Source organism: Cibotium barometz, chromosome 11 (genome assembly GCF_041138505.1).
Source record: "Cibotium barometz isolate CiBa-2024 chromosome 11, ASM4113850v1, whole genome shotgun sequence".
NCBI classification, from domain to species: Eukaryota; Viridiplantae; Streptophyta; class Polypodiopsida; order Cyatheales; family Cibotiaceae; genus Cibotium; species Cibotium barometz.
Genome location: NC_141056.1, coordinates 44,048,639 through 44,120,727, shown reverse-complemented (window position 1 = coordinate 44,120,727; position 72,089 = coordinate 44,048,639). Strand labels below are relative to the sequence as shown.

General features: G+C 39.8%; 2 protein-coding genes across 2 annotated transcripts; one reads left to right on the top strand and one right to left on the bottom strand.

Annotated features, from left to right (window-relative positions):
• Window positions 1-21,138: 21,138 nt before the first annotated feature.
• On the bottom strand, window positions 21,139-24,015 carry LOC147634211 (jasmonate-induced oxygenase 4-like). The gene is made up of 5 exons (XM_086805637.1): window positions 23,996-24,015; window positions 22,586-22,841; window positions 22,216-22,469; window positions 21,679-22,003; window positions 21,139-21,258 (listed from the first exon to the last, which is right to left on the bottom strand). The coding sequence occupies exons 1-5, from the start codon at window positions 24,013-24,015 to the stop codon at window positions 21,139-21,141; spliced, it is 975 nt and encodes a 324-aa protein (XP_086661763.1).
• A 31,713-nt stretch (window positions 24,016-55,728) lies between these two features.
• LOC147634210 (jasmonate-induced oxygenase 4-like) lies at window positions 55,729-57,452 on the top strand. Its single transcript, XM_086805636.1, has 4 exons — window positions 55,729-56,004; window positions 56,121-56,374; window positions 56,588-56,912; window positions 57,333-57,452. The coding sequence occupies exons 1-4, from the start codon at window positions 55,729-55,731 to the stop codon at window positions 57,450-57,452; spliced, it is 975 nt and encodes a 324-aa protein (XP_086661762.1).
• Window positions 57,453-72,089: the final 14,637 nt, after the last annotated feature.

Here is a 72,089-nt window from a genome sequence, read left to right as displayed (position 1 = left end):
GAGGTCGCGGATTAATCTGTGTGGCTGAACTCACCTTTGATCCACCTTTTTCATGGCAAACGGGGCTGGATCCCATCTACTCAACCCAAGCATTTTGCATGTCATATCCATAAAATGTTGAGTCCTAATACACCATCCAACAGTATTTCTTTTATGTCCACTCTGGCCAACTTGACTTGGATCATCAAGATGGCTTCATCATAAATAGGGGCTTCCCTGGGAGAGAGTTTTTGTCCTCTCAATGTGCATGGCTTCCAGAGGCTATGAGGGTGCCATCTTCTCCTCCTAGGGCATGAGGCGGCATAGTAGCTACTCCTTGAAGTTCGGCACTAATGTGAGGAGCTACCACTTAAGATCTTCCCACAAATTATGTGGTAGCGTCTCCTAGTTCCCATCTGGTGTTATGGTGAGGGCACTTTGCCTCCCTCATTTGGGTTCATCGGTAGTATGATGACTTTGGCTTCTAGTTGCTGATAGTAGATCGGCCTTGGCCTTTCTGGCTCCTTTTTTGCAATGTCTCTCGATCCTGCTACATTTCCACCTAATTGGGCACCTCCGTCCATACCTTGTTCTACTCTTGCCAGGTGACAACCTTTTTGCTTCCCCCTCTTATCCAAGGTTGGTTCTTTCCCCACCTTTGGAGTCTCGGGTTGCATGGATCTTGTCACCACCATAGAGCGGATGATTCTGCCACCTCTATGGTCGGCTTGATTAATTCTTGCTCATCTAGAGCCTCGATTTCCATAAGATTTACTGCCTGTAGGCATGATACTGAAGCCTAGGCTTCTTCCACCTCTACCCTATGCTTCCTCCAAATCTCAGAGTAAGATTTGCGAAGACCTGGGGCAATGTAATAGAACCATGTGAAAGTGGGTCGTTGAGCTCCAGGCACATACCTGGGAGGAAAATTCCCACGTGGGTGGATTGGTGGCCTTCTCTGTATGAATCTTGTGGAGCCATTAGTGGGGCGGGTTGAGCTTTCCACAATGTTTGCTTAGACTACATGTTCTTTCCTCCCATTGTATTTGCATGCCTTTGTGGTATGTGTCGTGATTCTACAAATGGCACACAAGAGCCATGATTCTGACACCTCAAACACACCAAGTGCCTGACTAGGGGACTTCACTCCATCACTCGTCAATTGAGCCATGGCTCAATCAGTTCCTTGGTTGTCTTTCTTGCCTTCTTTCTCTTTGACCTTGCCTTGCGATCTTCCTCGTCCTCCTTTGATTCCTCACTTGAAGTTGAATGATCAGAATCATCCTCCTTCTCCTCCTTTGATTCCTCACTTGAAGTTGAGTGATCAAAATCATCCTCCTTCTCCTCCTCAGAGTCGGAAGAGGACCTTTTGGACTTCCACTTGCTCTTGCTCTTGCCTTTGCTCTTGATGGACCCTACCAACATGCACTCTACCATGAGAGCTGATTCAACCATCCAGAGTCATTGTGGCGAGATCAGAACTAGTCACTACCCTTTTCAACCATCCAGAGTCATTGTGGCGAGATCAGAACTAGTCACTACCCTTTTCAACTGCTTGCTTAATCCCTTCATGAAATAGGAATTGAGGTTCTCCTCCGTGGGCCAATTAGACGCATCCAGTCTTTGGAGAAGCTTCCAAAACTTAGCAGCATAGCCGTGAGGCTTTTTTGGTTCATCCGACATATCTTATCAAGCACATGTATGGAGGTTTTATCTTCCCTGAATCTTTGAAGAAAGGCATCCTTGATTGCATCATATGTGGGGAAATGAGCATACTAAGCAACCCAAAGAGCGGCACATTTTTGTAAAGTTGGGACAAAAGTGGCTTTCTTGAAGTTCCGATCCATCGGGCCGAGGATGTTCATGTGCCAGGCTTTGTTAAAGAGACAGATGTGATTACTACATCCTCTTTGGATTTCCCAAATAATTTTGGATACTTGTCCATGAGACAGCTGATCGTTGAAGCATGTTGTAATGTAGAAAGTGGGGAGTGTCAAAATCATGGGGAGTATGCACAACGGAAGCAATAGTTGATGGCAAAATAGAGCAACATATATGAGAGAGAGCAAGAACACAAGATGTATAGAAAGCTTCTATATTACCTTCTATTTCAGCCAACTTTGAAGCATCCTGCCCTTTATATAGGGTTCACCAAGGGCTAGAATTGGGCCAACCCTAGATCCCTTTTCCACCTACATGCCCACTTTATTTGGGGTGTGTTCACACCTACATGATCTCTTTCTCTCACCCTTTCACTTGTACATCATATATTTCAATACCTTATAGTTTCTCTTTGGACATGTGAAAAAGAGACTAATTATAGTTTTTTGTGTTCGTTTTTTAAAGCTTATTCACACATGCTTTGGTAACCCACAACCTTGTGGGATGTGATTGTAAACTATGCCAACATTAGTGCTGCCAATCATGATGCCAATCATGATGATTACACAAAAGATTTGCTAGAGAGCGATAGAAAGTTAATTACTTTTATTAGAAAGAAGAACACAAAGGGAATTGGGCCTCGGTACTCTCTTACTTGTAGGTGCTTGGTAAAGCTTGTTTATAATGTGAGTATTTATTAGCTTAAGCTTTGCTTTAAATTGTCATGTGATGAGATTCGATGTTATGTGAAGGTTCAAATTAATCAATCCTTGAACAGAAATCTTGAGCAAGTGCACTTGGCCATGGAAGAAGATGAGGTGGAAAAAATTGAAGCTAAGGAGAGAGGAATTGGCCATGAGATATGGTGACCGCATAGGGAAGGTAATTTGTAGTGTGTTTTGCAATGGTGAATTGCATGACTAATAAGATTAATATAGTGTATTTCTAATTGTGTTTAAAGACAATATTAAATTTTGACATAGTAAATTAAGAATGGTTTCCATTTGGGTAGATCCTTAACAATATTGATCCTAAGTATGGAGATGCATGGCGGAAAAAAGTGTGGTCCTTAAAGTGGGATGTGGATAGCTTTGCAACACTGGAGAAGCTGAATTTATTAGCATTGTGTGATGTATCGACGATAGAGTCCAAAATCTTTTGGTTGGGTTTTTTGGAGGCAAACAAAACAACCAAAAATATTTTTAGCCTTGTGTGTGGAGATCATATCTATAGACAGTAAGTCATGGTTTTCTATTACTTGTTGTGTTTAGTTGTTTACAATTTTTGCAAATATGTAATATGCATACTTTACTTTGTGATGTGATTTCTTTTTTATTTGAAGCTGGCTTCAAAAAGAGGTCACCCTGGAGAAAAGATTATGCAAAGGGCAAATGTTGTCCTTAAAGATTTTGTGGATAAGCCTAATGACGTGGTGGTGCCTAATGATTGCGTTCTCTATGATTATTATGAGGAGATGTCTTGATTGTGTTACTTGTTTTACAAAAAGTGAAGCCTCCTGCCCTTTATATAGGGTTCACCAAGGGCTAGGGTTGGGCCGACCCTAGATCCCTTTTCCACCCACATGCTTTATTTGGGGTGTGTTCACACATACATGACCTCTTTCTCTCACTCTTTCACTTGTACATCATATATTTCAACAGGGAGGTGGTTTGGTGGCGGTGGCGGTGGCAGTGGTAGTGGGGGTTGTGGTGGTGGTGGTGGTATGAATACTGGTAGTGGTGGTGGAGTTATCGATTCTTCTTTGGGTCTAGCGAACTAGAGTTTCTAAGATTCAAGCTACGCCAAGTAGTGCAGTTCATGTGCTCACATGAAGGATTGATTTGAACACAAAGAAAATCAAGCAACAAGTGAAGCATCATTTGAAACATGTAGCAAGACATATCGTGGTTGCCAAAGTGTTTTCGGGAGTTGATTGCTACACTAATCAACCTACTGAGTGTGTCTGTTGTTGTTGAGAGTTGTTTGCTACCCTGATCAACCTACTAAGTGTCTCTGGTTATGTAGGCAGTAATACACTAGTCTATAACAAAACATGCACAAGAAGACGACACAGAAATAGCTTATCGGTTACAAGTGACTGTGCAAATGGAGATGATTACTTAAGACTGATCGACTCATGCGTAAAATATGGATTGTAATGGAAGATTTAGATAACTTAACAGATGGATTCACATTATATAATAGACAGGATGGATATACATAAAAGAAAGATAGACACGACGAATATACAAAAATGATACAGAACGCTCTCCTTTGATTCACAAAGAAAAATATTACAGGAATAGCAATATGTAATAGCCTTGTCAGAGTTTTGATTACATCTTTTATACTACATACGCGCGGTCATAGAGTGGTACAAAAGTACCCTTGTGCTTTGATAAGCGCTAATTTATAGAAGTAATATTGACCTAATTAATTGGTGTTTAAGTACGTTGGATCTGACGTTCTGATGGCTTTCTGGCTCGGTGGTTATCCAATCTCCGGATGCCTCACAACCCAACAAGTGCATTGAATCATCTAGGATCTTCCTAACCAAATAATTATTGGCTCAGGACATTCAACAAGCACTTAATTGAGTACTTTTACCTAAAGAGACCTAACATCCATAGACACTAGTAGCAAAGAATCCATGGAAGAAACTCTAGGAATCCCAAAACATGCAAAGGAGAGGGTGACCTCTTCTCCAACTAAATCCTTTAGTTTATTGGATATAGCAAAAGGACTATTGAACTCACTCAATGAATAAGGATCTAGCAACAAGAAATGAATTTATATCCATGTTTGTAGGGACTATTGTGCAAACACCACCATAGGTGCAAGCTTTTGGCTCAAAAGAAATAAACCTGTTGAGACCTAGTGGTATTACCCCTACATTGAGGAAAGACAAATCAAGTGCTTTAAGAATCAGAGAAGTCTTTTTCCCCACTTTGGAGGAGCTAGACATTGGATTTAAACTTAGAGATGCCTATCATCAATTATGCATGCTAAAAATAAAAAAACAAGAGCTAGACATACGCAAAATTACTGTTGAACATATGGAACTCGACAAGTTACTTTTGGTAAGGTTGCATAAAAAGGAAGGGAAAACTACTAATGACACAATAAATCACATTGCCGAGGCAACAGATAGAGGGAATTTCCCCTTTAGAGATAATTTGTGAAGATCCCAAGGAGGGATCGAAATCAATGGCACAAGAAGAGATTAAGAGAAAACCACATCATATCACAAAGCTCATGAAGAAATCATTAAGGATGGTGACCCCATGCAACATATAGAGATATTTGAGTCAACTTGTGAGACTTGTGGGCTAGTTGATGATATTATGAAGATTCATTCTTTTCCCTAACATTAGATGGAAAGACTCAACAATGGTATAGAAATTTGAAACCTTAGGATAAAGTTAACTTCACTCCATTGAAAAATGTGTTCGTACATGCTTTACAAGAAGTGGTGATAAGTGGACCCAGTGGCACAACTCCACAATATTAAGCAGCACAAGCACGAGTCCATGAGATACTACATCTCTCAAATTCTTATTGTAAAAGTTTAGAGAGGTTGAATGATGATATCAGTTATTACCATGTTTCTAAAAGCGAGTACGGGATACAAAGATGCATGATTATTTGTTTTTGTCCATCCCAACAACACTGGATGCATGTTGCAAGTTGACCTTTGAATTTGAAAACAATATATGCAAGAATTACCACAACCAGAGGATGCCAAGATGCCATTTGTGATTCCACGATCACGAGTCTCGAGCTGCCATGACTTGGGTAATCGTGATAAACTAGTTTAGTGGAATGACGGTTGAAGAATTAAGTATGTCCATTTTGGAAAAGCTAAGGACTAAGGAGGTAAGGGAAACATTAGAGAATTCTTATCTTTACTCTCACAGAAAGTTGAGTTGGTGGTATTTTTGAAGATAAAATCACATAGCATTGAATGTCGTCGTCTCAGGCCTAGATAATTTCTCTATTGTGCACATTGTTTGTGATTGGAAAATCATAAAACTTCCATGTGTAAATACCCAAGAGCCTAAACTGTAGCATAATTAGCAACACCAAGAGCATCTTTATCTTTAGCAACACCAGTGACTCAAGCCAATGTTGCCATTGGCTAGGCTAAACAAGGTGTACCATACCCTCACCAACCTTCTAACGAGGGATATATAGGGTACTAGTTGTTTTACATATGCCACCACAAATCCTACCACCATAGCCCCCACCACCTAAGCTCACCCCAAAATCAACCGCGTGTTAATTGAGGAACCATTAGAAGAAAGTGAATTTTCTCTCTAGTCGGAAGTCAACAATGACTATTATGAGGAACCATAAATTGTGCCTAACTTCTATGTCATGTAAGGACATGTTCTGGTTCCTCTATTTCAAACTGTAATGCAATGAAAGGGAAAGAAATTAATTCCAGAGTTTAAAGAGGCCCACAACAACATGCATGCGAGTAAGGACAGCCATGAATTTAGAGCTATGCATAAGCATATTCCCTATGCATAGGCTTTGGTATGAGCCATGCATAAACCCTATGCATAGAGGATATGCTTATGCATAGCCCTTAATGCATTCTATTACTGGCCACACATAGAATGCATCATCCATAATGTATGCATGAGGCCTATGCACAAGGCACATACATGCGAGCAGAGACCCCATGCATATATTAAGGACTATGCATTAAGGACTTTAGGGAACGAGAGAGAGAGACTAAATCTGCACAAATTGAAAAAAGACACAAATTACAAAAAACTAGTAGAATCTAAGGGAAAACAAAACCATAAACATGGACAAGAGACTTAACTGCTTACAAGGGAGAGACAGAGAAAATGAGCATGAAAGGAGAGGAGTCCTGTAAAGTGCACACAAAATACCATAAACAAGAAAATTTGAAGAACTTTAAAAAACAAATTACAAAATAACAAAAGATCAGGGCTAGGATTGGGAGCTTACCTTTTTGTTAGTGGAGCAAGCACATAATGGTTGGAGCTTAGGGGGTAGGAGATGAGAGTAAGGTTTGCACAGGAGAAGGGGCAAAAAGTTCAAACTCCTTTCATCAACGCCCTTATTGGAACAATGTCTTAATTTACCTTGAGTTGGAATGAAGATGCTCTCTATCTTTTATCAACTCCCTTATTAGAGTGATTTTCTAATTCATCATCTTTTAAATCCCAAACATATATTCAAAAATGTGGGAAGCGCTCTTTGGGAGGACTTGATTGGTTCCAAAGGGATAAAACGTATTGATTTATCAACCACCATATAACTATCCAAACGTTCAACCCAGCAAATAAAATTCTTATACTGCTTCAAGCCCCATCTCCTACATGTTGGACCATCCCGCATCTCAAACTTTGTCCTAAACATCAAATAGATTCCTTTATGATTTGATTATCTTTGAAATAGTATTAAATAGAACATCAATCAATCATAGACAATTTCATAAGCCCCCTCCTTTCTTTAATATTTTATTTTCTTGACACCTTGACAAGCTGCGTTCTCTCTCGTTTCTGTGTCTCTTTTGTCTCTCTCTCTTTCTGGGGGAAGTGATCGCTAAGCCCTAATGAAGAGCCTGCATGGTAGCATGGGCCTACAGGCAGAGGACCGCAAATGCATGGACAGCGCGAGCACCTCTGCACAAGGAGCGAATTAAGCACTGCGAACCGCACCCAGCCGTGTGCTTGGCCGACCATGGACGGCGGCTCCATCATCATGACGCCTCACAGCCAACCGCCTGCAAGGCATCGCCCAAGCAGGCCCGCCGCCTGGTGGTCGGCCCCGGTCTCTTCTACGCATAGTGGCCGATCTCTCCAACCTGACTCTGTCCTTTCTAGCGCAGGCAAGCCTGACTCTGTCCTTTCTAGCGCACCACCGTCCACCATCCGAACTATTCACCCGCAACACGGCCGACTCACTCCACGGCAACCACTATCTCTTGTGTTGATCACAAGAGAGACACGTGCTCTCTGTCTTTCTTTTGTTGCCTTCCCGCTACATTCGCATTGGCCATTGTGCTTTTTGATAACATCTCCCCCCCCCCCCCCCCCCCAAAAAAAAATCAATCAGGTTTTTATTGGCTTGATGTATGATTATAAGCATCTTTATAAAAAAAAGTAGTTGCGTAACAAACCTGCTTAGTTCTATTTGACATTCGGCCCCACCACGTACATGCTTCCCTTCATGAGTTGATGGATGACCGCCACCAAAATCACACTCCCTAATCCAATTTGACCCTTTCACACAACTATGCTCTTGATTTCCTGTAACAAGATGGCTGACAACCATCACGTATAAACATACTGAGCACCAACCAATTCACCCACCCATTCAAAGTGGAGGTTAGTACATAGTGTGATCATGTCTACTTCTACCATGAACAACCTCACTATAGCCAATTCCCTTACCTCCTCTTATGGACAACTTTGTGAGTATCCACTCTCGACATACACCACCATATATAGTGTGAAGAAGAAAAAATCCTTTCTCCATTGCTCACTTTTGCACATCATGCATTAGTTGTGGCAAGCAAGTACAAATGAGCCAACCCCAACCTGGAACTACATAATCGGCACAAATGTTGTTGTTACTACTATGGCAAGCTCAGGGGGGTAAAGACATTCCATTTAGTGGGAATCACATGAGAACTCCAAAATTTCTCTACTCTCGTAGATGTGGGAAAGTCAGCCCATAATAAGCTTCTAGAAAATACAGTATTGTGTCCTTTGTACACATAGGGGTGTTCCACATTTTTAAAGAGCTTCTTTAACACCCTACACAACTCACACATGGGCATCAAATTAGATCCCATAGGTTTATCATAGTTTCTTTAACCTATTTAGCCTCTTTCTTTTCTACACTCACCGATGTGGTCGAAGAGAAGAAATGAACTCAGATGTTGTTAAAATGTTTGCTTTTATAGCAACATGATAAACTTGGGGTGAGTTGTCTTCTTCCCCACTATCACCCCCATGACCTTCTTAGCAAAACACATCAGTGTACATTACATAAAATGAAATGAATACTACTTTTGTGTTGGACATGTCACCTTGATCATAATCCAAGTTCTCCTCGTCTTCAAAATGTTCATCTCTTGGTGAGGTCTCAATGTCTTTCTCAAGGTTCAAGCCCCTTTTTGTGGCTGGTTTGTCCAAGCCCTTCTCTCAATCTCTCTTCTCCTTTTCATCTTCTTTGTTGAAGACTGGTCTTCTAGCTTTCCTTTTTGCTTTTGAGTATAGCTTTGAAAGTCTTATGAAAATAATAATAAAAAATAACTATCAGTACTAAATGATGTTCTTACATTTGTTACAAAAGTTTAATGAAGTCGCTACCTTTACGTCAACCTTCTTCACTTTAATAAACATTTCTAGAAGGATACTCAAGCCACCATGGTGTAACCATGACCTCCCATTGTGTGAGGCCTCCTTCTTCCTACCACGCATCTAGAAACATGGTCTGTGGACCCTTCTCCACTTGCCAGACCTGCTGCTCATCAAGATTTCCCTCAACATGCATTTTAGGCGACCACCCAAAAACTATAATGGCAAGTAAGAACATGCTACAAATACATGGAGACAAAAAAGCATCAATACTTTGAGATTACCTATACACAAGACAATGTACCGACATTTGAATCTATGGTTACTTCTCCGAAGCAGCAAAGCTCTTCATCTCACTTACAAGTTCTACAAATGCCTCATGGAAATGCAACTGTCGACAAGACCTAAAGTACTTAACTGCATCACCTAGAACTTGTACTCCCCTTCCATTAACATCCACATCATGTTGCATAACTAGATCACGTGCAAGGTCTATCATTTGGGACTAGTATGTTTCCTTAGAAATGTACTGCCTCCAAGATATGTTGTCCCTTGGCAGGCCCCAATCCAGTTGTTCCCTCTCATCCTTAGTGAGGAGGACAATCAAGATCTCTTTTTCCTACAACATGTTAACAAAAGAATTATTCATACATAAGAGAGTCCCAACAATGTCCTTAAAGTCCACTTAATTCAAATGAATAAGAAAACCCACTTCTCGCATGAGATTTTTACCGCTGCAAGCATTCCAAGCTTGTCCTCTGTGACTGCCTTTGCCTTTTCCCAATTCACTCAGTATGGAACTTGGAAAAATCCTTCACCATTTTTGGGTTTTCTAAGGATGCTTGCTTGTATCCTTTAATCCTCACCTTGTCCTTTACCTTTTTCATTGCCTTGGTTCTTGTTTCCTTGCACTCTTCCAAGGATAGAGTCGTAAAGTCAATTTTTGACATTTCTTTTTCACATTTTTTGTTGAGCTCCTCCTGAAAGAAAGCACCAAATGCAGTGAGATAATGCAAACAAGAAAGTAAATGAATTTAAGAGTAAGAGGAAAAATAAAGAGAACAAACATGTTACTTACTCTAAGTACAAATTGAGAGAGTGTTGACATTGACATATTGTACCAATGCTTTGTTCTAGTCAATCTCTCTTGTGCTAAAATTTGATTGATCCATCAATTCTTCCTCACTAAAATAGTGCATAAGAGTATCCATTCTAGATGGACCAAACTTACACATGAGAAAGATGTCATTGGTGTGGAAGAGTATGTGGCACATGAGTACAAACCAACCTATAGGAACATCAACATATTTATTGACTATGTTTTTGCATGTACATGAAACAAAGGGAAAAACTTTGTGGTGCACCATCCAATGTGAGATCGATATAGAAAACCCAGCATAGTTGGAAGGGGAGGAACAAACAGAAGCAGATACGGATAATAAACAGAGCGGGCAGAAAGATACGAAGATAGGTGGGATTCCTACGATATGGATGCGGAAAGATTAGGCTATTTACTTCTGTAAGAGTTAGAAGGACCTCTCCTTCGTGTGACAAACATCAAAGGAGAGAAACTTGCATCGTACTCGTACATGCCTCTTTTTTTTTGTTTTCCCTCCACACTATAAAAAGGAAAAACAAACTGTGAGCACAATTCTTTACTAATTTACGATATTATGATAAGTAAAAGAAACTAAAATCTTACCTCTCCTAATTTGGTTTCCCCATGCTTTCAACCTATGGTTTCCATCCCATATACAAGGAACTTGTTTCCACTTAGATGTGTCCACTCACGCTTTCTTATAAGATCAACCTCAAACACTTGATTTACACTCTGCCAAACTGGCCCCCCCAACTGCCCCAACTGGCAACATCATCATCTGATAGTAGCATTTTTGGTTTCTCTATCCTACTCAATTACACAAGAAAGTCTCCCCTTGTTGGATCATAATCCTAGGAGTCAAAATTGGAAGCCATAAGTGTAATATTGGCTCCAATTTGTTCTCATTGAAGGATTAGGTATAAGACGACATAAAGGGACATAAGGTGGTTCAATTTCAACCCAAACAGTTATAGACTCCATACATTTCTACAGTATGTCCATTTGAATGTGCCTCCTGAATCTTGCCACCCCTGCATCCATTTTTCTTGTTTGTGGTGGACTAGAAGCATTATCTTGATGTTCAATGAGTTGGTGACTACCTGATGCTTCACCCAATGATCCCAAACTTTGTGGAGGTAATTCATGAATAACACTTTGTCTTACTCCTTGAGACCTTTGCGTATGTTCTTCTTGCACTTCAAGGACAGGGTGAGGTAGGGTAGAGGTGTGAGCTGAGGAGACCTCTAATTGCTTACCATGTGGATTTGCAGTTTTAGCGACCTTTGAGTTTCATTGGGACCTGAGGGGGTATCGATCACCTCGGCTAGATGTAGACATCTGCTAAAAAATAAAAAGATTTAAAGTTAAGGCCCATCAGAGTTAATAAGGTTAAAACTCACTCAATGAAATTAATAAGATTCAAAGTTAAGACCCATCATCTCTTCTTCTGCAAATGCAAAGCCGTCCTTAAGAGGGAAAGCACAGGCACAACCATACAATTTCTAAAGCTAATATCATAATGTAAGAAGTACATACTCGGCAAAACAATTCCTCCTATGTCAAAATAACTACATATTACATGCAATTAGACATTGTAAACTGAAAGCTTTTAACCTCTAGGAGCCATTAGGTCTCAACTGCAGCAACAAACTAAACATAACACCTACTAACAGAAACCCTTGAAGTGATCCACCATATGAAATTCTACTACAACTACTTTGAATGCCCTATTGCAGCAGTCTCGTGGCACACTAGCATGGCACCAGACCATGTCCAACACCACCTTGCCCAACATCGAGCAGCATCACCACCGTCGCGCTTCTCCAGCCCAAATTGCCACTGCCTAGCCAGGAGCTTTTTCTCCACAAGGTTTGCATAGACAAGGCAAGACTTCATGCTATTAACACTTGCCGTGTCTGTGGGTGCCAAAGTTCAAACATTTGTGCAAGGTCTCGTGGCACACTAGCATGGCACCAAACCAGCAGCCCACCACCATTCCCAACACCACCTTGCAACATCGAGCATCAACACCATTGTGCCACTCCGACCCTCACCTTGCCAATACCCAAGCATCACCACCACTACTAGCACAAGGTCTACACAGATAAGGCAGGTCTTCATGCTATTAATACTTGGCCTATCTGTGGGTGTTGGAGTTCACAGAACTGTCAAAGGTCTAGAAAGATGAGGGTTCACACCCAAGGAGTTTTTACTTTTGCCAGGTCTGCGCAGACAAGGCAGGTCGTCATGCCAGGTCTTCAAAGACCTGGCCTATCTATCTCCATGCACAACAACGCAAAGCAACTATAGACGCGCTTGATAGATGCGCAAAATAACAGGCGCGTCTATAGGCGTTGCTTGAATAGAGAAATCATGGGTGCATCTACAGCCACGTCTAATAGCGCGTGTATTTGCGCATGTATTGATGCGTCTATTAGGACGTCTACACTGAGAATCTAACATTGCGTCTAACATCGCGTCTATTTACACGTGTATTAGGGCATCTATTGACGCATGTATTAGGGTGTTATTAGTGCATCTACACAGAGAATTAGACGCGTATTTAGACACAAAACAGAGAGTACAAAAAGTGAGCTTTTGGTGTAGGCTGGTAAATGTACATCACTGCTTTCCAAAAATTGCCCATGATTACCAAAGCACATAATTTTAACAAAAACATCAATGCTTTTTTGCAAACCCACATATACAAAAAATAAGTGAGGTGAGGAGAATGAGACAATATGTAAAATAGTTTAGCCAATATCAATGATGGGCTACGGTTCAATCTCATCCTCAATGAGATCAACCCTTGCCAGACTATCTACTTCAAAATCCAAACAAGTGTTTAGATCGACAAATACATTCAACCCACTACTACTTGTGCTACTCATGTGCTCATCGAAATCAGCATCACCAATGGTAGGCTCGTCCTCAGGGGTAATGGCCTCAATATCTGTATCTCCTATCACATGATCATCCTCCTCTCTCGTATCACGGTCATCATCACCTCCATGGCCATGATAATCCTCCATATGCTCCATATTTGTAAATGTACCATTAGGGGAAGGTTGAGGTCTATAGGGGTCCTTTAAGCTGCCATATTATGATTTTAATGACTTTTTGTTAAAATGTTAAGTTTCTTTGACTTTAGATACCTTCTTATTCTTCAAATGGCTAGATACCTTCTTATTCTTCAAATGGCTAGAAGTTTGAATTTCAAAGTTTTCCGCCAAAATTGAATTTAAAATTGAGTGGGCAAAACCATATCATGTGACATATCTATGGAAAGAGCTCTTTGAGGCTGGCTGTGTCGGTCCCAAGAACAATTGCCAAACTACCGTAGTAGGTGAGATCGGTGAAATTAGCAACCGCCTCTCTACCCACGGAACATGGGGAGGGGGGAAGGAACGGCTGCGCTCCTAGTGATTGACTCTGGGAGTTGCATCCCACCCTAAAAACTGTGAAGAAAAAGAAGGAGAATCATTCGCCGCATTATCACCAATCATCCTTCGAACGACGACGCCGCGGCCGCCCATAGTAGGAACCACCAAATCAGGAGGTCCCTGAGAACGCGTGCGCATGCAACCACATCATCAATAGAACATCATGGTTGCCAAGTGTATTATGTTCTTAAGCACTAGTACAGTAATACGAGAATGATTACCCTCTTAGCATATATCATTAATTGAAAAGGTAACCTATACTGATAAATGAATACATAACTGATCATACACAGTGCGACATGATTAATGCTTCATTAACACAGAAGACTGCTAAATTTTTGCATGAAAGGATGATTGATTGACTCATTGATGGCCCTTGAATACACATGTATACAGCCTTTAAAACAGCTACATGGTCATGGGATTCAGATAGGCACACAACCTCCCATTTACACCCCTTGAGATCTCGTAATGACTATTCATTTAAGGTACGCATGTGGCATTACACTTGCAGTCCGTACTTGCGGTGTGCGGTCTTGTAGTGTGCAGTCCACATAACAGTTAACACCATCCATTGCCAAATCTAGGCATATGAGGCTCTTCTTTAAACTTAGGCCATGTATCCTTAATGTGTCTCCATATGCAACAAGGTTTGTATAAGATGCCATCAATGGATCGAGTTTTTTAGCATACTAAGTCATTAGCGACTTGCACTTGAACATGTGTTGGATTCTTAGAATGATTAGAAAATGCCTTAGAATAATGGTTCCACCTTGGAAATCTTGTCATATCACTATGAGCACCAGATTTTACACACATTTTGGACATGTTAGTGAGTGAGCATTCACCAGCATCCCCACATGGAAGAGGAAATAATCATTGGATCCTACATGTATACACATGTAATCCATGCTATTGGAACTTAGAATATTCTTTCCATCATCTCGTGACTTAGGCATGGAGTTTAATATCATACATCTCAACAACCTTACATAATTATGATGCATGATGTGTTGTTAGCTAGTTTATTTTTGAAGAGGATGAGATTAGGAAAGAGAAAGAGGAAATAGAGATTACTTGAATAATTCTAAGAAACTGATCCAAGAGTTTGAAGATGTAATTCTTTGGACATTGTGCCTTTACAATCCTGTCTATTACTTTAAACATTGCTTCAATTAGCTCACCCACAAAATATTCTTATACATGTGTCCCCATATCCTCTTGCATGTGTGGCTCCATATCATCAACCACCAATTCTTCTCAATGTTATCATTGTTATCCTCTATATGTGAATAATATTACATACCTTGTGGCTCACATCCATTTTAAAAAACAATTGTATGGCCTCATCCGACACATGTTGAACTCACATTTAGTCCATACATCAGTATACATTCTATTAAAATGATCTCACTATGAGAGGCAGGTTCTTCCTTGAAGACATAAAATTGTTTACATACTCCATTGACAAAAGGAGGAGATATTAAGAAAATGTTAGGGGGGATCAAGAGAGATCAAGGGCATTTCTCAGAGAGATGAAGAGAAATGTTATGGGGATATGAAAATGTGGGTCTCTTTTAAGTAGGAGCATGAGCTATGAGTCAAATTTGTTAATTTTTATCCATTTATTTCATAACTTACGGCGTCATTTTAACCATTGACATAAGGGCATCCATAGTTGTTGACAATAATACCAACCCTTAATACCGACAAGTATACTGACATTGTAAAAAAATTAGCATCAACATTTACACTGATGACAAAGAATTAAGAAACAGGATATGTTTTGTGAGTTGTTTTTGTTTGAAACTCAAAAAACCCAAAAGTCTCATGCCTCTTTCTCTCAAAAAAAACAAAACACCCCAAGAGGCTCTTGCCTCTCTCTTTCTCTCTCTCTCTCTCTCTCTCTAATATTTCCAACACTCTTTCACCTCTTTCCCATCTCTCTCACACCTTGCTAACTCTCTCTCACACCTTGTACTATGGACTTTGTGTACCTTATCCTCCTAGTCACACATAAGTAGAGCTTCTTCGAGGCCTACATATGCTGACTCACTAATCTAATAGCATAGCTCAAATCTGGCCTATTGATAGTCATGTAAATCAAACTCCTTACAATGTGCATGCACAATGTAGGGTCCTCCAAAAGATTACCTATATATGTAGCAAAATTTTATGCTCTTTGCTCTAATGGCACTAAGATTATATTACAACCTATTATTTAAACCTTTGATAACATATGTCTAAGGCATACTGCCTTTGTAAAAGTCAAATCGCATCACATGATCTAATCACCTCTATACCACCTAGAAAGTATGGAAGAATCATGGCTCACCTGAATATTTTACTCAAACTTCTTCTTGAGGAGCATATTCACCTCATAAATGTAAACATCAATGTCCCTTGTGACAATCAAGTTATTAACATATATGACTACTAGCATAATGCCCTTGTGAGTGAAGTGAAAAATCTATAGATATCTAAAATCCATAGTAACAAGATGCTATCATATCTTATTTGACCATACTCTAGGTGCATGCTTCAAGCCATATAGGGTCAAAGCAAGAGTTAGGTGGTTCAAAAAGTGGTGTCATTGACATTCCTTTGTTAAGTGCTAACAAGGAGAGGTTAAAGGTAATAACAAACTAGTAAGAAAGAATATTAAGAATTGTAAAAATAAATACTCAAAATTTAAGACTGAATAGTTACCATGAAAAGAATATTTAGAATTCATGCTATCATGGAAAATTCACGCACTCATGGGAGCATGCTCGTGTGTGTTAGGAAATTTTGGAGCATGATCATGCATGTGTCATGCTCTCTCTCTTTCTCTCTCTCTCTCTCTCTCTTCTCATATGATTATCTTAATACAATAGAGCTCTCTCTTTCTTTCTCCTCATACGCTTGTCTTAACATATCTAGGGAGATGACAAGAGAACATGCTACACATAAAATCTATCTATTTCTAGTTTTCTCTTCCCAAATCTTCATGATCTCACGAGACGAATTATTCTAGCATGGCAGACTCTTATTTCTCTTGTGCTCAGCTTCTTCATCTATGTCCCTGTGGCTCACAAGAGTTGTGCTACATTCATGAGCTCTTTCTATCTTTATGCTACACACACACACACACACACACACACACACACACACACACACACACAAAGTGTATCTCCCTCCACTTCTCTCCCTATGGTCTTTCCTCCTAAGATAGCTAGATGGCTGCAAGGAGATGTACTACATTCAATCTCTCTCTCTCTCTCTCTCTCTCTCTCTCTCTCTCTCTCTCTCTCCCTATCTCTCTCTAAAACACACCACCACACCCATTGAACCTGAATACCTATTTTCTGAATAATCTTTTAAGGTGGTCAAAGAAACTTGAAGAGTATGGTTGGTTAGGGCTAGAATATTCCAATACAATATTTTCACCTCATTTCAGGATGAATATTGATGGGCATGCAATGGGACAAGATGAATTTTTACACAATGTAGAGGTGCGAGAAAATGGAGGTAGGTTTATTCTTGGTCAGGAAGGCATTGAGAAAATAAAACATTATTGGGTTGCAAAGCAAAGGGAGATTTGATAAAAAGTCAAGGAGAAGTAAAGGGCTAAAGTGAATAGGTCCATCTTGATGACGAGAAGGAAAGAAAGAAGATTTGTAGAGTTGTAGCTAACTCTTGGTACGAGAAGATGAAGGGCCTCGACAAAGCTACCCCACAAGAAAATATTTGAAGAATTCCTCCTCCATCCCAATTGCAAGAAAGCTCAACTTGAAGAAATGGGTTGCGAAAGAGTTGTGCTGGCCAACATTCGTAACACTTTGACACTAGTCAAAGTGCCCTGATCAAAAGATGAGCTTTTCTTGAAGAGGTCATCTCTAATGATAGAACTTAATGTTTATGATTTCAATGGACATGGTGGCAATAGAAAATCTATCAGCTTACCAAAGGCACCAAAGGTTCTAGTTATTCACAAGAGAATCCTTGCTGCCTAATCCTTGCCTATAAATAGAAGAGGATGAAGTCTTTCCCCTGCAAACATGCCAAAGATAGAAACCTCAAAGTAGCATCATGACACATAAAGTTAAAGATTTCTTTTTTGAATTTTGGAGATTAGAGACACGAGTCTCCCCCAACAAAAGAGATGTGTGTATAGCAAGTCGATAGGGAGATGTGCTATTGTAAAGCATCCTATACATTTACGACGAGCCTTAGTTTTGTACCCTACTTTTATCAAAGTCAAATTTAAAACACTCCTAGAGCACCTTAAGACACTCTCAGACTAGTATGAAGTAGAGTTAAAGTACTTTATACAGTGGCCCTAAAACATTTTTAACAGATTTGAAGGACTTTTAGGTGGTCCTATAGAACTTTCAATATTACAAAATAACTTGTAAGTATTTTAAAGTGATAGTGAAACACTTCCAAATGGTCCTAAAGTAATTATACATCATGGTCCTAAATTACTTTACACTGGCCCTAAAATATCTTTAATAGATGTAAAGCACTTTTAGGTGGTCCTACATAATTTTCAATGGCACAAAAGCACTTGGTGCAAGTATTTTAAAGTGATATTGAAAGGCTTCCAAGCACAAAAGAACTTGTTAGTACCACTTGGAAGTACTCAATATCTATTTAAAATACTTACAAGTTCTTTTGTGCCATTAAAACTTGAAGTAATCAATATCTATTTTCTTTTGTGCCATTGAAACTTAAAGTAATCAATATCTATTTAAAATACAAGTTATTTTGTGTTATTGAAACTTTCCAAGTGGTACTAACAAGTTCTTTTGTGCTTGGAAGCCTTTCAGTATCACTTTAAAATACATTCTTTTGTGCCATTGAAAGCTCTATAGAACCACCTAAAAGTTCTTTACAGCTACTAAAAGTATTTTAGGGCCTATGTAAATTACTTTAGGACCGTGTATAAGTACTTATACAAGTTTATAAAGTCATTCGCAAAGTCCATGAAGTACTTTTAAGAGCTCTAAAGCACTTTCAGGTGGTCCTAAAGTGTTTTTAATATAAAAAAACTTATAAGTAATTGAAAGTGATCCTAGAGTACTTCTAAGTGGTCCTATAACAAGGTCTCTATTAATGCACATGATGTTTTTAAAGCTTAAAGTACTCATGTACCACTTAATAGTACTTTTGCATCACTTGATAGTACTTTTGACCACTTAACAATATTGTTAGACCACTCATTAGAAGTTCAGGACCACTAAATAGTATTTGAGGACCACTTTAAAATAGTTCAAAACCAATAAAAAGTAGTTTAGGACCACCTAAAAATAAAAAGGCTTTTTTAATGTAAAAATAACAAGGTAGATTTTTTTAACAAAAGGTGCCTAAATCATGACCATAAAAAAAGACTATGTTTTCAAAACTTTTTAGGCACTAGATATTCTCTCTCAATGAATATCTTCTATATTAAAAATTTCTTCAAAATAAATATACTAAAAAATATTTTTTTTTTCAAGCGTTTCTTAAAGCCACAAGGTGGCTTTCTTTCTAACAAAAGGGGGTTAATGTTTTTTACATAAATTCACACAATATAAAGTTTTTATGATAGAGAGAGAGAGAGAGAGAGAGAGAGAGAGAGAGAGAGAGAGAGCTCACGTGCTTATCAACATAAAAGACAAGTCTTGCAATTTTGAAGAAATGAAAATGTCAACCAACGTAAAATTTCATGACACTATTTAAGAATAATTGGTTAGAATGCCTCTACCTATGGTGGAAGTTTTTGGAAAAAGAAAATTATATATCTAGTACTTTCTTATTTTAAAATTGCTAAAAATAACATAAAAATATTGCAATAGCCTTACTTCAAGGATACCTATATGAAAAAGTGTTTGTTTATTAAGTGATATATTGGACATGCCAATATCCTATGCACATGTAGAATAGTTTTTAATCGTACAGTTGTAGGTGTTGAAAAAGTATCTAATTTATTTACCGAAATCATGACTATGGAAGAATATGTTTAAAATGTTTTTGGCACTTATTATGATCTCTCAATGAATATCTTGTGTTGATATTATTTTCCTAATATAAATTTCTTTGAAACAAAAAGAAAATATTTTCTTAAACAAAAATTTCTTAAAGCCACAAAAGTGGTTTTTTTCTACAAGACTAGTGCTAATTTCTAATATATAAATCCACCCAATATGAAATTATTGTGATATTAAGAGAGAGAGAGAGAGAGAGAGAGAGAGGAGGGGGGTGCTACTATTGTATTCACTCACTTTCAAAAGATGCCTAAACTTAAATTATCATCTTGAAAAGCATAAAGATAGGGGCTTTCCCTTCAAGGATCATACTAACATTATAATAATAGAAATGGTAGACTAGATGTAAGGGGTCGAATTTAGTGAGGAATAGGTGGGCTTTACATGTGCACCTATTAAAAGGAACAAAGAACCATCATGAAAATGTTGACTCTTAATATTAGATCAGTAAAACTAGCTTAATAGATATTCAAATATTAATTTTTATATTTTCATTTATACTGTTTAAGTAAAACCACTAGAGTGTTCCTTCTACAAAATCTATTCGAGCATTCCTTCTACAAAAATCGACTCTAGAAGAAGGAAGTAATGTCATAAGCATTAGATGATCCTAAATGGTGTATGTCACTATGGTGGAGACCAAACAATTATTTATGTATTTCTCACATCTACATATAGGTGAAACAAAGTAGATTTAGAGAATGAAAAAAGCAAACTAGAACAATTGACAATGTCTTGTAAAAAAAATATATAGTTATGGAAAGTTGAAACATGTTATCTATGCTTCATGTTTTTTGTGAAAAAATTGTCATGATCGTGCTAGTAGTAGTAGGCACAATATCCCATGCATATTGTATCCTAAATTGATTTTTTGGTTTGAGGGGGCACAAATCGAAATCGATTTTGGTTTCAAAGAAGAGAGGAAAAGTTATTCAATCTCGTGAGGTACAAGAGTCCCTATTTGTATATATTCGTAATAAAGAGTGCAAGATGAAAGCATGTACATATCCTTAATCCATCAAATCCATTCATACAAGATCATACGTTTATGACATAGTTAATCAAATTATGGCCACTATTAAAGCTCTTACCATTAATTCTCTTTTACAAGCTTTTCTCCTTAAGTAGAAAAGCTATTCATGCTATTAGTGACATGCACATAAAATATCAATATCATTAAGAATGAAGTGTGATATATATGTCCAAGAACATATTAAAGCGTCTCAAGTCTCTATCTATATATGATATTTGATTATACGTCTAAGGGTTGCTACCACCTTCTTTAGGGGTGATCCATGCGATATATGTCTAAGGACAATTATGCTTCAAATTAAAGTGTCTCAATCTCTAGCTAAATATGATATTTGACTATAATGTGCCAATTAGTGTGTTGTTACAACCTTCTCTGGAGGATCCAAGTGTGCAACAAGGGTCATTATAGTTTGATTGTTGCTCACCACACCACGGTGTAATGCGCTTTTGTACTTGCCATTGGTTAGCATCTATAATCAAAAAATAAAAAAGAGTCAATATATATATCAAGATGATATCCTAAATTTACAGTTTTACAAAAGAGAAGCATGGCACAAGGTGTTCACTAGTGTGTAGCCTAGTAGTAAAAGGAATTCATCTTTTAGAAAAGAGAAGCATGGCAAAAGTTGTTCACTAAAGTGTAGCAAGGAATTCACCTTGTAGGATGAGGACCCCCTACTAAGCTACATCTATTAGAGTGTAGCAAGGAATTAACCTTGTAGGATGAGGACCCCCTACTAGCTACATCTATTAGACATGATCTTTGGGTATCACTAAATATTTATAAACCTTTTTTTTAAAGACAACAATATGGCACAAGTTTGGTGGTTTTAAGTGTGTTAATGATGTGGCTCTTACAAACTGGTTAACTTAGGGCTGGAGGACTTTACCTGTAATTGATCACCAATATTGATGACTAATGCGTTGGGTATGGGATCCACTGAGAACCATTGGCCATCCTTGCACACTTGAAGTCCATCCATATCTTTGTCTTGTAGTAGAACCGTCATGCATCCATGGTCCTTGTGTCCATGTGTCCCAAGAACAAGGTCAGGTTGAGGGCAAGGAGGGTAGTAGTTTGCTCGGAAGAACAAGTTGTAATGTTGAAAAGCCTTCTCTAGATGGTCATCCTTCATACCAAGGCTTTTGGACAATGCGGCGAGCAAACTTTTGAAAAGGTTCTGTAGCTCGGTGCCGTAGGAATCCACCATGCCCCTAGAGTGGTCACATCACAAAGAGGTGTTGGGCCATGTGATATAATGGAAAAAAAAGTGTGTGTGTCTCCGTGTGTAAGGGGGGGGGGTGTATGTGTGTACTGTCTCTAAGAGAGAGACTGTGTGTGTGTGTGAGAGAGAGAGTGAGTGAGTGAGTGAGTGAGTGAGTGAGTGAGAGAGAGAGAGAGAGAGAGAGAGAGAAAGGGGTTGGACCTTAATCCTTCGGGTTGGGAAGGCCACATGTCGAGTTTCTTCAATGAGGGGGGAGCCAGGTAGCCAAAGAGGGAGTCCATCCAGTCATTTGCGGCTCCTTGGAAGAAGTTAGTGTGGCCATATCCGAGCAAGCCTTCAGTGCTCTGATCCTTCACAGAGTAACCTTCCTTGTCGTCCATGGGGAGCTCAAAGAACTGCCTGGCTGCCTGTCTGGTCCCTTCAATAACGCTCGCGGGTATGCCATGGTTAACCACCTGCAGCACAGCAGCAAACAGTACAGACCACATCAGCTATACGCTTTTATCTCCTCTTCATTATTATCTAATCTTAAAAGCTAGCTAGCGCAGGCACGTTAATGTAATTAACCTACTTGGAAGAAGCCCCACTCCTCGCAGGCTTTGGCGATCTCTTTCAGGGTGTCCGCTTCCGAGTCTCCATGAAGGCCTGCCATATCCACGAAGGGAAGGAGGCCCGTGTTTCTTTGGGCCGGATGAGGCCGCTGCTCGTGGGGGACCAAGAACTCCTGGGGCACCTCCGGCACGGCCATCTGGGATAATTTCTGCACAAGATGGCGTTTCTCGTGATCCGTCACCTTCTGTGCACTCTCCGGCACAGCTAGACGTTGGCTGGATGGTGGTCATGGTAATTAACGACGTAATTAAGTGCTAATCGACGCTCAAGCAGAGAAGGCTTGCGAAATTCAGAGGAGATCTAATGCATTTTTATAGATTGCTGATTGTGTAAAACCAGCAGGGAGCAGTGAAGCATGCGGCGCCCATCGGAGAAGGCGAGGTGGCCGGCGACATTGAAAAAATACGCTCCTAGCTTATTTTGATTGCGGTTGAAACTTTTTTGTTGTTGAAAAAAGGACAACAAACATTGATGTGTGGATTCTCCTTAATTTGACCTAGTTGTTTGTAAATAATTTTATTAAATACTAGTTTCTTTCTTTCTTTTTCTTGGGAACAAGTAGTTATATATATTAATATTAATAAAGACAGCCCTTTACAAAAAGTTCTCTTACAATCCTTCTCTTAGTTTTTTTCCTTTTTTCAGATCAATAATAGTTATATATATTAGCTGAAACTGTTCAAAAACTGCAAATACAACCAAATCAGGGCTACAGTGTCCATATTTACTACTCCTTCTCAACTTCATTCAGAATTTTACACAAAAATTCCCATCTCTCTTCTTGATGCTCCAAAAGTATTCTGGCCTCCATCATAGCTTCTGTAGTGCATCCTCCAGGGGACTGTTTTTCCAGCATCCCCCCTTTCTTGGACCAAACTTTAATAGTGGGTCTTGTTCGCACTTGGTTTTCTACGAGGGCGACAAATGTACGATCAACTTGTTTTTCTTTACGGTACCACCTTAGAGTTTTTGGTCCAAACTTGGGAGGCCTTTTCTTCCCTTCCCAAAATCTCACCTGCAGCACCATACAGACCAAAGTTAGGGGTTTATTCCTAGTATGTTTGAAGCTCACCAAACTCTGAGGCAAAATTCAAATCATATTTGTTTGCAGGTTCTGAATCACCATATACAGCTCAAAACATCTTATTTTATTCACAGTACATACCAACCAGCACATGTAACACACTTATGCATCAAGTCTGACTCTTGCAAGCATGTACATACTGCCTTCCTAAATACAATTGCATTCCTGCTAGACCAGATTTCCATCAAGATGCAAGCTCTGATGATATTAAAAACCAAACCAATATATTCATTACTAAAATTGACCATTTACCCAAGATCCAGTCCCCCCAACATGTTTGCATACCCAAGCTCTTCTCTATCCATTTACACATTTTGGACCAAGTACCCCTAATTGCTAGGCATTCCCAAAACACAAGTGATGACCTACACCTGGGACAAATGCCAAAAGATACATTAGATTTTAAAGCCAGCGGAATCATCAACCATATAAAGATCCTCCAATTTACAATTAGGTAATCTGCACATGAGGTCCCACCTTTCCAAACAAAAGAACATTGTCCCCATGAAATGTGATATCCTAGCTACATACAGGCAATCATCATGGCTTTAGAACTGCAGCCCTTAGGAGATTGCTTCTCTAGGACCTTCCCACCTTTCATCTTCCCAAACAAAAGAACATTGTCCCCATGAAATGTGATATCCTAGCTACATACAGGCAATCATCATGGCTTTAGAACTGCAGCCCTTAGGAGATTGCTTCTCTAGGACCTTCCCACCTTTCATCTTCCCAAACAAAAGAACATTGTCCCCATGAAATGTGATATCCTAGCTACATACAGGCAATCATCATGGCTTTAGAACTGCAGCCCTTAGGAGATTGCTTCTCTAGGACCTCTCCACTTGACTAGATCTTCCAAATTGGTCTAGTTCCTAGGGGGTTCATAATAAAAGCCACAAAAGTCTAGACAGTGTGATGACGTGGCATGTTACATGCCACGTCTTCACCAATTTGGGAACTTCTTGAATAATCAAAATTTCCCATCATGATATATATACTTGGAAAGGTCTCGATGAATAGATTTCAAATGTGCAATAATCGCTAACTATTCATTTGATTTGCAAAAAATTCACCATGAGCCCATTTTTCTAGAGAGAGGAGGTGTGGAAATCCTTAAGGGACAAAAATGAGAGTCCAAATTTTACCTAATGGTAGATATAGGATACCAATGCCTCCTTCACTCTTTGGCATACTCACTTTGTCCCACGTAAGCAAAGCTACCACTCTCCTACTACTACACCTATTTCTCCATAGAAAGTCCCTTATTATAGGCCCCATACTTTTCTTCAGTTTTGCCAAAGTTAAGCACTAGGCATAGGAACATGATGTAGGTATTTAAAACAACATTACAAATGGTGACCCTTTCATGAAATGGAACCCTAACCCCCTCCCATTTATTCAAGTTCTAGATGAATCTCTCTAGGGTCCAATCACTTACAACCCTTCTCTTAGATACATTAGATTTTAAAGCCACCAAAATCCTCAACCATATAACATCCTCCAATTTACAATTAAGTAATCTGCATATGATATCCCACCTTTCATCTTCCCAAACAAAAGAACATTGTCTCCATGAAATGTCACGAGACCCTTTTGTACTTCTTGAAGAAATTAATTTAAAAAAACTCACAAATTATTTCATAATTGAAACAAAGATGTGAATTAATTTAAAAAACCAGATAACATAGCATAACACAAGGCAAGGGATATAAAATAACATCACCATCAAGAGTAAAAGGAGTAAAGGATAGTGAATACCACACAGAAGAAAAGAGTGGGTGCAATCTTCCCCCTCAAATGTGTAGCTCTACTTCCACGGCTGGAGTATTTAGAGAATTTTATTCATAAAAATAGCCCAAGGAGCTTAGAATAGATGTGCGTACAAATTGGGCTTTCTTTTCCCCAATTTTGGGTATTGCTTTACATATTATTAACCATATGAAGTCTCCCTAAGGTTTGTACATATAAAAACCTTTACCCAAATATAATTGCTAATGGGCCTTGTTACATAAAATAATTTTGTGCACATTTGCACATATAATAATCTTATGCACATTTGCACATTCCATTAAGCTGAATCCTGCACAAATTAAATTAAGAATATTTTTGGATGGTTATTAATTCATCAAAAATATGATAAAATCTATACCTGTAAACAGTCCTCCCATTTGGGGAAGCAACTATCCTCGGTTGTGTAAGAAAATTATCGAGAGAATAAGATTATGCTGTAGGTATTGATGTCATAACTTGAAAGGTAAACTCAGAGGTCTGAACATGGCTCAGAGGCACAAAGGCATGGCTCAGAGGTTCTTATGGACATGGGATACCAACAAGAAAATTCTTGCGATACCTAAATTGGTGATTATCTCACTGATTATCAAATAAAAAATAACATGCATAAAAAGTCTAATACATGATTCACAAAACAAAAATGATCATCATCTTCACACCACCACTCAATCCACTAGCCATACGACACCTCAATTGGTACTCTCATATAGTGTGACACCTCAATTGATACCCTCTCACATCTCATGCATTGAGACACCTCAATCGATACCCTTTCACTTTTCATTGGCTATACTCAGACACTGTCCTCAATCGATACCCTTTCACTTTTCATTGGCTATACTCAGACACTGTCCACATTAGTTAAACAATTAATTGAATACATCAATTAATCCCATAATCATCATCATGTGGATATTTCTAATGGCCTAGGTTAAGTAGCAATGAGCTCAAGCACACCACTTCAAGAGCTCCACACCTCATTGGGTAGCTATTTCTATCATTGTCTCCTAGGTGGCAAGCATTGTCACACTATTCAGTTGGACTACAGGTCCTTGTTCCTCCTCTCACCTCATGCCACACACACACTCACTAGCATGCATTAGAGAAGAACATTAGTAAGAGAAAGACTTGATTGCACAATGGGAGACTATGTTGCGTAAGTGTGTTCACGCATACTTAAACTATGGTAGATCAAGCACCCAAGGTTCATACATGACCTTTTCATATACAATGCTTAATCTCATAATACATGCATATGAAGTACATTTAGAGAGAATCCATTCTAGCTTATTTTACCAATGCTCTTGAGCTATTGATAAAAGTACCATACGATAGTTGGTTGTTGAGATATGGAGCTCATCTAGTGAGGCGGTGGACACTGATGACCCGCCTGGGGGATAGGCCCACACTTACACCACTGGCATGGTTGGTCAGATGGGTGATATGCGGCCAGTGGGATGACAGGCTGTGTGACAGCCATTCTAGAAACTGGCATAGTTATAGCGCCAGCTCATTTAGTTAGGTTCACACTATAGAGAACCCTAGTATGTATTTGGTTGAGTACCTTTTCATATGGTGTGTACTCTTATCTTTGTATATGGTGTGTTGAGTGTTGTGTGAAGAAAAAGATTTTCAGCCTCTCACCTTGTGTGTTCTCTTTTAGGGTTTGTGAGTGTGTGTGTGCTTGCAAGAGCTCAAGCTCTCTTCTCCCCTACATCTTTTCATGGTATCAGAGCAGCCTGGTTCATGCTAAGGGCTAAGCTACAAGCAAGAGAAGCATAGGAAGCGGTACGAGGGTAAGAGCTTCAACTACTCTTCCCTATTTGTGTTGGCGACTACACCCTTGTCGGGAGCTCTATGGGAGGCATCAGCAAACGATCTCTGATTGAGGAGCTTTCTTCGCAGGACTAAAGCTGTGCTAGGGCAACTCTGTTGTCCTATACATTTTGGGGGCCGAAAATGCATTTCGAAGTTCATCTTGAGATATAGACAACCCACAAGTATTTCAATAACAACCACACACATGTTTGCTAGGCATAAGTAACCCGAGAATCACCCCTCCATATACAAACCAATTGAAAGAGATAGTGGAGGCCCACAAGCATGCCATATATGGGCATGTCCGATATACAGTTGCATAAATGCATGAGAGGATGGCTTCATGATGATTGGTGTGGAAGACTAGATCTACACATAATGCATATGCAATGAACCAATCAAATGAATGTATGTAAGACGAGTCTAAGTTTCCCATACCACATAGGCACGTTGCACATACACGCATAGGATGGTAAACGATAGAATACATAAATGTGTCTAGAGTAAGTATACCAATCTAATGTCCCATACCACCAGATTAATTCCATACATCACTTCCTTCAGAATAGAAGTTTTAGGCGGAGTGGCTAGCTCCTTTTGAGACTTAAATTTTGACTCAAATTTTCTCTATCTAGAAATTTTATTTAATTTAATGAACTTGAACTAATATTAATGTTGAATCTATGGTTTATTAATTAGGTTGTTAGGTTGGAAAAATATTATAGAAATACTTATGAAAAATTTGTATAAAAGGAAGTGAATATATACATACCTCCATCATTGGTGTCATTGAAATTATCTATCAAAATAATTTTGATACTCAAAGAGACGTGAGTTTTTAAACAAAATTCACGAGAAGCTTAACAGAAGCTTAACATTATAACAGATAAATTGATTATGGATAGGAAATACTAACCTTGAGTTGAAAAGTTGTTTGAAAGCATGTGAAATTATAAATGAAAAGCGGATAAATTTGATTTCTCAAGAGCTTAAGCAAAAATTAAATATGAATGACTAGTAACAATTCTAACAATCTTGATTAATTAAACAAGTCTAGATGATGAAAGCTTAATTTTCGTTTGAAGTTAAAATAAACTTGAATAATAAATATGAATTTCGCCATCATAAGGTTGAGTTAGGTGTAAGAGGATCGTACCTTACATATATTCGATTGCCATGATGTTCTATATTGAGAAAAATGAGAAAGCAATGCAAATGGATCAAAATATAGTTATTCTTCCAAATGTAACTAGGGTTATATTAAATTATGAATTTATAAGAAATAAAACTTATAGTAATATGGTTTGAAATTCTATGCATAAATATTTAAGCGTGATCATTATTGTAAGGATATAAATGAGAAACTTACTTGGAAGGTGTTTGAATCACTGTCAGAAAGAAAAAACTTACATAGAAATATTGGAAGAATTATTTACTAGGTTATAATGTAGGTGTTGACTAGTTCTGCTACAAGATACATTATTGAAAAGGACACAAATACTACAAGCATATTTTTCTATGAAGATTAAAATTATGGAAAATGGAGAAACAATTTGCTATGGTGAAAAAGATAAAGAGATACCAACTTCAAAAAAAAGTTATAAAATAACAAGAGAAATGAATACAAGAAGTCGAACAATATTTACATTCTTCTAATGATGCAGGTATGGTCAGCTATTATCATTTTCTCAGGGGTTAATTTGGTTCTAAGGTAATGGAGTCGATTAATAAACTCTTCATCTATTATTATCGAGATGAATCATCTTCTATAGAATATCCACGTATGATGTCGATCCGCTTTAGAAGGTGACAAAAGCATATGTTTGGAGTAAAAACTGTGGTGTTTCCAATGGCTATGAAAACAAAACATTCTTCATCATCATGCATCCAGATCTTTGACCATTCATCTTGTTGTCGGTCGTAGTAGCTGTTGAAAATTAGCATGATTTCATTCAGATATATATGCTAAATGGGTGCATTGTGTCATGAGTCACATGATCTCCAAAGATGTATGAGGATCATGAGATGATGATCAAGTCATAATGCTATAGTCAAAAGAACAAATTGTCATAATGCTATAGTTAAAAAAACAAATTGTCATGAGGACTTGTTGAGTGTAGTTGGTGCGATGTTGTGTAATTAATTTTGGTTTTTTTGAGAGTCTTAAGGTTATGCACTATTATGATTTAAATACAATGAAAAACTAATAGCAATTTTAACAATCTAGATTGAAAAAAAGACGAAAGGAAGGAACACAATTTCAAGACAAAATACATTTAATTACATCCTTTGTCTAGGACTAAGGATACCAGGAGTCCTACTCAAACAGTCTAAAAAGATGTAGGGGAAAAGTATTCATGAGGTTTGCAATAGCTAGTATGGAGAATGCTGCCAAAAGACAATATTAGATAATTTGGGAAAAATCTCATACTTTGGGAATTACCTTTTTAGCATAGTTTTGGCATATCTTGAGCATATTAACTCCAAATTTGTCGGACATTATAGATTTAGATCTTACTCTTCAAGATCTTTCCAATGATATGTCACATGATGGGGTTTTGAAAAGCTTGGATAGGTTCACCATGATCCCATTTTTCAAATGGGAATGGGATTTTTCCCAAATTATCTAATATGGTGTTCCAAATAGTTGGGTACGTGGATATAAATTTTAGAAACCATGTCAAAAAAGTATAGATTGTACAGCTTAGAAACCATGTCAAAAAAGTATAGATTTTACACCTTAGGTAAGGCATCAAGAAAGGTATTATGGGTAACTACCGTGATGTCCAAATCCATGACTTTTGTTGTTGAGTCCCTAACGATTCCTTCCACCCATAGAGTGATAGAAGTCCATCCCTCACAGAATGGCCATGGGGGAGGTTCATGGTTGGTGAGTTTCTATACTAGAAGATAGATATGTGGTCCAGAAGTCTCTCTGAGGACCAATAAAAGTGGTCGGGTCGAGGGTTGTCCAGCCATTTTACCGATATTGATTTTAAACCCAAAATAGTTGAACTTTACAAGACAAAGAAGCTTGTAAGTAAATGTATTTTATCTAAATTTTTAGGTAAGCGTCTCTTAAACATTCAATCAAGAAAAAAAAATAAAAATTGAACAAAAAGCATAATTTTAAACTACCCCTATTTATATGCTATGCTTTACTATTAAACATAGTGAGAAGGCACTGAAAATTTGTTAAGATGAAGAAAGAATAAAACATATGAGTAGTTAGTATAATTAAATTAGAGATGAGGTGAGTTGAGGGATCTTGAGGATAAGTTTATAAATGTTTTCTTTTGCGAGAGTGATAAATTGGATAGTTTAATGTAGGCTTCACTAGACTACTTGTCTAACCCTACGATGGTCATTTTACAAAACTTTTCTTTTCCTTTCTCTTTGGGTCTATGAAAATATTTGGTGTTATAAAAATTTAAAGTGTGTACCCTAGATTTATATTTATATTGGTATTAAGATTTTTGAAGCTTATAGTAATAAGTTTTTCCTAGGTTTTATCTAAGCTTTTTAGAAAGATTATTAAAGCTATTAAAAGCTTGAATTTTAGTTTCGAGGTAAAACCACTAAAGGTTATAAAGCAGCTAGCATGTAAGAGACATGGAGTCCTCCTAAACATTTACCTTTAATTTTAAAAACCTGTGCCACTCTATATTCGTGCATTCATGGCCATCGACCTAGGATTGACGATGGATATATATATATATACACACACACATACACACACACACACTATTATAGATATATATTTTATTATAATTTTTATGAATTAATAATCGTACAAAAATATGCTTAATTTAATTTGTGCAGGATTCAGCTTAATGGAATGTGTAAATGTGCACAAGATTATTATATGTGCAAATGTGCATAAAGATATTTTATATAACAAGACCCATTAGCAATTATATTTGGGCAAAGATTTTTATATGTACAAACCTTAGGGAGACTTCATATGGTAAATAATATGTAAAGTAATACCCAAAAGTGGGGAAAAGCAAGCCCAATTTGTACGCACATCTATTCTAAGCTCCTTGGGCTATTTTTATGAGTAAAATTCTCTAAATACTCAAGTCGTGGAAGTGGAGCTACACACTTGAGGGGGGGATTGCACTCAATCTTGTCTTCTGTGTGGTATTCTCTATCCTTTACTCCTTTTACTCTTAATGGTGATGTTATTTTATTTCTCTTGCCTTGTGTTATGCTATGTTATTTGGTTTTTCAAATTAATTCAAGTCTTTGTTTTAGTTATGATTTAATTTGTGAGTTCTTTTAAATTATTTTCTTCAAGAAGTACAAAAGGGTCCCATGACATGAAATGTGATATCCTAGCTGCATACAAACAATCATCATGGCTTCAGAACTAGCCCTTGGGAGATTGCTTCTCCAAGACCTCTCCACTTGACTAGATCTTCACAACTAGTCTCGTTTCTAGGGGCTTCTCAATAAAAGACGCAAAACTGTAGACATTGTGATGACATGGCATGTAACATGCCATGTTTTCACCAATTTGGGGACTTCTTGAATAATAAAAATTTCCCATCATGATATATATCACTGGAAAGGTCCCGATGAATGGATTCCAAATGTGCAATCTCTGCCAACGTTTGATTTGATTTGACAAAAATTCACCATGAGCCCATTTTTCTAGAGAGAGGAGGTGTGAAAATCCTTTAGGGGAAAACATGAGAGTCCATATTTCACCTAATGGTAGATGTAGGATACCAATGCCTCTTTCACTCTTGGGCATACACAGTTTGTCCCAGGAAAGCCAAGCTACCACTCTCATGCTAATACTCCTATTACTCCATAGAAAGTCCCTTACAGGCCCCATAATTTTCTTAACTTTTACCAAAGTTAAGCACTAGGCACAAGAACATGATGTAGGCATTTAAAACAACATTACAAATGGTCACCCTCTCTTCAACTTCTAGATGAATCTCTCTAGAGCCCAATCACTTAGCTGTTTGTTTTTCACCTCCACTCCAAAAGGAATTCCCAAGTGTACAAATCAAAGTCATTGTCTTCAGTCAGACTTATGATCTTGGATTTATGAATGTTGCATCTGGACCCAAAACCTTCACCAAATTCCTATATAATGGATAGTGCTTCCACTACAAGACAATGCTGCCATACATGCGTTTCATACACGCAATAAATTAAGAATGCGTGTATGGTCGCGCCTGTATTTGAATAGAATCGGGCGCGTGTATTTTAGCATTTAAGTTCGCGTGTATGTTTGCATTTATCAACGCGTGTATAAACGCGTTTATATACACGCAGTAATACACGCATCTATGCACGGTAATATTCACGGATTAATACACGCTATTATACACGGATTAATACATGCCACTATACACGGATTAATACACGCATGGCAGAGAAAAACTGAAGAAAAACTGAATTCCTTTACAAAATTAAAAACTATTTTCTTTAAACCATCTCATAGTACATTACAGTATACATCATTACACAATCCCACTACATGCATTTACAACAATGAAATATATTCAAAAATAAGTCATGCATATGAGATGATAGAAATGTCATCAATTTAGAACGTACAGTGTGACGGATTGATTAGGGTTCGATCTCATCTTCAATAAGATCCATCCTTGCCAAACAATCAACATCAATATCCATTTGATCAATTTGTAAGGCTACGATTAAATTTATTCCACTATCGATATTCTGTACTCCATTGATAATGGTATCGATGTCCTGATCATCCTCATCAACATCACCATCATCCTCAATGGTAGGGTCATTCTCATGATCATGAGAAATGGCATGCTCATCCTCATTATCATGATCATCTCTTATTTCTTGATCATCGATCACAACATCTTCAATGGCATGTTCGACATCATCTTCATTGCGGCTTGTTACATCCTCCATATGCTCCATATCAGTGAATGTATTATACATCACTTTGGAACGTGGTGCAATAGGGATGACGTACCACCATTTGATGTCATGCACCATTGGTAGATAGATAACCTACTCAAATACACATAGTACAGTAATTAATTAGCATATCAAAAGTCAAGGGGTACGCGAGCTTAGATATATATGTACATGAAACACATTAGTAAAAAATTGCATACCTGCTCACATTGTTGTGGCAATACGAGCCTATCTTTCTTTGTTTGCCAGAACTTTGTAGAGTCAATAGTTACATATCCACTTGCATGGCGTTTTATCGTTGCATCAGGCCCTTTTTCCACCACGTTCATTTGCCATTTGACATCCAAAACATACACAACTTAGAAGCGACGAAAGTCAAGCCTAAATATGTCTTGGATTATGCCACAATAATCATCCTTTTTTCCATTAGCTCCCTCAAAGCTACTAATGACACCGCAATCTTGTGTATTTCTCTTTTCATGAATTCTTTGTGTTCGAAAATGCTTGCCTTCACACCATATAGCATTGAACATAGTGCACTGGACCAAAATAGAAGCAATATTTGTGTAAGCAATGTGAATAAATATTAAAAGCAAATCACTTACAACTAATGCAAAACATTAGTTCTATGTACCTTTGACATGCATCCTCGTGCATACTCCCATTCTTCCGCCGTGATATGCAGCCCCTCGTCGCTCTCTGCTCTCTCCATTTCCTCATGCAACCAATCAACATGGATATCATTCGGAAGTGTTGCTAGATGCTTAGGGTACGCCTTCCGAGAGCCATGTTGCCTCCGAAAGAGAGCTCTTTCTGCTTGCCTTTTTGTCTTTGCATCCTCATATCTTGTAACCCATCTGCTCATCACATCACTATTAAGGATACAAGTGAAATTGAGATCATCAATCAATGTTCTGTCAATTACTTTACTCTGTCCTTTTCCTTGAGGCACAATAGAGGTCATCCTCAAGTCCTCTTCATTTCTCCATAGTCGTGGCAAAGAGCTGTCCACCTGACTAAGAAATTCTGAAATATATACAAGAGACTCTTGTATCAACCAACCCTCGGCCATGCTTCCTTCAGGCCTTGCACTTTGCCTCACAAAGTCTTTTAAGGTCTTCATGAAGCGCTCTAGGAAGAACATCCAGCGTGCATGCACAGTACCACATAAAGCAATTTCGTCCACTAAATGCACAATGAGATGTAGTTGACTTGTGAGAATGGTTCGCGGAAAAGTCTCCTCTACCAAACAAACCACCTCCACTGCCATAACACGCGCATCATCCAACGTGGCTGGATCAATTGCTTTGGAACTAACATATGTGAAAAATAAATAAATAGTACGTTATACCTCATGCACGTTCATTTTGCAAGGTATAATGAAGGGTGATCTGAGCATGGGTTTTACATACCTCACAAGCTCGCCCATCTTATAAATACATTTTTTCAAACTCTTATTTGCACAATGGTCGATGCTAGTAGGTAGTATGAACTGCGCACATAAGAGCACATGTATGTATGGTTTATGGCATTACAAAATTTAATTTCAAGGTACGTACAAGACTTGGAAAACACTTACTTGAAGCATCTTGTGCCAATCGTGGGACTTCAACCCATATAGTTGCTCAACGCCTCTTTTCTTAGTGGTTGTAAAGGCTCCCTTCAATGATCTCATGCATCCAGTGGGAGTACGCAAAGTGGTGATGGCCTGCTTTACCTGCTTCTCCTCTTTCTTTGATATAATCCATGGTGCAGGCGGAAGACGAACGTGCCCACCCACCTCTCGATTACGATGACGCATTGTCTCATCTTCCCCAGAACTGCTGGAAGAGGTTGATGACATCCTGTGTACAAACCAGAAAACACAAAATCATAATATGTTTTTAATGAAACTACAAAAATCGCGTGTATTGACGCGGCTATTTCCTAAAAATTGTGTGTATTCATGCGGCTACTTCCTAAAAATCGCGTGTATTAACGCGGGTAATTTCTGTAAAACGCGTGTATTAACGCAGCTAAAATATCATACACGCGAATATACACGTGTTTATAAACGCGACGGTATGTTTAAACTAAAAATAGCCCGCCTTCCCCAAATATAGATTTTGAACTAACATATCAACACTGCTTGCGTTTTCGCCTCTTCCAACAGCAAGGAGAGAGCAGAGAAAGGAGCACACACGGGAGAAGAAGGGAGCAGAGAAGGAGCAGAGAAGACTCACTTTTTCAGAGGTGAGTCACTTTGTCCTGTGCCTTGTCTTTTTCCTCAGATTTGTTTATGCTATTTGCTCTTTGCTTTTTGGGTTTGTCTCCGTCCTTTTGCTTCTGTGCACACGATTGGGTGAATGATTCTGACAGGGGCGACAATGGTCCTTTTATAAGGACACTTTGTCTTTGTCGGGGGTCGGTCCTTTTGAAAAAAAATTTTCGCAGGTCGCGTGTAGAAACGCGTGTAAAAGCACGTGTAATCTGTCTACAGAGTCTGTTCACGCGGATATACACGCGTTTCTGGACGAGTGTATACACGCGTTTTGTGACGGGTGTATACACGCGTTTCTGCACGGGTGTATACACGAGACTGCGTTTCAGAATTCATGATTTGCAGGCAACACAACTGACTTGAATGATGATATTTGTGTGAGTCAAGAGACAGCCCATGATGTACATGAAGATGTTTGTTGCAGGTTCTTTATGGATATTCCAGGTTCTTCATCCGATCCATTTGCGTACAGCAATTGGCTGATGGAGATGCTGAATCATTTTGGGTGCCATCTTGGTCCGGTTGAGCTTACAGAGTATATGTATGCCCATCCCCCTCCTTCCCTGCCTGGTGTCTATACCCCTACCGCGAGTATCCAGGGCACTCCAGTGCCGTCTATTCCTCCGAGTCCGACGAGACGGCATGCAGCTTCTCCTCTTCCACGTCCACCGAGGAGACATACCTCGTCCCAGACACACTCACGTACACCCTCACAGCCACCATCACGTGCTCCCTCAGAGCCACCGTCACGTCAGGGCTCACAGCCACCGTCACGTAGACAATCCCCCACTCCACCCGTAGCAGTAGGAAGAGTGGGAGTGGAGGATGCGGCGGGTGCTTTGGTGGGGGAGGTGGGGGAGGTGGGGGAGGTAGTAGGGCACGCGGTGAGAGAGGAGATAGAGGAAGAAGAGTTACAGGAGACAGTTTGGAAGAGGAGGAGATGAGAGAGATGGAGAGAGTGGTCTGCTATGATGTGACGGATAGGGGCGGGATAGTGATGGATGCGAGGGAGGTAATGGAGTACATGCGTGGGGTAGTATCAAACTCATATAGAAATTGTTTTATTAAATTTAAAGATCAAAATAGCCGATTAGTTGGGGATTGGGGTACATAGTCGGTACCCCAATCCCCCACATGCTACATTCTCGGATGTATGGGGAAGGACGCGAATAAGGGAGATCTTAAGTAATAAAAGATCTCACCTTAAAAAACTCGCGTACGATGACCGGCTAAATGTAGCTGCAGGTGGCTATCCTGCCGAGAAACCTGCCACTGCGCACAAACGCGAGTGGAAGGAGGCAAAGAAACGAGCAAAGGGTGGCGTGAAGAGCAGGCAGCATGTGGAGGCACGAGACGGATCCAGATGGAGACCATTGGATCTTCGCATTTCGGATCTGGCGGCGTCGAGTCATGGGAGGCAGAGTTCGTAAGTATCTTGCCACTTTATTTGATTGTTTACTTAATTCATTGATTCTATGATTGTTTTAATCTTACAAATTGTGTTGATTATGATACAGCGACAGGTTACGGGGAGGAAGCCCACAACCCACGATACTGCGTATGCTCACCGGCATAGCAGACGTGACACGTGGGCCATCTTCAGAGCCGAGGGACGTATTACGGACGCGCAGTTTGAGATGGCCATGAGACCATACGGTCGACAGGTACTTGAAAATTCTAAACGAATGATTTTGGTTTATTGAATTACATATATATATACTTATATACTATATATTACTTGAACAGGCACAAGCTGCTGATGATCCACCGGCCGCCACTGCAGAGGGTGGACGTGAGCACTACTCATCGGACATTCCGACCGATGTGAGCTCATCTGAGCATGGAGGGAGCACCGAGTCATCATCTGGGTCTGAGTAGTACTCAGACTTATAGTATCACATTCCATATTGAGGATGTGATTGTATATATTTTTTTGTAAACTGAAGCCATGGGCTACTTCGAGATATGGACTCCCTTGTATACATGTATGAAATTTTGATAGTAATATTGAATTGATTGATCGATAGTATTACATTCATGTCTGTCTTGAATCGTGTATTGACAATGTATGCATTCATGTCGTTCTTGTCTTAATCTCCCTCGTGCATATGTTCTTCGTGGATGGTCTAATGCACAAAAAAAAATCCAGAGAGTGCTATTGGGTGCTGGAATGCTGGAACAGTATTCAGGCACCAAATAGCACTCTCTGGATTTTTTTTTTTGCTCTCTGTTCGCGTGTATAAACGCGTCAGAACTGCTAAAACTCGCGTGTATCTACGCGGATACTCTGTAAAATACGCGTGTATTAATGCGTCAAAACTGACAATTACGTGTGTATAAGCGCATCTAAATTAAAGAAACGCGTGTATAGACGCAGTGAAAAGATGCAGGGGGGAAGAGAGCTTGAGCTCTTGCAAGCACACACACACACTCACAAAACCCTAATAGAGAACACACAAGGTGAGAGGCTGAAAATCTTCTTCTTCTCTACTCAACACTCAACACACCATATACAAGATAAGAGTACACAATAATATGAAAGGTACTCAACCAATACATACACGGGTTCTCTATAGTGTGAACCCGACTAAATGAGCTGGCGCTATAACTATGCCAGTCTCTAGAATGGCTGTCACACAGCCTGTCATTCCACTGACCGCATATCACCCAAGATCTCACCAACCATGCCAGTGGTGTAAATGTGGGGCCTATCCCCCAGGCGGGTCATCAGTGGCCACCGCCTCACTAGACGAGCTCGATATCTCAACACTCCCCCTCGAGCTCAACTCCATCTCATGTACACCAAGCGAAGCCCTGAATCTGCGGAGCTTCTCTGTACCCAATGCTTTGGTGAAGATGTCAGCTACCTGATCCTCTGTGCTGACATAAACAAGGTCAAGATCTCCTGCCAAGACCTTCTCTCTGATGAAGTGGTAGTGGACCTCTATGTGCTTCGTACGAGCATGAAAGACTGGATTCCTGGCCAACTGTATACTGCTAATGTTGTCACAGAAAATGACAACTTGTCTATCCAGTGATAGACCCAAATCTGCAAGTAGCTTTCTCAACCAAGCTACCTCACATGCTGCCATAGCAGCTCCTCTGTACTCGGCCTCCGTACTCGATAGAGCAACCGTAGGCTGCTTCTTGCTGCTCCAAGTCACAGCAGCACTCCCCAAAGAAAACATGAACCCACTGGTAGATCTTCTGTCTGTGATACTACCAGCCCAATCAGCATCTGTGTACCCATGTACACATATCTCTGTCCCAGTCTCATAGAATAGTCCACAATGCAAAGTAGACCTCACATACCTCAGTATGCGTCTCACAGCATCCAAATGCGGTTTTCGTGGAACCTGCATAAACTGACTCACCAACCCAACAGCATAGCTCAAATCTGGTCTGGTGATCGTCATGTAGATCAAACTTCCTACTATGCTCCTGTACATAGTAGGATCCTCCAAGATCTCTCCTGAATCTGCACTCAACTTGCCATTCTGATCCAATGGCACAGAAATAGGCTTACAGCCTATCATACCATACTTGGACAACATGTCCAAGCCATACTGTCTCTGCAGTAATCCAATACCATGTGGTGACCTAATCACCTCAATGCCCAAGAAATATCTGAGCTCCCCCAGATCCTTCATCTCGAACTTCTGTCTAAGCAAGATCTTTACATCAAAGATCTCTGCATCATGGTCCCCCGTAATGATCAAGTCATCTACATAGATGACAACAAGCACAACTCCTCTATCACCATGTCTCACATACAATGAGAAATCTGCATTGGCTACATGAAAGCCAATAGTGACAAGATATTCAGAAATCTTGTCAGACCATGCTCTTGGTGCTTACTTTAAGCCATACAAGGCTTTCTTCAACCTGCAAACATGCTCGGGGTGACCCACATCCTCATAACCAGGTGGCTGCAACATATACACCTCTTCTTGCAAATCCCCATGCAAGAATGCATTCTTTACATCCATCTGATGTAAAGACCATTGCTTTGACGCAGCCACTGCTATCACAACTCTCACCGTTGCCATCTTGGCAACTGGGCTGAAAGTCTCCTCATAATCAATCCCATATGTCTGCGCATATCCTTTGGCTACCAATCTAGCCTTGTACCTGTTTATGCTTCCATCACTGTTATGTTTAACTTTGTACACCCACTTGCATCCAATGGCTTTCTTGCCTTCAGGCAATTGCACTAAATCCCAAGTTTCATTTCCATATAGTGCATCCATCTCCTCATCCATAGCTTTCTCCCAATTCAGATTTCCAACAGCCTCATCAATGCATGTGGGTTCAACAACCTGCACAACCTTTGCCATATATGCATAGTGATGTGCCACATAACCATCATATGTAAATCTCTGCACAGGGTTCTTCACTCTCCCTGATCTTCGCAGCTTTTCATTCATGGCTTCCATAGCCTTCTTTACACCAGGTGTTCTCATAGCTGGGATCCCAAGCTCCCCATCAAGACTCATATCTGAGCCACTAGACTCTCCATCAACATGAGAATGCCCTGCAGAAATGTCAGGCATACCAAGGGGCTCAACCACTTTCTCTTTTCCTTTACGTGATGTAGTAATCACATTTGGAGGGCTGGTATTATGACGCAGCCTGCCACTCCAAGGTCTATCAACAGACCCACTAGATGAGGACTCTCCTGGTCCATTCAAAGACTGTGATTGCTGACCTGCATTCTGTGCAACCACACTTCCACTCACATCAGCCCCAACAGCTTCTTTTTCAGCAGCATACAAGCTGCTCATCTCATCAAAGACAACATCCCTGCTTACCCTCAACTCACGTGTAGCAGGGTTATAACACCTGTACCCCTTTTGCTCAAGGGAGTATCCAAAAAACACACATTTTTCAGCTTTCGGATCCAGCTTAGTTCTCAGCTCATCTGGCACATGCACATATGCAATGCATCCAAAAACTTTCAGATGAGACAAATCTGGTTTTCTGCCAGTAAACCTCTCCTCTGGAGTTACATCATGTATGGCTGCAGTTGGAGTCCTGTTCATGATGTATACTGCTGTAGAAACAGCCTCAGCCCAATAGCAATGCGGCATATTCTTCTCTTCCATCAATGCTCGCACAATCTCAGCAATGTGCCTGTTTTTTCGCTCAGCACCTCCATTTTGCTGCGGAGTGTATCTGCATGTATACTGTCTCCGAATACCATTCTTCTTCAAATATTCAGAGAACTCATTGGAGAAGTACTCTCCCCCTCCATCTGACCTTAGGCACTTTACATATTTTCCTGTTTGCTTTTCAACCAAAAACCTGAAATTCTGAAAGTGAGTGAACACCTCACTCTTCTCTTTCATGAAATATACCCACACTTTCCTTGTGTGGTCATCAATGAAAGTCACATAGTACCTGCAGCCTCCCATAGATATGGTCTTCGTAGGACCCCATACATCTGAATGCACAACATCTAGTGCATTTCTGCTCACATATCTGTTACGTGGAAACACATGCTTTGTTTGCTTCCCAAATTGGCATGCTTCACAGATTTTATGCATACCTTCCACTTTAAATTTTGGCAGCCCTGTCACAATTCCTTTTGTCTCCATAGACTTCAATCTCTGCACATTCACATGTCCAATTCTTTTATGCCATATGTCTGTGTCTGCAACAATTCCTGAACCATTTGCAAACATCGCAGCACTCATTTCAGGCATGTCTACATCCAACGTAAACATTCTGCCCACTCTGTTGCCTTTTGCAACCAACCTGCACTTGTCTTTAAAATTTTCAACATAACACCCATCAGGGTTAAACTGAACCTGCAAACCCTGCTCAATCATCTGGCCAACTGAAACCAGATTCTTTGTTATGTTCGGTACATGAAGTACATCTGCAAGGTACTTCACTTTGCCATCCTGCATAGATAATGGCACATCTCCAACGTGGGCAATTGGATGAGCAGTGTCATCCCCTGTTTCCACAAAACCTGGTCTTTCCGGGTTCTTCATCTCCTTGAACCACTCCCCATGACTCGTCATGTGGTTCGAAGCGCCTGAATCCACATACCATACATTATCTTTTTGTGCTGCATCAGCATTTTCAGACATGGCATTCACAACATGCTGCATAACAAACAACCTTTCATTGTCCTCATTATTTCTGCTTGAGGATGCATAGTTGTTTTGCTGCACTTTCCCATTTTGCATGTCAGCCTGCTTCTTATAACATTCTGACTGCACATGTCCTGGCTTACCACAATAGTAGCATTCACGTGCATCATTATATTGCCTTTGCCAATTTCCATGGCCTCTTTGACTCCCCCTGCCTCTGAATTTGCCTCTTCCACCTGCGTGTTGTTGTTGTTGTTGATTCTGGGACTGTTGTTGTTGCTGCTGCTGCTGGCCATAATTCTGATTACCTGTTCGGCCACCTCCTTGACCGCGTCCACGGCCTCCTCTACCTCGTCCTCTTCCTGAACTCGTGTAGAAGGCCAATTGCTCTGAACTGTTTTTACTTTGTGAAGACTGTTGGTCTTCACCCAAGCTCTTCTCTTCGATAATCAGCATAGACACCAAATCTGTAAAGTTGGGAATGTTTTCCCGAGTCTGAATAGACGTCTTGAACGCCTTGTATTGTGGCCCGAGACCACGTAGACAGACTTCCACCTTGTCATCATCATCTACTGACACACCAATAGATGCAAGGGATTCCACAATACCCTTTATCTTCAATGCATAGTCATTCACAGACATACTCTTTTTCTCCACAGTATGAAGTTCATTCTTCAACTGTATCTTACGTGCCTTGGTATTTGTTTCATACAGCTTTACCAAGGTGTCCCACGCCTCCTTGGGGGACTTGGCATCCTGAATTTGCCCAATCATGGTGTCCTGTATACTAATGGAAAGCCAATACATAACCTTCCTGGCTCCTTGCTTCCAGTCTTTAAACTCTTTCACATCTGCAGCAGTCGGATTTATATCCGGTATCTCCGGTGCCTCTTCATGCTCACCTTCTATGTAGTCCCAATACCCTTTTCCCATCAGGAAATTCGTCAACCTGAACCTCCAAGCATGGAAGTTATTCTTATCCAGTTTCTCAGCCACAATCTGTGTTATGCCATCATTAGACATCTTGCCAAACACACAATTTTACCAGAAACTGCACTCTGGTTTTTCTGCACAACCTGTAGTATTTTCTGCACAGCGGTACTGTAGTACTCAAATGTCACAACCAGTGACTTCAATGTGCATACATACACCCAATGGCAACTGTAGACCTCTTTGCAGCACCCACAGTGTCTGCACAGTCAATCTGTCTTCCTGCAGTTCTTAAAACAGAGTTCTGCAGAGAATCGATGACTTACCCGCAGTGCTCGAAATCGCCTGCTTTCTGAAAAACGGAGGTCCAGACGCGCCCGAAACGCGTTTTCGGCCCGAAAATTCAGTCCAAAGGACTATATAGTTGCCCTATAGCTTCACTCCCGCGAAGAAAGCTCCTCAATCAGAGATCGTTTGCCGGTGCCTCCCGTAGAGCTCCCGACAAGGGTGTAGTCACCAACACAATAGGGAAGAGTAGTTGCAGCTCTTACCCTCGTACCGCTTCCTGTGGTTCTCTTGCTTGCAGCTCAGCCCTTAACACGAACCAGGCTCTGATACCATGAAAAGATGGAGGGGGGAAGAGAGCTTGAGCTCTTGCAAGCACACACACACACTCACAAAACCCTAATAGAGAACACACAAGGTGAGAGGCTGAAAATCTTCTTCTTCTCTACTCAACACTCAACACACCATATACAAGATAAGAGTACACAATAATATGAAAGGTACTCAACCAATACATACACGGGTTCTCTATAGTGTGAACCCGACTAAATGAGCTGGCGCTATAACTATGCCAGTCTCTAGAATGGCTGCACACAGCCTGTCATCCCACTGACCGCATATCACCCAAGATCTCACCAATCATGCCAGTGGTGTAAATGTGGGGCCTATCCCCCAGGCGGGTCATCAGTGGCCACCGCCTCACTAGACGAGATCGATATCTCAACACGCAGGTATCAACGCGTCTGAGACATCTGAACTGAACAAAATGCGGCTATACACCCGTGTGTAAGCGCGTCTAAATTAAAAAAAAGCGTGTATAGCAGCATGTATCAACGCGTCTGTGAAAAGAACACGGCTACACACCCGTGTATAAGCGCGTCTAAGAGGTGCTATACACGCGCTTTTACACGCATGTCTGTGGTCGCGATGATACACGCGCTGATACACGGGCCCGCTACTTTTTTTCACAAGTCATTTTTAGCGGCTAGGAGCGCGGGTATGAGCCCGATCCCTTGTAGTGTTCCTCAAATTATCACTCTGCTCTCAGCAGCAGGAAGAGCAATGATTCATCAGCAAAACATTGAATTACCTGTTGCTTACCACTTCGCAACTTTAGTCCAGTCACCCTCCCTTTTTCATAGGCATCTTCAAGGGCCACAATGAGGGGATGAGAGAGGTACTAGCAAACAGCAAGGGGGAAAGAGGGCATCCCCATCTCATAGACCTCCTCACCTTAAACCCTCACATAAGTCTTCTATTTAAAAGCAGTTTAGAGTGTCCCCCAAGGGTGAGTGCATAAATACAGTAAACCATCTTAAATCCAAAGACCATTTTCTTCATTACCCTTGCCACCACAAAAGACCAATGGATCCAATCATATGATTTCTCCAAACCAAGCTGAAGCAGAATGCATTTCTAATTAGTCTTGTGAGCCACATCCCTCCCTAGCATAGCTACAAATATGTTATCATATATGGATCTACCCATAATGAAACCTTATTGTTTCGTAGAGACACAATCTCTTGGAGAATAGGAGAGATCCTCAAGGCAATGACTTTGGTAAGAATTTTGTAAATCATTAGTTAGTAAAGTTATGGGTCTCCAATGGTTAAACCTATTGCATGGAGCCTGTTTGGGGATAAGTTTCACCTCTCCCTCCTTTAGATCTTTATCTAGGATACGAATATTGAATGCCTCTCTACATATGTTCCATACCAATTCCTTTAATGAAGGCCAAAAGGCAATGAAGGATTCCACAGATAGCCCATCCCAACCTAGGGACTTCACTGTCCCTAGCTTAAGTAGGGCTAGCCAACAATCATGTAGTTCAACCTCTCTCTCTAGCCATCTAGCCTTTTTTGCATCCACCCTCTGGTTGATCAATCCTAAAAGTTTGTTCTTAGCTTGGAGCCTTTTTTTAACAATCTTCTTTCAAGCTTAAAGTAAAACCTAGGAACTCCACCCATCGCTTTGCTACCTAGTCAATCTCCCCCAAGTTTTGCCCTTTTTCATCCCTGATCTATCCCACTAGTTACATATTTCCTTTACCTTCTACTAGTCTAAATAAGTATCTATCAGGTTTTTTCCTGGTGTTGCACATTCTCCATCTTTTTCCTCCAAGGCCTTCATTGGCAAGCTTGTCATCTTCATTTTTAAAGCATTCTTGAGATCTAGTATAAAGGCTTATCTCTTCCTCAATCAATTTCCCAACCTGACTTTTCCTTTGAATAGCCTCTAGTTGTTCACTCCATCTTCTCCTTTCCTACCTTCTCTCATTAACTCTCAATTTCCCAACCTGACTTTTCCTTTGAACAGCCTCTAGTTGTTCACTCTATCTTCTCCTTTCCTACCTTCTCTCATTGACTCTCAATTTCCCAACCCTTCTGATAATTCCTCGCATATCATTGGCAAAGGATCTCCATGAACCTTCCTTGTTCCATCTCTCTCTTAATCTACTAATGGCTTCTTCAATGTAGGCAGTAAACAAATCATCCTTGAGCACAAGATTGTTGACCCTTAATTTCCTTTTAGGAAATTGGTTCAGTTTCTCCTCCTCCTAGTATTTCACATACCATTCCCACTTTAAGGGCATGTGGTTAGATAAGGTAGTGCAAGGGTCAATTTCAACCTTTAGGGTGTGAGGAACCCATACAGCTTGCTGGCTAAAGAATACTCTTTCAATTCTGGAGAAAGAGGCATAATATTATAGACTAAAATAAGTGTGGCCAGGGTCAAATCCCTAGTTGCCGATGCTCCACCCATTAGCAAGCTCCATTTTTCCCCTCAACTCTTCCCAATTCGTTTTTTTATTGACCCATCAGTATAGTGTTTCCCCCACAACTCTTTGAATGCCTTTCAACCATGTTGAAGTCCCCCATCAGGATGCAAGGGCCCTGAATATCTAGGTTGGAGATCCATTCCCACGTTCCACACCTTACTTTATAGTTGTGAGCTCCATACACATTCACCACCCATAGCCTCTCACCCCCAATATGGATCTAAACTACATGAACCGTACCATTAGGGTGATTTGAAACTATACAAGGTTTAAGATTTTTTTAAAGAATGGTCATCTCACCCCACGATAGACACCCCCCCGAAGCCCACCATACAACACAACCAATCCTTATAACTATTCCTCCTAACCTATTTAAGGCCAAAACTGTTGTGCTCCACCATACAGGCAATCATCATGGCTTGAGAACTGCAGCCCTTGGGAGATTCACTACTACACGATGCCTATGTTTTGACGATTGTCGTGGCGTCCAAATATATGTCTATAATGCTTTCTATATTAGCATCAGTAAAAATGTCCGTAAGATCATCAAAATTGTCGTCTTAATAAACGTGGCACAATGAAAGTCAAAAATTATTTTTAAAAAAACCTTATTTATATCCTTATAAATATATATGTTTCTTTTTCACTCTTTGTATATAAAAATACTTGTAAAAGTAAATGAAACCAATAAATACATTTCCATCAAATCATAACATGTGAGAATATTTGCATGTTTACAAAATCATAATTGATTATTATCAACTCTCTCATCTTGAGAAAGATCATTAGCCCCAAAAAGATCTATTGCAAGGAAAATCCCTCCACCTTAAAATCGTGTGAGAATAGATGATGCATCTATGTAGGCCTCTAAATCTTCCAGCTCTAGCTCTGGTTCCTCATTTGTTGTTGGCTCTTTGTCAAGATCACCGTCTACTATGTCTGAAACATCTCACGTGTCTAATTGTTTGATATCTATACCTTCTTCTAACCCTTTCTCTTGTTGTTCTTCAACATGTAGTGGAACTTTATCTTGTTAGCCCACACAAATATCTACTTCATCTCCATCTATTCCATGTCTTCATATATTTGTATACTATGTGGTTTCACGTGGATTACAAACCACCATCTTAGATCTCTTGGGTCCTCCTTAAAATCTATCTTTTTGGTCTTTCCATATCTTTGTGGAGTCCACTTGAATTAATCCGAGAATCTGTCTCTTCATATGGTTGCACGAGCTCTTGTTGTGACTACCTTGAACCACTTAACATCAAAGATAAACATATGAAACTTTCTAAAGCCAACCTTGATGATATCTTGGATGGTTCCAAAGTAATCGAGCATGTTCACATCTTTATTTGAATCACTTGCACTAGTCCTTCTTTCCTGCAGAAATTTGCTTTAACACCACAATTGAATGTTGTTCTCTTCTTATCGATCCGCTGCACTTGAAAATGGCATCCATGTGACCACAGTGCTACAAATTTTTGGTAATAAAAGAAAATAGCACATCGTTAGATTAAGGAGAATTTGTAAACAATATTTGGAAAACATGTGAACATATCGAGGCTTAGAATGAATGAAATCACCTACACGCAACGGGTAGTCACAACCGTATGCAACTTCCTCATCCTCCGTAATAACTTTATCACAAAGTTTTGTGTCTTGTAAGGTTTGTTGGAGCCATGTACTTGGTGGAAAGTCTAGAAGTATAGCAAGCAATGAAGGGTATGGTTGGCGAGTTGTAGTTCGAATCCTTTGAAAAGCTTGATGAGCTTGATTCCTTTCGTTCTTGGCCTCTCCATGCTGCTCGATCCACGTTTGCATACTCTTTGAATTTAAGATGTAAAATTTATTGATCTTATCTCTCCTAAGGCCACATCCATGCTTCTCTCAATCCCTTATCCTTGTGGCTGTTCTCCAACTACCCTATCATCATCTTCCATTGACCACAGTTTAGGCATTTCAAGGTCTATGGTACTAAGAAACTCTGTGATGTATATGAGGGATTCTTGTACAAGCCATCCCATTGTCATACTTCCCTCTAGGTGATCTCTTTTGACGAACAAGCCCTTTTAGAATCTTCATGAATCTCTACAAAAGAACATCCAACGTGAATGGACGACCCCTGCCACACCCACCTCATCCACAACATGAACTAGGATATGCATTTTTATGGTTAAGATGCTGGTTGGGAGAAACTTCTCCACCAACGCAATTGATTCTATGGCATTTAAGCGGTCTAATTCCAAAGTGTCTTTTCTTATCTCCTTCAATGAAATCCAACGCACCACAGTGCCAATCTTGTATATTGTATCCCTTATGTTGTTAGTGAGACAACCTTTTATGGCCCCACAGCAGGCAAGACAAATCTTGTTGCTTACAACTAATGAAAATGAACATAAACACATCAAGACAAAACATAAACAAACCCTAAACCTATGATCATTACTCACAAGTATTTTATGCCACTTAAAATCAAGATAGTTATATGTGGTGTAGAGAAGATTATAAGCAACCAATAAAGATTATAAGAAACCAATAAAGATTAAAACAACATGCAATAAACAGCAACTTACTGCTTTGATTTGCACAATCTTGTTGCTCACAACCTTGTTCCTGTGAAAATAAACAACAACACATCAAGACAAAACATAAACAAACCTATCTTACATCAAGACAAAACATAGACAAACCCGAAACAAATGATCATTACTCATAAGAATTTGATGCCACTTCAAATCAAGATAGCTATTTGTGGCGCAAAGAAGAGAAAGTTCATGTGAGAAAACGTACATAACTCTCATAGAGATTTTGTCTAAATGAGATAAAATTTTATGAGGAGAGAGAGCTAAGGTGGAGAACAATATACCTGCAAAATTTCGTGAAGAACGAACTAGAGTTGTAGAAGATATGGCAAAATTAAATTTTGTTAAAAAAAGGTGAGAACTGAAAAGGTAGTGAAATGTAAAAGGAGGGAGAGTAACAAGATAAACATAAAAAAAAGGAAAAAAATGAAATTCGGTTTTCAAACTTCCATGTGCTGACCACAAGGTACATCTGACATGAAAGATATGGAATCTGACATTTCTCTATTTTTTTAAGATATGGACTCTATTATTTTATTGTCTTAAGAGATTTGGGCAAAGATATGACAAGCAGATCTATGTTACATGGATCTATAATCCCAGCTCTCTCATTGGTCAGGCCAATCTTTTTTTATTCACTCCTTAAGGGGCAAAATGGAGAGTCCATATTTTTCCTAATGCTAGTATGCTGCTAAAAAAGATTCTATTGGGACTAATGTAAGTGGAAATGTGGTTGCACAGAATGCAAGTCAACAATCACAATCATTGAGTGGACTAGGAGAGTCCTCATGTAGCGGTTCTATTGATAGACCATGGAGTGGCAGGCTACGTCATAATACCAGTCCTAGAAATGTAGTTGGTACATCACATAATAGAAAAAAGAAAGTGGCTCAGCCCCTTGGTATGCCTGATATTTCTGCATGGCATTCTCTTATTGATGGAGAGTCTAGTGGATCTGAAATGAGCCTTAATGAGGAGCTTGGGATACCAACAATAAGGACACCTGGTGTGAAGAAGGATTTGGAATCCATGAACACAAAGTTACGATGATCTAGAAGAGTGAAAAACCATGTGCATAGGTTGACTTACAATGGTTATGTGGCACTTCACTTTGCTTACATGACAAAAGGTGTTCAAGTTATAGAGCCCACATGTTTGATGAGGCTATTGGAAATGTGTATTGGGAGAAAGATGCATTGTATGGAAATGAGACTTAGGATTTGGTGCCAATGCTTTGAAGGCAAGAAAGCAATTGGATGTAAGTGGGTGTAGAAGGTGAAACATAACAGGGTATATGCATGCTAAGGTGCACAAATAGTGGTGTCCCATAGTACTAAAAAACACAAGCTATTAGTGGTGGCAAAAACAACTTGAATTGTTTCTTTTTTTTAAATTATATGCATTTTTTTCCCACTCTTCTTTGGGAGTTATGCATTTGAAACAGCCTTTATTTTAGGTGAAAAAAATTGGGCCATCTCCCCCACATCACCTTCTGTCTCTCTCTCTCTCTCTTTTCCAACCACTTCTCCTTCTTTCCCACCCTGTTTGCTCTACTGTTTTGCATCCCATAGTACCCCAGTTTACTCTATTTTTCAGCTTCTCATACTAAAAGAAAGCCAATTCCTTCAAGATTAAGCTTCGTTCAACCATCGACTCTCTTAGTTACATCGACTCTCTCTCTCCCATAGTTACAGTGACTCTCTCTCACTATCCCTCTCTCAATAATACACAACTGAATACTCTATCAGGTCTCTCTCTCTCTCTCTCTCTCTCTCTCTCTCTCTCTCAATGCACAACTAAACACATTCTTTGATTCAAGTATGATTGTCTTCATTTTTCTCTCCTCGTTTTGCCTGTAGGAGAGTCGACTTGCACTTCTCTCCCCCTCTCTCTCTCTCTCAATACACAATTGAATACATTATCACGACCAATGTTTATCGTCGCTCAGACTCCACATTCTATTGAAAGGTTTAGTTTCTCCCAATTTTAATTTTTGATTGAATTTTGTTCAGGTTTTATTTGTTTGGGTTGAGGTGTGATGGATAATATTGCCTATATTCCAACAAAATTACTTCAACAAAATCCTTGCAAATGTAAGAATGCTGCATCAATGGATTGTACACAGTGTGCTATGGAACAATGTGGGATAACAAGGGAATATGAAGAAAAGAGGATAAGAGAGCAGCATACGAAATCAATATCAAGATATGAAGTCTTCATATAGGATGATGTTGACGACAAAAACAGACAGATGATATCTTGTAATATGGCTAGATATTTTCAGAGACAGACTCTTGGAATGGATGAAGAAATCAAAAGAGACATTTTCAGGAGATTTCTTGGCCATCCCTCCTTGAGGGACATATATGGGAATGAAGAGAACAGTGTTGCAGCTCTCCTATGGGGTGTACACAATAGCCTTGCTATGGTGAAGCGGCCAAAATCTATAGATCAATTGTTTTTCAAATGGTCCAGTTTAATGATGTTAGTAAATGATACAAAAAAGGAGTCCTCTCAACCAAACTTGGCTGCCATGTCAAGGTTCTTGAATATGTATAGGAGACTAAGTTATATTTGACAAAATCTAGGGTGCGTGACATGGCCAATGAAGATATTCTGCTATCATCATGCAAGCAACAAAAACGGGGCAACTCAATTAGCTAAGAGGTGAAAGAGTTGGTGTTTGCATGGAAGAGAAAATAATCATTGGGGTAGACATGTATACACATGTACTCCATGCTAATGGAGTACATGCTAAGTTCCATGCTAATGGAACTTAGAATATTCTTTCCATCATCTCATGGCTTAGGCATGGAATCTCTCTCCAGTAATATTATACATTTCAACAACCTTGCACAATTGTGACACATGATGTGTTGTTAGCTAGTTTATTTTTGAAGAGGATCAGATTAAGAAAGAGAAAGAGGATATAGAGATTACTTGAATAATTCTAATACACTGATCCAAGAGTTTGAAGATGTAATTCTTGGGACATTGTGTCTTGACCATCGTGTCTATTACCTTTAAACATTGCTTCAATTAGCTCTTCCACAAAATCTTCTTGTACATGTGGCTCAATATCCTCTTGCATGTGTGGCTCCATATCATCATTTATGCATAGAATTTCAAACCATATTAGTACTATAAGTTTTATTTCTTATAAATTAATAATTTAATATAACCCTAGTTATGTTTGGAAGAATAATTATATTTCGATCCATTCGTATTGCTTTCTCATTTTTCTCAATATAGAACATCATGTCAATCGAATATATGTAAGGTACAATCCTCTTACACCTAACTCAACCTTATGATGGCTAAATTCATATTTATTATTCAAGTTTATTTTAACTTCAAATGAAAATTAAGCTTTCATCATCTAGACTTGTTTAATTAATCAAGATTGTTAGAATTGTTACTAGTCATTCATATTTAATTTTTTCTTGAGCTCTTGAGAAATCAAATTTATCCACTCTTCATTTATAATTTCACATGCTTCCAAATAACTTTTCAACTCAAGGTTAGTATTTCCTATCCATAATCAATTTATCTGTTATAATGTTAAGCTTCTCGTCGTGAATTTTGTTTAAAAACTCGTGTCTCTTTGAGTGTCAAAATTATTTTGATAGATAATTTCAATGACACCAATGATGGAGGTATGTATAAATTCACTTCCTTTTATACAATTTTTTCATAAGTATTTCTATAATATTATTCCAACATAAAAACCTAATTACTAAACCATAGATTCAACATTAAGATTCGTTCAAGTTCATTAAATTAAATAAAATTTCTAGATAGAGAAAATTTGTGTCAGAATTTAAGTTTCAGAGGGAGCTGGCCACTCCGCCTAAAACTTCTATTCTGAAGGAAGTGATGTATGGTGGTATGGGACATTAGATTGGTTTTATATACTTACTCTAGACACATTTAGGTCTTCTATCTTTTACCATCCTATGCGTGTATGCAACGTGCCTATGTGGTATGGGACACTTAGGCTCATCTTACATACATTCATTTGATTGGTTCATTGCATATGCATTATGTGTAGATCTAGTCTTCCACACCAATCATGAAGCCATCATCTCATGCGTTTATGCAACTATATATCGGAGATGCCTGTATATGGCATGCTTGTGGGCCTCCACTGTTTTTTTCAATTGGTTTGTATGGAGGGGTGATTCTCGGGTTACTTACGCCTGGCAAACATGTGTGTGGCTGTTATTTGAATACTTATGGGTTGTCTATATCTCAAGACAAAGTTGGGATTAATTGATGTGTTCAATTAATTGTTTAACTAATGTGGACAGTGTCTGAGTATAACCAATGAAAAGCGAAAGGGTATCGATTGAGGTGTCCCACTGCACGAGATGTGTGAGGGTACCGATTGAGGTATCGCACTATACGAGGGTACCAATTGAGGTGTCGTATGGCTAGTGGATTGAGCGGTGGTGTGAAGATGATGATCATTTTTGTTTTGTAAATCATGTATTAGACTTTTTATGCATGTTATTTTTTATTTGATAATCAGTGAGATGATCACCAATTTAGGTGTCGCATGAGTTTTCTTGTTGGTATCCCATGTCCATAAGAACCTCTGAGCCATGCCTTTGTGCCTTTGAGCCATGTTCGGCGGACCTCTGAGTTTACCTTACAAGTTATGGCATCAATACCTACAGCATAATCTTATTCTCTCGATGATTTTCTTACACAACGGAGGACAGTTGCTTCCCCAAAATGGGAGGATTGTTAGGTATATATTTTATCATATTTTGATGAATTAATAATCATCCAAAAATATGCCTAATTTAATTTGTGCAGGATTCAACTTAATGGAATGTGCAAATGTGTATAACATTATTATATGTGCAAATGTGCACAAAGTTATTTTATGTAACAAGGCCCATTAGCAATTATATTTGGGTAAAGGTTTTTATATGTACAAACCTTAGGGAGACTTCATATGGTTAATAATATGTAAAGCAATACCCAAAATTGGGGAAAAGAAAGCCCAATTTGTACGCACATCTATTCTAAGCTCCTTGGGTTATTTTTATGAATAAAATTCTCTAAATACTCAAGTGGTGGAAGTAGAGCTACACATTTGAGGGGGAAGATTGCACCCACTCTTTTCTTCTGTGTGGTATTCACTATCCTTTACTCCTTTTACTCTTGATGGTGATGTTATTTTGTTTCTCTTGCCTTGTGTTATGCTATGTTATCTGGTTTTTTAAATTAATTCACATCTTTGTTTCAATTATGAAATAATTTGTGAGTTTTTTTAAATTAATTTCTTCAAGAAATACAAAAGGGTCTCGTGACATTTCATGGAGACAATGTTCTTTTGTTTGGGAAGATGAAAGGTGGGACATCATATGCACATTACTTAATTGTAAATTGGAGGATGTTATATGGTTGAGGATTTTGGTGGCTTTAAAATCTAATGTATCTAAGAGAAGGGTTGTAATAAGTGATTGGACCCTAGAGAGATTCATCTAGAACTTGAATAAATGGGAGGGGGTTAGGGTTCCCTTTCATGAAAGGGTGACCATTTGTAATGTTGTTTTAAATGCCTACACCATGTTCCTATGCCTAGTGCTTAACTTTGGCAACACTCAAGAAAAGTATGGGGCCTATAATAAGGGACTTTCTATGGAGAAATAGGTGTAGTAGTAGGAGAGTGGTAGCTTTGCTTACGTGGGACAAAGTGAGTATGCCAAAGAGTGAAGGAGGCATTGGTATCCTATATCTACCATTAGGTAAAATTTGGACTCTCATTTTTGTCCCTTAAGGATTTCCACACCTCCTCTCTCTAGGAAAATGGGCTCATGGTGAATTTTTTGCAAATCAAATGAATAGTTAGCGATTATTGCACATTTGGAATGTATTCATCGAGACCTTTCCAAGTATATATATCATGATGGAAAATTTTGATTATTCAAGAAGTCCCCAAATTGGTGAAGATGTGGCATGTTACATGCCACATCATCACACTGTCTAGACTTTTGTGGTTTTTATTATGAACCCCCTGGGAACCAAACTAATTTGGAAGATCTAGTCAAGTGGAGAGGTCCTAGAGAAGCAATCTCCTAAGGGCTGCAGTTCTGAAGCCATGATGATTGCCTATATGCAGCTAGGATATCACATTTCATGGGGACAATGTTCTTTTGTTTGGGAAGATGAAAGGTGGGACCTCATGTGCAGATTACCTAATTGTAAATTGGAGGATCTTTATATGGTTGATGATTCCGCTGGCTTTAAAATCTAATGTATCTATTGGCATTTGTCCCAGGTGTAGGTCATCACTTGTGTTTTGGGAATGCCTAGCAATTAGGGGTACTTGGTCCAAAATGTGTAAATGGATAGAGAAGAGCTTGGGTATGCGAACATGTTGGGGGGACTGGAGCTTGGGTAAATGGTCAATTAGTAATGAATATATTGGTTTGGTTTTTAATATCATCAGAGCTTGTATCTTGATGGAAATCTGGTCTAGCAGGAATGCAATTGTATTTAGGAAGGCAGTATGACAGGCTTGCAAGAGTCAGACTTGATGCATAAGTGTGTTACATGTGCTGGTTGGTGTGTAATGTGAATAAAATAAGATGTTTTGAGCTGGATATGGTGATTCAGAACCTGCAAACGAATATGATCTGAATTTTGCCTCAGAGTTTGGTGAGCTTCAAACATACTAGGAATAAACCCCTAACTTTGGTCTATATGGTGCTGCAGGTGAGATTTTGGGAAGGGAAGAAAAGGCCTCCCAAGTTTGGACCAAAAACTCTAAGGTGGTACCGTAAAGAAAAACAAGTTGATCGTACATTTGTCGCCCTCGCAGAAAACCAGGTGCGAACCATACCCACTATTAAAGTTTGGTTGGACAAGAAAGGGGGAATGCTGGAAAAACAGTCCCCTGGAGGATGCACTACAGAAGCTATGATGGAGGCCAGAATACTTTTGGAGCATCAAGAAGAGAGATGGGAATTTTTGTGTAAAATTCTGAATGAAGTTGAGAAGGAGTAGTAAATATGGACATTGTAGCCCTGATTTGGTTGTATTTGCAGTTTTTGAACAGTTTCAGTTAATATATATAACTATTATTGATCTTAAAAAAGGAAAAAAACTAAGAGAAGGATTGTAAGAGAACTTTTTGTAAAGGGCTGTCTTTTTTTAATATTAATATATATAATTACTTGTTCCCAAGAAAAAGAAAGAAAGAAACTAGTATTTAATAAAATTATTTACAAACAACTAGGTCAAGTTAAGGAGACGTCTTGGCATTGGCCTGTCGTCTAGTCAAGAATCCACACATCAATGTTTGTTGTCCTTTTTTCAACAACAAAAAAGTTTCAACCGCAATCAAAATAAGCTAGGAGCGTATTTTTTCAATGTCGCCGGCCACCTCGCCTTCTCCGATGGGCGCCGCATGCTTCACTGCTCCCTGCTGGTTTTACACAATCAGCAATCTATATAAATGCATTAGATCTCCTCTGAATTTCGCAAGCCTTCTCTGCTTGAGCGTCGATTAGCACTTAATTACGTCGTTAATTACCATGACCACCATCTTCTCCAGCCAACGTCTAGCTGTGCCGGAGAGTGCACAGAAGGTGACGGATCACGAGAAACGCCATCTTGTGCAGAAATTATCCCAGATGGCCGTGCCGGAGGTGCCCCAGGAGTTCTTGGTCCCCCATGAGCAGCGGCCTCATCCCGCCCAAAGAAACACGGGCCTCCTTCCCTTCGTGGATATGGCCGGCCTTCATGGAGACTCGGAAGCGGACACCCTGAAAGAGATCGCCAAAGCCTGCGAGGAGTGGGGCTTCTTCCAAGTAGGTTAATTACATTAACGTGCCTGCGCTAGCTAGCTTTTAAGATTAGATAATAATGAAGAGGAGATAAAAGCGTATAGCTGATGTGGTCTGTACTGTTTGCTGCTGTGCTGCAGGTGGTTAACCATGGCATACCCGCGAGCGTTATTGAAGGGACCAGACAGGCAGCCAGGCAGTTCTTTGAGCTCCCCATGGACGACAAGGAAGGTTACTCTGTGAAGGATCAGAGCACTGAAGGCTTGCTCGGATATGGCCACACTAACTTCTTCCAAGGAGCCGCAAATGACTGGATGGACTCCCTCTTTGGCTACCTGGCTCCCCCCTCATTGAAGAAACTCGACATGTGGCCTTCCCAACCCGAAGGATTAAGGTCCAACCCCTTCTCTCTCTCTCTCTCTCTCTCTCTCTCTCTCACTGACTCACTCACTCACTCACTCACTCTCTCTCTCTCTCACACACACACACAGTCTCTCTCTCAGAGACAGTACACACATACACCCCCCCCTTACACACGGACACACACACACTTTTTTTTCCATTATATCACATGGCCCAACACCACTTTGTGATGTGACCACTCTAGGGGCATGGTGGGTTCCTACGGCACCGAGCTACAGAACCTTTTCAAAAGTTTGCTCGCCGCATTGTCCAAAAGCCTTGGTATGACGGATGACCATCTAGAGAAGGCTTTTCAACATTACAACTTGTTCTTCCGAGCAAACTACTACCCTCCTTGCCCTCAACCTGACCTTGTTCTTGGGACACATGGACACAAGGACCATGGATGCATGACGGTTCTACTACAAGACAAAGATATGGATGGACTTCAAGTGTGCAAGGATGGCCAATGGTTCGCAGTGGATCCCATACCCAACGCATTAGTCATCAATATTGGTGATCAATTACAGGTAAAGTCCGCCAGCCCTAAGTTAACCGGTTTGTAAGAGCCACATCATTAACACACTTAAAACCACCAAACTTGTGCCATATTGTTGTCTTTAAAAAAAAGGTTTATAAATATTTAGTGATACCCAAAGATCATCTCTAATAGATGTAGCTAGTAGGGGGTCCTCATCCTACAAGGTTAATTCCTTGCTACACTCTAATAGATGTAGCTTAGTAGGGGGTCCTCATCCTACAAGGTGAATTCCTTGCTACACTTTAGTGAACAACTTTTGCCATGCTTCTCTTTTCTAAAAGATGAATTCCTTTTACTACTAGGCTACACACTAGTGAACACCTTGTGCCATGCTTCTCTTTTGTAAAACTGTAAATTTAGGATATCATCTTGATATATATATTGACTCTTTTTTATTTTTTGATTATAGATGCTAACCAATGGCAAGTACAAAAGCGCATTACACCGTGGTGTGGTGAGCAACAATCAAACTATAATGACCCTTGTTGCACACTTGGATCCTCCAGAGAAGGTTGTAACAACACACTAATTGGCACATTATAGTCAAATATCATATTTAGCTAGAGATTGAGACACTTTAATTTGAAGCATAATTGTCCTTAGACATGTATCGCATGGATCACCCCTAAAGAAGGTGGTAGCAACCCTTAGACGTATAATCAAATATCATATATAGATAGAGACTTGAGACGCTTTAATATGTTCTTGGACATATATATCACACTTCATGCTTAATGATATTGATATTTTATGTGCATGTCACTAATAGCATGAATAGCTTTTGTACTTAAGGAGAAAAGCTTGTAAAAGAGAATTAATGGTAAGAGCTTTAATAGTGGCCATAATTTGATTAACTATGTCATAAACGTATGATCTTGTATGAATGGATTTGATGGATTAAGGATATGTACATGCTTTCATCTTGCACTCTTTATTACGAATATATACAAATAGGGACTCTTGTACCTCACGAGATTGAATAATTTTTCCTGTCTTCTTTGAAACCAAAATCGATTTCGATTTGTGCCCCCTCAAACCAAAAAATCAATTTAGGATACAATATGCATGGGATATTGTGCCTACTACTACAGTACGATCATGACAATTTTTTCACAAAAAACATGAAGAATAGATAACATGTTTCCACTTTCCATGACTATATTTTTTTTTCACAAGACATTGTCAATTGTTCTAGTTTGCTTTTTCATTCTCTAAATCTACTTTGCTTCACCTATATGTAGATGTGAGAAATACATAAATAATTGTTTGGTCTCCACCACAGTGACTCCACCATACTGACATACACCATTTAGGATCATCTCATGCTTATGACATTACTTCCTTCTTCTAGAGTCGATTTTTGTAGAAGGAATGCTCGAATAGATTTTGTAGAAGGAACACTCTAGTGGTTTTACTTAAACAGAATAAATGAAAATATAAAAATTAATATTTGAATATCTATTAAGCTAGTTTTACTGATCGCATATTAAGAGTCAACATTTTCATGATGGTTCTTTGTTCCTTTTAATAGGTGCACATGTAAAGCCCACCTATTCCTCACTAAATTCGACCCCTTATATCTAGTCTACCATTTCTATTATTATAATGTTAGTATGATCCTTGAAGGGAAAGCCCCTATCTTTATGCTTTTTAAGATGATAATTTAAGTTTAGGCATCTTTTGAAAGTGAGTGAATACAATAGTAGCGCCCCCCTCCTCTCTCTCTCTCTCTCTCTCTTAATATCACAATAATTTCATATTGGGTGGATTTATATATTAGAAATTAGCACTAGTCTTGTAGAAAAAAACCACTTTTGTGGCTTTAAGAAATTTTTGTTTAAGAATTTTTTATTTTTATTTTTTCAAAGAAATTTATATCAAGAAAATAATATCAACACAAGATATTCATTGAGAGATCAGAATAAGTGCCAAAAACATTTCAAACATATTCTTCCATAGTCATGATTTAGGTAAATAAATTAGATACTTTTTCAACACCTACAATTGTACGATTAAAAACTATTCTATATGTGCATAGGATATTGGCATGTCCATTATATCACTTAATAAAGAAACACTTTTTTATATAGGTATCCTTGAAGTAAGGCTATTGCAATATTTTTATGTTATTTTTAGCAATTTTAAAATAAGAAAGTACTAGATATATAATTTTCTTTCCCGAAAAGCTTCCACCATAGGTAGAGGCATTCTAACCAATTATTCTTAAAAAGTGTCATGAAATTTTACTTTGGTTGACATTTTCATTTCTTCAAAATTGCAAGACTTGTCTTTTATGTTGATAAGCACGTGAGCTCTCTCTCTCTCTCTCTCTCTCATTATCACATAAAAACTTTAAATTGTGTGAATTTATGTAAAAAACATTAACCCCCTTTTGTTAGAAAGAAAGCCACCTTGTGGCTTTAAGAAATGCTTGAAAAAAAAAAGTTTAGTATATTTATTTTGAAGAAATTTTTAATATAGAAGATATTCATTGAGAGAGAATATGTAGTGCCTAAAAGGTTTTGAAAACATAGTCTTTTTTTATGGTCATGATTTAGGCACCTTTTGTTAAAAAAATCTACCTTGTTATTTTTACATTAAAAAAGCCTTTTTATTTTTAGGTGGTCCTAAACTACTTTTTATTGGTTTTGAACTATTTTAAAGTGGTCCTCAAATGCTATTTAGTGGTTCTGAACTTCTAATGAGTGGTCTAACAATATTGTTAATAAGTGGTCAAAAGTACTATCAAGTGATGCAAAAGTACTATTAAGTGGTACATGAGTACTTTAAGCTTTAAAAACATCATGTGCATTAATAGAGACCTTGTTATAGGACCACTTGGAAGTACTCTAGATCACTTTCAATTACTTATAAGTTTTTTTTATATTAAAAACACTTTAGGACCACCTGAAAGTGCTTTAGAGCTCTTAAAAGTACTTCATGGACTTTGCGAACGACTTTATAAACTAGTATAAGTACTTATACATGGTCCTAAAGTAATTTACATAGGCCCTAAAATACTTTTAGTAGCTGTAATACATAGGCCCTAAAATACTTTTAGTAGCTGTAAAGAACTTTTAGGTGGTCCTATAGAGCTTTCAATGGCACAAAAGAATGTATTTTAAAGTGATACTAAAAGGCTTCCAAGCACAAAAAAAGAACTTGTTAGTACCACTTGGAAAGTTTCAATAACACAAAATAACTTGTATTTTAAATAGATATTGATTACTTCAAGTTTCAATGGCATAAAAGAAAATAGATATTGATTACTTCAAGTTTCAATGGCACAAAAGAACTTGTAAGTATTTTAAATATTGAGTACTTCCAAGTGGTACTAACAAGTTCTTTTGTGCTTGGAAGCCTTTCAATATCACTTTAAAATACTTGCACCAAGTGCTTTTGTGCCATTGAAAATTACGTAGGACCTAAAAGTGCTTTACATCTACTAAAGATATTTTAGGGCCAGCGTAAAGTAATTTAGGACCATGATGTATAATTACTTTGGGACCATTTGGAAGTGTTTCACTATCACTTTAAAATAAGTTATTTTGTAATATTGAAAGTTCTATAGGACCACCTAAAAGTGCTTCAAATCTGTTAAAAATGTTTTAGGGCCACTGTATAAAGTACTTTAACTCTACTTTATACAAGTTTGAGAGTGTCTTAAGGTGCTCTAGGAGTGCTTTAAATCTGACTTTGATAAAAGTAGGGTACAAAACTAAGGCTTGTCGTAAATGTATAGGATGCTTTACAATAGCACATCTCCCTATCGACTTGCTACACACATCTCTTTTGTTGGGGGAGACTCATGTCTCTAATCTCCAAAATTCAAAAAAAAAATCTTTAACTTTATGTGTCATGATGCTACTTTGAGGTTTCTATCTTTGGCATGTTTGCAGGGGAAAGACTTCATCCTCTTCTATTTATAGGCAAGGATTAGGCAGCAAGGATTCTCTTGTGGATAACTAGAACCTTTGGTGCCTTTGGTAAGCTGATAGATTTTCTATTGCCACCATGTCCATGGAAATCATAAACATTAAGTTCTATCATTAGAGATGACCTCTTCAAGAAAAGCTCATCTTTTGATGAGGGCACTTTGACTAGTGTCAGTTCTATCATTAGAGATGACCTCTTCAAGAAAAGCTCATCTTTTGATGAGGGCACTTTGACTAGTGTCAAAGTGTTACGAATGTTGGCCAGCACAACTCTTTCGCAACCATTTCTTCAAGCTTTCTTGCAATTGGGATGGAGGAGGAATTATTCAAATATTTTCTTGTGGGGTAGCTTTGTCGAGGCCCTTCATCTTCTCATACCAAGAGTTAGCTATGAAAAGATGCAGGGGGGAAGAGAGCTTGAGCTCTTGCAAGCACACACACACACTCACAAAACCCTAATAGAGAACACACAAGGTGAGAGGCTGAAAGTCTTCTTCTTCTTCACTCAACACTCAACACACCATATACAAGATAAGAGTACACATAATATGAAAGGTACTCAACCAATACATACATGGGTTCTCTATAGTGTGAACCCAACTAAATGAGCTGGCGCTATAACTATGCCAGTCTCTAGAATGGCTGTCACATAGCCTATCATACCACTGGCCGCATATCACCCAAGATCTCACCAACTATGCCCCAGTGGTGTAAGTGTAGGGCCTATCCCCCAGGCGGGTCATCAGTGTCCACCTCCTCACTAGACGAGCTCGATATCTCAACACTCCCCCTCGAGCTCAACTCCCACTACAAGACAATGCTACCATACACGCGTTTCATACACGCGATAAATTACGAGCGCGTGTATGGTCGCACTTGTATTTGAATAGAATCGGGCGCGTGTATTTTAGCATTTAAGTTCGTGTGTATATTTGCATTTATCAACGCGTGTATAAACGCGTATATATACATGCAGTAATACACACAGTAATACACGCATCTATACACGCTAATATTCACGGATTAATACACGCTATTATACACGGATTAATACACGCCACTATACACGGATTAATACACGCATGGCAGAGAAAAACTGAAGAAAAACTGAAGAAATACATGCATTTACAACAATGAAATATATTCAAAAATAAATCATGCATATGAGATGATAAAAATGTCATCAATTTAGAACGTACAGTGACGGATTGGTTAGGGTTCGATCTCATCTTCAATAAGATCCATCCTTGCCAAACGATCAACATCAATATCCATTTGATCAATTTGTAAGGCTACGATTAAATTTATTCCACTATCGATATTCTGTACTCCATTGATAATGGTATCGATGTCCTGATCATCCTCATCAACATCACCATCATCCTCAATGGTAGGGTCATTCTCATAATCATGAGAAATGGCATGCTCATCCTCATTATCATGATCATCTCTTATTTCTTGATCATCGATCACAACATCTTCAATGGCATGTTCGACATCATCTTCATTGCGACTTGTTACATCCTCCATATGCTCCATATCAGTGAATGTATTATACATCACTTTGGAACGTGGTGCAATAGGGATGACGTACCACCATTTAATGTCATGCACCATTGGTAGATAGATAACCTACTCAAATACACATAGTACAGTAATTAATTAGCATATCAAAAGTCAAGGGGTACGCGAGCTTAGATATATATGTACATGAAACACATTAGTAAAAAAATGCATACCTGCTCACATTGTTGTGGCAATACGAGCCTATCTTTCTTTGTTTGCCAGAACTTTGTAGAGTCAATAGTTACATATCCACTTGCATGGCGTTTTATCGTTGCATCAGGTCCTTTTTTCACCACGTTCATTTGCCATTTGACATCCAAAACATACACAAAGAAGCGACGAAAGTCAAGCCTAAATATGTCTTAGATTATGCCACAATAATCATCCATTTTTCCATTAGCTCCCTCAAAGCTACTAATGACACCGCAATCTTGTGTATTTCTCTTTTCATCAATTCTTTGTGTTTAAAAATGCTTGCCTTCACACCATATAGCATTGAACATAGTGCACTGGACCAAAATAGAAGCAATATTTGTGTAAGCAATGTGAATAAATATTAAAAGCAAATCACTTACAACTAATGCAAAACATTAGTTCTATGTACCTTTGACATGCATCCTCGTGCATACTCCCATTCTTCCGCCGTGATATGCAGCCCCTCGTGCATACTCCCATTCTTCCGCCGTGATATGCAGCCCCTCGTCACTCTCTGCTCTCTCCATTTCCTCATGCAACCAATCAACATGGATATCATTCGGAAGTGTTGCTAGATGCTTAGGGTACGCCTTTCGAGAGCCATGTTGCCTCCGAAAGAGAGCTCAAGATTCCGCACCATATCACCTCCTCTTCCACAACTTCGTGGGGTGCAGGGCTATTGTCATCCCTTTCCCACTCATCTCTGACAATAGATCCCGAAGCTCCAACATCATCTCGTCGACGCTTTGCGTGCTCTCGTCGCGCGTAGGGTACCATGTTAGGGTGTGGTACTGCATCCTGCTTCAATTAGAGTTTATATATTACAACTCTATTAATTTAATTTGGATACCATGAGTCATTTGAATACCATCAATTTACATCTACTCACCTCTAAACCTGTTTGATTCCATTCTCTATACATGGAGATGTGATTCAAGGTAATTCGACGTGCTCGTACAATGCATCCTTGACATCGATTACATATACATTTGCGTGTATTAATCCGGCTATTTCCAAAAAATCGCGTGTATTAACGCGGGTAATTCCTGCAAAACGCGTGTATAAACGCAGCTAAAATATCATACACGCGAATATACACGCGTTTATAAACGCGACGGTCTGTTTAAACTAAAAATAGCCCGCCTTCCCCAAATATAGATTTTGAACTAACATATCAACACTGCTTTCGTTTTCGCCTCTTCCAACAGAAACGAAACCTAAGTGCAAGGAGGGAGCAGAGAAGGAGCACACACGGGAGGAAACCATGCAAGAAAGAAGACTCACTTTTTCAGAGGTGAGTCAGTTTGTCCTGTGCCTTGTCTCTTTCCTCAGATTTGTTTATGCTATTTGCTCTTTGCTTTTTGGGTTTGTCTTCGTCCTTTTGCTTCTGTGCACACGATTGGGTGAATGATTCTGACAGGGGCGACAGTGGTCCTTTTATAAGGACACTTTGTCTTTGTCGGAGGTCGGTACTTTTGAAAAAAAAAATTCGGAGGTCGCATGTAGAAACGCGTGTAAAAGCGCGTGTACTCTGTCTACATAGTCTGTTCACGCAGATATACACGCGTTTCTGGACGGGTGTATACACGTGTTTCTGCACGAGTGTATACACGAGACTGCATTTCAGAATTCATGATTTGCAGGCAACACAACTGACTTGAATGATGATATTTGTGTGAGTCAAGAGACAGCCCATGATGTACATGAAGATGTTTGTTGCAGGTTCTTTATGGATATTCCAGGTTCTTCATCCGATCCATTTGCATACAGCAATTGGCTGATGGAGATGCTGAATCATTTTGGGCGCCATCCTGGTCCAGTTGAGCTTACAGAGTATATGTATGCCCATCCCCCTCCTTCCCTACACCTGGTGTCTATACCCCTACCGCGAGTATCCAGGGCACTCCAGTGCCATCTATTCCTCCGAGTCCGACGAGACGGCATGCAGCTTCTCCTCTTCCACGTCCACCGAGGAGACATACCTCATCCCAGACACACTCACGTACACCCTCACAGCCACCACCGTCACGTCAGGGCTCACAGCCACCGTCACGTAGATAATCCCCCAATGGTGACTCCACCCGCAGCACTAGCAAGAGTGGGAGTGGAGGATGCGGCGGGTGCTTTGGGTGGGGGAGGTGGGGGAGGTGGGGGAGGTAGTAGGGCCCGCGGTGAGAGAGGAGATAGAGGGAGAAGAGTTAGAGGAGACAGTTCGGAAGAGGAGGAGATGAGAGAGATGGAGAGAGTGGTCTGCTATGATGTGACGGATAGGGGCAGGATAGTGATGGATGCGAGGGGGAGGGAGGTAATGGAGTACATGCGTGGGGTAGTATCAAACTCATATAGAAATTATTTTATTAAATTTAAAGATCAACATAGCAGATTAGTTGGGGAGGTGATAGAGGCTGTACATAGTCGGTACCCCAATCCCCCACATGCTACATTCTCGGATGTATGGGGAAGGACGCGAATAAGGGAGATCTTAAGTAATAAAAGATCTCACCTTAAAAAACTCGCGTACGATGACCGGCTAAATGTAGCTGCGGGTGGCTATCCTGCCGAGAAACCTGCCAACTGCGCACAAACGCGAGTGGAAGGAAGCAAAGAAACGAGCAGAGGGTGGCGTGAAGAGCAGGCAGCATGTGGAGGCACGACGGATCTAGATGGAGACCATTGGATCTTCGCATTTCGGATCTGGCGGCGTCGAGTCATGGGAGGCAGAGTTCGTAAGTATCTTGCCACTTTATTTGATTGTTTACTTAATTCATTGATTCTATGATTGTTTTAATCTTACAAATTGTGTTGATTATGATACAGCGACGAGACGGGTTACGGGGAGGAAGCCCACAACCCACGATACTGCATATGCTCGCCGGCATAGAGCAGACGTGACACGTGGGCCATCTTCAGAGCTGAGGGACGTATTACGGACGCGCAGTTTGAGATGGCCATGAGACCATACGGTCGACAGGTACTTGAAAATTCTAAACCAATGATTTTGGTTTATTGAATTACATATATATATACTTATATACTATATATTACTTGAACAGGCACAAGCTGCTGATGATCCACCCGCCGCCACTGCAGAGGGTGGACGTGAGCGGACATTCCGACCGATGTGAGCTCATCTGAGCATGGAGGGAGCACCGAGTCATCATCTGGGTCTGAGTAGTACTCAAACTTATAGTATCACATTCCATATTGAGGATGTGGTTGTATATATTTTTTTGTAAACTGAAGCCATGGGCTACTTCGAGATATGGACTCCCTTGTATACATGTATGAAATTTTGATAGTAATATTGAATCGTGAATCGATAGTATTACATTCATGTCTGTCTTGAATCGTGTATTGACAATGTATGCATTCATGTCGTTCTTGTCTTAATCTCCCTCGTGCATATGTTCTTCGTGGATGGTCTAATGCACAAAAAAAAAAAATCTAGAGAGTGTTATTGGGTGCTGGAATGCTGGAACAGTATTCAGGCACCAAATAGCACTCTCTGGATTTTTTTTTTTGCTCTCTGTTCGCGTGTATAAACGCGTCAGAATTGCTAAAACTCGTGTGTATATACGCGGATAATCTGTAAAATACGCGTGTATTAATGCATCAAAAGTGACAATTGCGTGTGTATAAGCGCATCTAAATTAAAGAAACGCGTGTGTAGACGCAAGTATCAACGCGTCTGAGTACATCTGAACTGAACAGAACGCGGCTATACACCCGTGTATAAGAGCGTCTAAATTAAAGAAAGGCGTGTATAGCCGCTTGTATCAACGCGTCTGTGAAAAGAACGCGGCTATACACCCGTGTATAAGCGCGTCTGAGAGGTCCTATACACGCGCTTTTACACGCATGTCTGTGGCCGCGATGATACACGCGCTGGTACACGGGTCCGTTACTTTTTTTCACAAGTCATTTTTAGCGGCTAGGAGCGCGGGTATGAGCCCGATCCCTTGTAGTGTCCATCTCATGTACACCAAGCGAAGTCCTCCAAGAGATGTCACATAGCGCCTCGCTATGTCTCTTGAGGTGGGTAGTCTATTTTCCTTTTGAAGCATGTTTGATAATAATCTGCATCTAATATCATCAATTATAATTAGTCTTAAATCCTAAACCTTAAACCACTAATTCAAATTTGTAAGTTAGAATGCTTACTTCAATAATGCGTCAAGACTTGCATTGCTCCATCCATAAACTATTTGTATATTGAGTAGTTCCAGTGAAGCACGTAAAACAGAGAATGTGCACCCTTCAAACACCGGTGTCGATGAAGCCTTATAAAGATGCTCTTGTTCCATATCATCGTCGTCCATACCTTTGGGATCATCCTTAAAAAGATTCCGCACCATATCATCAAGCACCTCCTCTTCCACAACTTCGTGGGGTGCAGGGCTATTGTCATCCCTTTCCCACTCATCTCTGACAATAGATCCCGAAGCTCCAGCATCATCTCGTCGACGCTTTGCGTGCTCTCGTCGCGCGTAGGGTACCATGTTAGGGTGTGGTACTGCATCCTGCTTCAATTAGAGTTTATATATTACAACTCTATTAATTTAATTTGGATACCATGAGTCATTTGAATACCATAAATTTACATCTACTCACCTCTAAACCTGTTTGATTCCATTCTCCATACATGGAGATGTGATTCAAGGTAATTCGACGTGCTCATACAATGCATCCTTGACATCGATTACACATACATTTGATCCGTTGTCCCAACCACACATCGCGATTACGACGACTCATTGTCTCATCTTCCCCAGAACTGCTTGAAGAGGTTGATGACATCCTATGTACAAACCAGAAAACACAAAATCATAATATGTTTTTAATCAAAGTATAAAAATCGCGTGTATTGACGCGGCTATTTCCTAAAAATTGCATGTATTAACGCGGCTATTTCCTAAAAATCGCGTGTATTAACGTGGGTAATTCCTGCAAAACGCGTGTATAAACGCAGCTAAAATATCATACACGCGAATATACACGCGTTTATAAACGCGACGGTCTGTTTAAACTAAAAATAGCCCGCCTTCCCCAAATATAGATTTTGAACTAACATATCAACACTGCTTTCGTTTTCGCCTCTTCCAACAGAAACGAAACCTAAGTGCAAGGAGGGAGCAGAGAAGGAGCACACACGGGAGGAAACCGAGCAAGAAAGAAGACTCACTTTTTCAGAGGTGAGTCAGTTTGTCATGTGCCTTGTCTCTTTCCTCAGATTTGTTTATGCTATTTGCTCTTTGCTTTTTGGGTTTGTCTGCGTCCTTTTGCTTCTGTGCACACGATTGGGTGAATGATTCTGACAGGGGCGACAATGGTCCTTTTATAAGGACACTTTGTCTTTGTCGGAGGTCGGTCCTTTTGAAAAAAAAATTTCGCAGGTCGCGTGTAGAAACGCGTGTAAAAGCGCGTGTACTCTGTTTGCAGAGTCTGTTCACGCGGATATACACGCGTTTTTGGACGGGTGTATACACGTGTTTTTGCACGGGTGTATACACGAGACTGCGTTTCAGAATTCATGATTTGCAGGCAACACAACTGACTTGAATGATGATATTTGTGTGAGTCAAGAGACAGCCCATGATGTACATGAAGATGTTTGTTGCAGGTTCTTTATGGATATTCCAGGTTCTTCATCCGATCCATTTGCGTACAGCAATTGGCTGATGGAGATGCTGAATCATTTTGGGCACCATCTTGGTGCAGTTGAGCTTACAGAGTATATGTATGCCCATCCCCCTCCTTCCCTACCTGGTGTCTATACCCCTACCGCGAGTATCCAAGGCACTCCAGTGCTGTCTATTCCTCTGAGTCCGACGAGACGGCATGCAGCTTCTCCTCATCCACATCCACCGAGGAGACATACCTCGTCCCAGACACACTCACGTACACCCTCATAGCCACCATCACATGCTCCCTCAAGGCCACCGTCACGTCAGGGCTCACAGCCACCGTCACGTAGACAATCCCCCAGTCGTGACTCCACCCGCAACAGTAGGAAGAGTGGGACTGGAGGATGCGGCGGGTGCTTTGGTGGGGGAGGTGGGGGAGGTGGGGGAGGTAGTAGGGCACGCGGTGAGAGAGGAGATAGAGGGAGAAGAGTTAGAGGAGAAAGAGGAGGAGATGAGAGAGATGGAGAGAGTGGTCTGCTATGATGTGACGGATAGGGGCGGGATAGTGATGGATGCGAGGGGGAGGGAGGTAATGGAGTACATGCGTGGGGTAGTATTAAACTCATATAAAAATTGTTTTATTAAATTTAAAGATCAAAATAGCCGATTAGTTGGGGAGGTGATAGAGGCTGTACATAGTCAGTACCCCAATCCCCCACATGCGACATTCTCGGATGTATGGGGAAGGACGCGAATAAGGGAGATCTTAAGTAATAAAAGATCTCACCTTAAAAAACTCGCGTACGATGACCGACTAAATGTAGCTGTGGGTGGCTATCCTGTCGAGAAACCTGCCACCACTGCGCACAAACGCGAGTGGAAGGAGGCAAAGAAACGAGCAAAGGGTGGCGTGAAGAGCAGGCAGCATGTGGAGGCACGACGGATCCAGATGGAGACCATTGGATCTTCGCATTTCGGATCTGGCGGCGTCGAGTCATGGGAGGCAGAGTTCGTAAGTATCTTGCCACTTTATTTGATTGTTTACTTAATTCATTGATTCTACGATTGTTTCAATCTTACAAATTGTGTTGATTATGATACAGCGACGGGTTACGGGGAGGAAGCCCATAACCCACGATACTGCGTATGCTCGCCGGCATAGCAGACGTGACACGTGGGCCATCTTCAGAGCCGAGGGACGTATTACGGACGCGCAGTTTGAGATGGCCATGAGACCATACGGTTGACAGGTACTTGAAAATTCTAAGCCAATGATTTTGGTTTATTGAATTACATATATATATACTTATATACTATATATTACTTGAACAGGCACAAGCTGCTAATGATCCACCCGCCGCCACTGCAGAGGGTGGACGTGAGCACTACTCATCGGACATTCCGATCGATGTGAGCTCATCTGAGCATGGAGGGAGCACCGAGTCATCATCTGGGTCTGAGTGGTACTCAAACTTATAGTATCACATTCCATATTGAGGATGTGGTTGTATATATTTTTTTGTAAACTGAAGCCATGGGCTACTTCGAGATATGGACTCCCTTGTATACATGTATGAAATTTTGATAGTAATATTGAATCCTGAATCAATAGTATTACATTCATGTCTGTCCTTAATCGTGTATTGACAATGTATGCATTCATGTCATTCTTGTCTTAATCTCTCTCGTGCATATGTTCTTCGTGGATGGTCTAATGCACAAAAAAAAAATCCAGAGTGTTATTGGGTGCTGGAATGCTGGAACAGTATATTCAGGCACCAAATAGCACTCTCTGGATTTTTTTTTTGCTCTCTATTCGCGTGTATAAACGCGTCAGAACTGCTAAAACTCACGTGTATATACGCAGATAATCTATAAAATACGCGTCTATTAATGCGTCAAAAGTGACAATTGCGCGTGTATAAGCGCATCTAAATTAAAGAAACGCGTGTATAGACGCAGGTATCAACGCGTCTGAGTACATCTAAACTGAACAGAACGCAGCTATACACCCGTGTATAAGCGCATCTAAATTAAAGAAAGGCGTGTATAGCCGCTTGTATCAACGCGTCTGTGAAAAGAACGCGGCTATACACCCGTGTATAAGCACGTCTGAGAGGTCCTATGCACGCGCTTTTACACGCATGTCTGTGGTCGCGATGATACACGCGCTGGTACACGGGCCCGCTACCTTTTTTCACAAGTCATTTTTAGGGGCTAGGAGCGCGGGTATGAGCCCGATCCCTTGTAGTGTCCATCTCATGTACACCAAGCGAAGCCGTGAATCTGCGGAGCTTCTATGTACCCAATGCTTTGGTGAAGATGTCAGCTACCTGATCCTCTGTGCTGACATAAACAAGGTCAAGGTCTCCTACCAAGACCTTCTCTCTGACAAAGTGGTAGTGGACCTCTATATGCTTCGTGCGAGTATGAAAAATTGGGCTCCTGGCGAACTGTATACTGCTAATGTTGTCACAGAAAATGACAACTTGTCTATCCACTGATAGACCCAAATCTGCAAGTAGCTTTCTCAACCAAGCTACCTCACATGCTGCCATAGCAGCTCCTCTATGTACTAGATAGAGCAACTGTAGGCTGCTTCTTGCTGCTCCAATTCACAGCAATACTCCCCAAGGAAAACATGAAGCCACTGGTAGATCTTCTATCTGAGATACTACCAGCCCAATCAGCATCTGTGTACCCATGTACACATATCTCTGTCCCAGTCTCATAGAATAGTCCATAATGCAAAGTAGACTTCACATACCTCAGTATGTGCCTCAATGCATCCAAATGCGATTTCCGTGGAACCTGCCTGTGCCACATAACCATCATAGGTAAATCTCTGCATAGGATTTTTCACTCTCCCAGATCTTCGCAGCTTTTCATTCATGGCTTCCATAGCCTTCTTTACACCAGGCGTTCTCATAGCTGGGATCCCAGGCTCCTCATCAAGGCTCATATCTGAGCCACTAGACTCTCCATCAACATGAGAATGCCCTGCAAAAATGTCAGGCATACCAAGGGGCTCAACCACTTTCTCTTTTCCTTTACATGATGTACTAATCACATTTGCAAGACTGGTATTATGATGCAGCCTGCCACTCCATGGTCTATCAACAGACCCAGTAGATGAGGACTCTCCTGGTCCACTCAAGGACTGTGATTGTTGACCTGCATTCTGTGCAACCACACTTCCACTCACATCAGCCCCAACAGCTTCTTTTTCAACAGCATACCAGCTGCTCATCTCATCAAAGACAACATCCCTGCTTACCCTCAACTTACGTGTAGTAGCAGGGTTATAACACCTGTATCCCTTTTGCTCAAGGGAATATCCAATAAACACACATTTTTTAGCTTTCGGATCCAGCTTAGTTCCTAGCTCATCTTGCACATGCACATATGCAATGCATCCACAGATGAGACAAATTTGGTTTTCTGCCAGTAAACCTCTCCTCTGGAGTTACATCATGTATGGCTACAGTTGGAGTCCTGTTCATGATGTATACCGCTGTAGAAACAACCTCAGTCCAATAGCTATGCGGTATAATTTTCTCTTCCAACAATGCTCGCGCAATCTCAGCAATGTGTCTGTTTTTTCGCTCAGCAACTCCATTTTGCTGCGTAGTGTATCTGCATGTAAACTGTCTCCGAATTTTATTCTTCTTCAAAAATTCAGAGAACTCATTGGAGAAGTACTCTCCCCCTCCATCTGACCTTAGGCACTTTACATATTTCCCTATTTTCTTTTTAACCAAAACTCTGAAATTCTGAAAGTGAGTGAACACCTCACTCTTCTCCTTCATGAAATATATCCAGACTTTCCTTGTGTGGTCATCAATA

Coding starts and splice junctions, on each gene's coding strand:
- LOC147634210 (XM_086805636.1), top strand. CDS start 55,729: ATGACCACCATCTTCTCCAGCCAACGTCTAGCTGTGCCGGAGAGTGCA. Junction 56,375..56,587: donor TCCCAACCCGAAGGATTAAG/GTCCAACCCCTT, acceptor TGACCACTCTAG/GGGCATGGTGGGTTCCTACG. Junction 56,913..57,332: donor ATATTGGTGATCAATTACAG/GTAAAGTCCGCC, acceptor TTTTGATTATAG/ATGCTAACCAATGGCAAGTA.
- LOC147634211 (XM_086805637.1), bottom strand. CDS start 24,015: ATGGATAGAGAAGAGCTTGG. Junction 22,004..22,215: donor TCCCAACCCGAAGGATTAAG/GTCCAACCCCTT, acceptor TGACCACTCTAG/GGGCATGGTGGATTCCTACG. Junction 21,259..21,678: donor ATATTGGTGATCAATTACAG/GTAAAGTCCTCC, acceptor TTTTGATTATAG/ATGCTAACCAATGGCAAGTA.